The 60948-nt window shown below is 38.9% G+C and overlaps 1 protein-coding gene across 4 annotated transcripts; it reads left to right on the top strand.

The window, feature by feature from the left end:
• The first annotated feature begins 4108 nt into the window (after positions 1-4108).
• On the top strand, positions 4109-23521 carry cherp (calcium homeostasis endoplasmic reticulum protein). 4 transcript variants are annotated; one of them, XM_029148308.3, is made up of 20 exons: positions 4109-4544; positions 5390-5563; positions 8442-8480; positions 9540-9709; positions 11864-12001; positions 12111-12262; positions 12511-12622; positions 13042-13131; positions 13375-13579; positions 15847-16022; positions 16168-16422; positions 16789-16984; positions 17083-17327; positions 17871-18004; positions 19274-19360; positions 19550-19702; positions 20518-20631; positions 20709-20803; positions 20936-21121; positions 23048-23521. In XM_029148308.3, exons 1-20 carry the CDS (start codon positions 4511-4513, stop codon positions 23083-23085), a joined length of 2793 nt encoding a protein of 930 aa, XP_029004141.1. In that variant the 5' UTR covers positions 4109-4510; the 3' UTR covers positions 23086-23521. The 4 variants fall into 4 exon arrangements, with proteins under 4 accessions (XP_029004141.1, XP_029004144.1, XP_029004145.1 ...); XM_029148310.3 differs by having other exon boundaries at positions 4111-4544; positions 15847-16010; XM_029148311.3 differs by lacking the exon at positions 8442-8480.
• The last annotated feature ends 37427 nt before the right edge of the window (positions 23522-60948 follow it).

The following is a 60948-nucleotide window of genomic DNA, read 5'->3' as shown; positions in this document are numbered from 1 at the left end:
CAATAGAAAACGTGTAGCGGACAATATTTAAAAGTTATGGCCGTTTGAAACCGAAATACGCAGCTGTAGTCTTACACAAACCGAGCTAAACGCCTTAACGAGGCGGTGCGCGCTCCCGCGTGCGAAAATTAATTCCTGGCAGACAGTCACTTTTTGGCACGACACCTGTCGAGGTAGCCAGTTTTGCTGTTACAATGGATTCAGCGACCCCCACTTTGGATCACGGCTATGGGCTTCCTCAAAGAGGTGTGGCAACTTTGCTTGCGACACGGTCCGTGCATGAAGTGCAATTCATTATATACTGATTTACTCATTCTCCTTTTCTCCACTTTCAAAACGAAATAAGAAAAAGGGAAACCGTAGGCGGGGCCAGTCGCCGGACTTTCAAATTAAAACGCCCAAGAGCATTTGAAGCGCAACATCGGCAAATATTTGTAACTCTTGAAGGATTGCGGTCGTGTTTTGACACATAATGAGACCCACATTGTTAACATTAATCAACGTAACAATCATTTATTTAAATCATTTATTTAACCAAGCTATTTAACCAAGTGCTGACAACTGTCGATTACGTTACGACTCATGGCGTTTGCTAAAGGAATGACAGGTCAGTCATCTCGCCACCGTCGGGTCACTTACAGAATCACATGCCAAAAAAGCTAAGTTTTCTGTGCATCCTGCTTCATTAGACTGCAGCGATATCACGACCTTGTCGACACCTGATGAGGAGGAATTTAGCGCATCTGCGGTGTTCCGGTGATTTTCCGTTTATGATGAGACTGAAATCGCGTCCTCCTGCTTGGCCGGTTGATGCTCTCATGCCCAGGAAGATGCTCTAATGTTGTGCCGATCTTTGCAAGTATTCTAAACAGTGATTTATTACAGTTTATTGTCGCCGTTTAGACATGCTCCATCATTGGACTTCCTGTCTCAGAGCCTGCTTTACCTGCGGGAGAATAACAGCCACTCAACCTGCCTCACAATAACTGAACTCATTGTGAGCCATGACTGCCCTAATGTGCATCGCATCATCTTTATGAGGCAGATTCTGTGGTAAAGTGTGTGTGATCAGATGATCCGTCACACAACATCCAGGTGTTACTGTATGTACAGAGCAGATGAGTGCCTCCAGAGGATCTTTTTATTTTCCACCACCTACCTTCAGTATTGGTTTAGTAGTCATCATACCTGAGAGACTGGTTCTACATCAACAGCGCTGCATGGTGAGCTCAGCAATGGATCCGCTGCAGTTTGCCTACCAGCCTGGCATCAGAGTAGAGGCGCCATCATCTACCTCCTCCATCGTTCCCTGGCCCACTTTTAGAAGCCCAGCAGCACTGTGAGGATTCTGTTCTTTGACTTCTCCAGTGCCTTTAATACCATACAGCCGTCTCTCTTAATGGACAAATTGGAGTCAGCTGGTGTGGACAATTACCTTACAGAGTGGATACTGGACCACCTCACAAACTGTCCCCAGTTTGTGAGGGTCTGGGCCTGCGTGTCGGACACTCTGACCTGCAGTTTGGGAGCCCCACAGGGCACTGTCCTGGCCCCCTTCCTCTTCACCCTCTACACTGCAGACTTCAGATACAACTCATCCAGCTGTGTTCTGCAGAAGTTCTCAGATGACTCTGCAATTTTTGGACCTATCACTGACAATGATGATGCAGAGCACAGAGAACTGACAAAGAACTTTGTGGACTGGTGTCAGCAGAACCACCTTCTAATCAATGCAGGGAAGAGAGGAGATGGTGTTGGACTTCCACAGATGTCAGTCTACACCCCCTCCTCCAGTGAACATTCAGGGAATGAACATCCACAGAATGGACTCTTACAAGTACCTGGATGTTCACCTTAACAACAAACTAGACTGGACTAACAACACAGACGCACTATACGGGAAGGGTCAGAGCAGACTCTACCTACTAAGAAGGCTGAGGTCCTTTGGAGTGAAGGGGACACTCCTGAGGACTCTCTATGGCTTTGTGGTGTCATCAGCCATCCTGTACAGTGTGGTCTGCTGGAGTGCAGCATCACAGGAAGGAAGAAGCTGGATAAGGTCATTAAGAAGTCCAGCTCTGTCCTGGGCTGCACTCTGGAGTCAGTGAGGGAGGTGGGAGACAGAAGGGTTCTGTCAAAATTCACATCCATGCTGGACCACGAGTCTCCCCCACTGCAGGACACACTGTCTGCCCTGGAGAGCAGATGCAGTGACAGACTGATCCACCCTCGCTGTGGGAAGGAGAGATTCCGCAGGTCTTTCCTTCTTGCTGCTCTCAGACTTTATAATGAACAATTATAACAGGGTGCACATTTCTACCACACTGCCACACACACGCTACATCTCCAGAGCAATTGCACCAGTCGCTTTAATATCTCGCTCACTTTGTTTGGTGCAGTCACCTTACCTCATGGTTATATGTACATGATGTTGATAACCTGTGGAGTTCTAAGTTCTAATTTCCTATAATTATTATTATTATTTCTTCTGTATATATGTCTATATGTCTCTGTGCTGTTGCAACATGGTAATTTCCTCATCGCGGGACAATAAAGGTATTCTATCTATCTATCTACCTTGCATTGAACATCTTACGTGCATGTTCTTATGATAGTAAAGCAGCAGTCCCTTTTTTCACAAAACATTTGTAGTCAGAACTGCCCATATGTTTTTTAACCAATGTTTATTTACCAAGTTTAAATCTGCCAACTCACAAAGTCTTCAACATCTTCAAGGCTGAACTTTATAGAACATGTAAAATGTATTATTATCTATAAGCATAGAAACATATAAAACAATGGCCTAATTATTTGAAAACATGTTGCTAAAAGAGCTACAGACTGTTTTCCTCAGATCAGGATGACCGATGAATCAGAAACAACAGTGCATCCTGGAACACTGTGGGTTCACCTCTTGTAATGCAGTCCTATGACCTATATGAGGCAGAGAGACAGTCATCATTGACACAAATGTCCTCTTTTGGCCAAAATCCCTTCCGAACCCCAGAACAACAACAGCATGCAGAGCTATGATTTGGGACTGCATTACAAGAGGTGAACCCACAGTGTTCCAGGATGCACTGTTGTTTCTGATTCATCTGTCATCTGCACGTAAGATGTTCAATGCAAGGTATGATGACTACTAAACCAATACTGAAGGTAGGTGGTGGAAAATAAAAAGATCCTGTGCAGGCACTCATCTGCTCTGTACATACAGTAACACCTGGATGTTGCGTGACGGATCATCTGATCACACACAATTTGTCACAGAATCTTCCTCACAAAGATGATGCGATGCACATTACGGCAGTCATGGCTCACAATGAGTTCAGTTATTGTGAGGCAGGTTGAGTGGCTGTTATTCTCCCGCAGGTAAAGCAGGCTCTGAGACAGGAAGTCCAATGATGGAGCATGTCTAAACAGCCACAATAAACTGTAATAAATCACTGTTTAAAATACTTGCAAAAATCGGCACAACATTAGAGCGTCTTCCTGGGCACAAGAGCATCAACCGGCCAAGCAGGAGGACGCGATTTCAGTCTCATCATAAACGGAAAATCACCGGAACACCGCAGATGCGCTAAATTCTTCCACATCAGGTGTCGACAAGGTCGTGATATCGCTGCAGTCTAATGAAGCAGGATGCCCCGAAAACTTTGTTGGCAGGTGATTGTGTAAGTGACCCGACGGTGGCGAGATGACTGACCTGTCATTCCTTTAGCAAACGCCATGAGTCGTAACGTAATCGACAGTTGTCAGCACTGAGACGGGCTAAATAAACAATTGTTACGTTGGTTAATGTTATCAATGTGGGTCTCCTTATGTGTCAAAACACGACCGCAATCCTTCAAGAGTTACAAATATTTGCCGATGTTGCGCTTCAAATGCTCTTGGGCGTTTTAATTTGAAAGTCCGGCGACTGGCCCCGCCCCCGGTTTCCCTTTTTCTTATTTCGTTTTGAAAGTGGAGAAAAGGAGAATGAGTAAATCAGTATATCACAAATGTGTTTTACCGATTTACGGAAACGAAACACAGCATAAAAAGACGTTATTCAATTTTCATTTTACACATAAATAATGAATTGCACTCCATGCACGGACCTGTACCCCCTCCCTTTCCACGTTTCCCATTTACTTTTCCAATTACTTTAAATCCCTAAAAATCATGATTTAACGCAGCAAAAAGGCCAGGAAAATATAGTCATGTATTTTTAGGTTTCTGCTTTTTTAGTGCTCCATTTGTTTATTTTTTTGTCTGTGCTCTCATTTTTTATGTTTTTTTTATTTTATTTTTTTCTACCTGTTTTCTACCTATTTGTCATCTCATATGTTTGTAAAATGTAAAAATATGTTACTAAAGAAAAACATTTTTTCACAGCTTCCTGTTGTGCGTTAATGCTTCCGGTTTGCGTTACGTAGGTAATGCATTTCTATTAAAAGTCTCAAAAACAAAACGCAAAACGACCTGAGGAGTAGTTCACTATTGGGATTCAGTGGGTTTTCTGTAATTGATGTCTAGCATGGATCTCCCGAACCCTCCTGAAGGTAAGTGGTGCATTCCAGCGAAGTGTGGTTTTCACGATATTTTAATTAGCTTCTATGCTAGCTACCGGTAGCAATCTGCTATGTAAAACCACTGACACTACCATTACACATTAAGCATTCGCCTTACCTTAGTAACACGGGCAGTGAATTAAGTACAAGCCGTAATGTTACAGTTATCTGTATAGCTTCTGTCGAGATATTAAACAATTTGGACAATCGCATAAGTATGAACGCACCAATGCTAACTTGGCTAACTAGCATAGCTTTAATGTGCATGACTCGCAATTGAAGTCAGTTTTTATTTGATTTTAAATTTGTATCGATTATCAAGCTATAATGTCAGATATGCACAATAATGTAGGAAAATATCGTTCCCTTTGGCGTTGTCTCATGATGTCTACTGTCCGCATTACGGGCTTTCTAGGGTAGCGGCTTCAGCCTGCTCGGTTTATAAAATGTACCCACAGTTACCGATCTTTTTATGTTCCCTTCATCTTTATAGGGTCCAATGATCTGTTATGGTTTTAAATACAATTTTAGCCTAATGTGACGTTTTCCTTTCTTTTGAATAAAAAACAGTATCATTGATTTATATAGTTTTTATTACTTATATTATTTTATATATTCGTAATTTATTTTGTATATTTTATTCTGTATGTTTTCATATAAATGTGTTTTAAAATGTGTTTTATGTTTTCTGAAATCATTTAGATAGTTAGACAATAACAAGTCATAGAAATATCTGACTTGTGACTCTACCATAAATGCCAGCCTTTTTTCTAAGTTTTTCTTCTTTTTATATATTTTTTTAATCTGTACACTAACTGTGTAGTTTTCTCGTGCAGATCAAGAGCTAAGGAATGTGATTGACAAGTTGGCCCAGTTTGTTGCTCGGAACGGGCCAGAGTTCGAAAAGATGACCATGGAGAAACAGAAGGACAACCCTAAGTTCTCATTCCTTTTTGGTGGAGAATACTTCAACTACTACAAGTGCAAACTTGCTATGGAGCAACAGCAACGTATGTAGACAAAGGGACAGTCCACTATCAAACTATAATTTGTGCATATATGTATATGTTGTGGGACAAATTTGTTAATCTTGTAAGATCACTGAAAACTCTTCACAACTACATGGCACACAACAGAAGCAGTTCAGTTTAGCTGTAGCCATTCAAGTTAGTGTAAAAGAGCAGATACACAGCTAACTGCAAATATTATATCTGGGCTGTATTACTTTCTGTTACTCTGAACTACTGAATCAGGAAATCTCCAAGAATAAACAAATCCCCTGAGTCTAATAAACAAACCAATTGAAATGAGTTGTAAATATCTAACTAGTGGGAATTTTATCAAAAAAATAACAGGTTCTTTTATTTCGTAGTTCAGAGTAAGTAATGCAATATTGAATTAACTCTCCCACAGCATATTAATAATGTGTATTCTGTTTTTTTCCCTATTTGTTGGGCATTCAAAGCCTTTTAAAAGCATCATTGTCAAGCATATACTGTATCAACTCACATTTACCTCGTACACTGTGGGCATACCTGTAAAAGTCAGCTGCAGGGCAGCAGTACAACCTCTCTCACCTGTGATTTCCTGTGTTGAACTTGAGCAGGACTGCTAGGAAGATCTCCTTGGCCAATAAAAAAGGGGTAAAAATAATCAAATGTGAAATTATTATATAATTTATTGCCTGAAAGTGTAAGTTAATTGATGGATGTAATAGATAATTTATACTTGATTATAATTATACTTAATTTATAATTATAATTCTATCCTGTTGCCCAGGTTGCATAAAAAAATTGCCAAATCTATCATCCGAATAATTCGCTGTAGCGACCCATGACGGGATAAGCAGAAAGTTTTGACTAGGTGGAGATTCAAATTTGTGGCCACTTCAATAGCAAAGTTTCAAGAGTAAGGTTGTTTTATTGATCATGACATGCATTGTTCATTGCAATTCATTTGAATGGACGTTGTTGAAGGGCCCTGAATGCTCTATTGTTATTGTTAGTACACCGTACTAACAATTACTGTGCCATGATGTAATTAAAAAGTCCAACATTCAAATCTGTTTCACGTGAGAGGAGACTGGAGTCATGGATTGAACTCCTTTTACCTTCTTTGTTATGCCTCTGCATTATGCTATTAAGTACTTACTGCGAAATTCAAGAATAACTTGAACTAATTCCCAAATATTTTCCAGTATCTCAGTTTCAGTTAAATAAATCTAAGCTACTTGGACACAAGGACAATTCCTGTGTCATGTTTGCCAGAATCTCTGGTGAGCAGGTTGTTGTACATGTGGAGGTGATTACAGCTCCATTACTCAAAGCACGTCCATGGCCATACTAGGGCTGCATATTGGCAACACATATTAGATTAACACTCTAAGAATATATGGAAATTTTCATAAATCAACCATCCATCCATTTTCGACCGCTTATCCAGGGCAGCACTCTCAGCAGAAAGCTCCAGACTTCCCTCTCCCCAAACAATTCCTCCAGCTCTTCCGGTGGGACCCCAAGGTGTTCCCAGGCCAGCTGGGGGACATAGTCCCTCCCCTGTGTCCTGGGTCTTCCCTGAGGCCTCCTAATGGTGGCACATGCCTGGACATGACGTCTGCTCCGAGCTGCTTCCGAGTGACAGAACTCCTCACCCCATTTCTAAGGGTGCACCCAGCCACCCTGCGGAGGAAACTAATTTTGGCCGCTTGTCATTTCGGTCTTGACCCAAAGCTGGTGGCCATAGGTGAGGTTAGGAACGTAGATTGACTGGTAAATCGAGAAATTCCCCTTTCACCGACCACATTACTGCAGCCGCCGCACCGATCCGTCCATCAATCTCACACTCCTTTCTTCCCTCACTCGTGACCAAGATCCCCAGATACTTCCAATCTCTGGACAACCAGTCTGGCTATTAGGAAATGGAATAAATCAACCAAAAGTCGTTATATTTAACCTCTGGTTAAAGGAGACTGAGAACTAGGTGTTGCAGGCGGTTGGCCCCTGATAATTGCCTCTGCCAGAACAAGAGCCCATCACGGAGCTTCATGTTGCGTCATGTGTCATGACAAACTGTCTGGGTTCCGTTGTGCCGCAAGCTAGTCCCTCTATGTGGCAAGGACCGCGTCTGCTTTTTGACTCTGCTGGAGAGCTGCCCCTCTCTAGCAGGGTCAGACTCTTAGAGGTGGCAGGGATAATTCCTAAAACATCACTCTCTGCCAAAGAGAAAATGCTGTTCTACTTTCCAACATTTACTGCATAGGTTGAGGGAACTGAACCACACAACCCTGGTCGGTGGACATTCTCCGTCTGATGCTTCGACCTAACACTGGTGTGTCTGCTAGCTGCTCCTACCATTGGGCAAGTGTCACCCAAATAATTGGGGGCACTGTCTCAGCTGCTCATGAACCATAAAGAAAAAATAGTCCAGTTTGATTAGGGTGAAATGCTGAAGTGCATGGTCCACATGAAAAGCATGTGGACGATGTGCTGACTCATGACTCTACTAAACTGCCTTGCCTCCACATCTGGCACCACTTTAGCAGTTGGTGTAAGAGTGACTACTGTTGGTGAAATGGCGCTAAGGCTTGCTAGGCCTTTTTAGCAATTAGCTAAACACCTAGCAGTTTTTTGCTTGCCAGTTATGTACAACACAAATGAATGAAATGCTTCGTATTAAAAGTGTCCGCACTGCATGTATTTGTTGAAGGTTATGGTTAGATGTAATGTTTATAGTTAGATACATAGACACATTTTTCACTCACCAGGGCTTGATTTAACTGTTGACTCTGTAGTTGTAGTCAGTCAGGTCCAGGTTGCAGATCACATGATCAAGGTTGCATGCAGCTCTACTGTTAATGAAATGCATTAAAGTTTGCTTCTCTCCACTTAGATCCCTCTACCCACGAAGGAGAGGAGTATAAATCTGAAGGTATTTATTTAAAAACCGACTTGTCAGCTCTTCAGTTCAAATCCAAAATCCCAGAATAGCATAGCATTTTGTTTTTACACATCTTTGCTTGACACATCACCTTTGCTTGGTTTGTTTATCATTATTCTTGTTGACATGTTAGAGTTTTTCTATGTATTGTGCCAGTTGCAGGGAGGATAAGGTCTAATGGATATATAGACATTTAATAGAGTACTAGAGATGTACATAGTCTTAAAAACAAACCTGTGGTTCTTCATAATTTTGCTCTAATAATGATGATGCCACCAAGGTCGTTTTATTAAACTGTCTAGGCATTTATCTTTTGGATGTCTGCTTTAGGCTACTGATTTCTGAATTGTCCCGTGGAGCTAACCCCCTCAGGTTCGAAGGTGTTGCGTGTTGTATGCTGTAAGACTTCAGCATCATTAGGAAGATAATCAGTCTTCTTTAGGGAAGAACTTGTGAATTATCAAGTTGCGTGTGAGGAAAAGTTTAAGGGTGTAATTAAAACAGTGAGTGTTTGGTGAGGCTGTCAAATGAATGTGTTGTGTGAAATGTGTTAACGTTCAGTGTTGACTGAATTGAGTTTCTGTTGTGTTGAGCTATTTAATTTTATTTTAATTCAAGTTTTGTCAACACATCTACTTGTGAAGGATGAAGACAGTATTTTGTGTCTGTGTGGTTTGTGGGTATTAATGTGTGGCAGCTTTATATACCGATTAGCTGATACGACCAGAGCGTCTCTATTTAGGATTAGCTACTTTAAGGTTTAGGGGAAGGAATAAAATAATAAAAAGTTATCTTCGTGCCTTTTGCATATTTTTCTTTACTCTAAAGTTTATTCGCTCTATGGAAGTTGCTGTAATAAACAGAACTTTATTGGCTCTTTTTAAAGCTCAGCTTTTTGTTCTATGCTCATGTTATATCTATTTGTGCTATATTAATTTAACAAGCTACCTCTTCTGTGATGTCTCTTAGCCATCTGCACCACACTCCATCGATTCTCACATTTCCGGAGACTTCTTCATGTTTTTGTGTTCCCTGGTGTTGTTTTTGTAGATTTGTACAACCCAGGTGCCAGTGATGTGGTTGATATCCCCCCTCCTCCAATTACTATGATCGCTCCACCAGTCATTCCTGCACATTCTGCACCCTCTATAGATGAGGTGATTCAACAGAGCCAGTGGAATCTGCAGCAGCAGGAACAGCATCTGCACACCCTAAGACAGGTAACATAAAAAATGAAAATAAAATGTACTTCAATCCCAGGTTCGTCAGAGGAAATAGTTGTGAATGCACAGTATCACAGTCTTGTAGAGAGAGATCTTGTGAGTGTCAACAGAGCAATTAACCATTTTTGAAGTTTCTTTGATTACAACTTTTTGCTAAGTTCATTTGGTGTTTTTGGTGAATGCGTGCTTTTTGGTTAGGTGTGTACACATGTTTACATACATGTGCATACATATTCACTGAGCTAATGAGGAAGCACGTGGTAGGTCCCCTCAGCCTTAAATTGGCTGTGAGGATGAACGCGGTGATTATTTTTCTGGACATTGTGGATAAGGTTCACAAAGTGATCGAACATAGCATTGTCATTAACGGCGATTCCATTTCCATTCCATTCATCAGGCTCAAAATTCAAATGGAAATGCATTTGTCAATTGGCAACTCAATGTGCAATATTGTTGCTGATTTTGAAAATATTGCATTTGAATAAAGACACCCCTAAACCACGAGAAAATTAAATGCAATTGATTAAGTCTTTTAAATTAATGAAACTGAGTATTAAATCAACACTTTTTAATAATGTATTACCATTTTTAGAATGCATTTTCAAAAAGCATATTGAATTGCCATTTGAAAAATGTATTTTCAAATTAAATGACCATATAGCATATTGAATTCTCAATTGCAAAATGCATTGCCTTTTGAATAACGACTACAATAAACCATGACAATACGAAATGCAATTGATTTTTGGTTTTAATTTAAACATTAAGTTAATAAAACTGGGTATTGAATTGCCACTTTCAGTTTTAAATTGACTAATGCCTTGCCATTTGAATTTTGAGCCTGATAAACTTCAATACCGTGTCTCCTCTTACGCAACCTGCTAAAAAATAACTGTAAAAGAAAAACATCCCACCTTTCATTAGCGATGACCTGAAAAAAAATCTATCTAGAAACGATGGAGAGTCTCCGCTATCAAAGTTGCCATCCGGCTGCAATAACCTGAACTGCGTCATGTGATTTCTCACAGGCGTCATGTGTACATGGTCCTTAATAACAGGGAGGATGAACTGAATCTGGGTTTTAGGTTTAGAGTTAATAATTATGCTTATGTATTGTTTATCACATCAGAGACTATGAAATGTTTTGGTTGTGGCAAAGAAGGAAATTTCATCAGAGCCTGCCCAAACAAAGCTGGGGGGAATTCCCACCAACTATACAGCTGATTATGGCAGAGAGGATACACATGGTGGAGAGGCTGACAGACAGGAGGACAGTGGAGAAGGTGCAGGCGGAGGGGGGGACAGGTGCAGAAGGTGCAGGCGGAGGGGAGGACAGATGGAGAAGGTGCAGGCGGAGGGGAGGACAGGTGGAGAAGGTGCAGACGGGGGGGAGGACAGGTGGAAAAGGTGCAGACGGAGGGGAGGACGGTGGTTGAGACTGTAACAATCTGAACAGGCTGAAGTGAAATGGTAAATGGTATATAGCGTTTTAACCACCCTTCCGGGATCCAAAGCGCTTTACATTACTTCTCATTTACCCATTCACACTCACATTCACACACTGATGTTAGCAAGACTTCAACAAAAGTGAAGTTGCTAATACGTCATCTGTGGAAAGGCAGAGTGAAAATGAGGTGGAAATGTGTGATGAGGACTCAAATCTAAACAGTGCTGTAACTGAACAGAATGCAGGGATGGGGGAAGGTGTAAACGTCATGTAAAAAGAAGAGAAATTACAGTTAGCACCCAAGATCAATTAGAATAGTCAGCCAACCGCTACTTCTAGAGTGAGACTTTAGTGATGCTGAGGTCTCTCTATGCTCAGACAGTGAAATGTCCCGGTCACCCACTCCCAAGCCGTACCCTGGTGATTGGGTTAAGTTGGGTTGGGTTTTCTGCTGCATTTAACCCTGTGCTGTTGTTGTAACATTATGAAATTTATTGTAGTCCTGCTCCCCTCAGAAATCCTCATATTTAAATGTGTGTATGTATTTATATTTGAGATTTCATTATCATTATTATTGCTAATTATTATTTGTCATCTTTTTCGTGGTCCTTTTTATATTCTGGTCTCTCTGTGATGTGAAGTTGATCCATTTAAACAACAACATTATAAGAATGGGGCTCATTTCTCTGACTGCTTTACTGTAGGAACAAGTGAGTGCAGCCATAGCTCTAGCGATGGAACAGCAGACCCAGAAACTGCTTCTGGAAACTCAGTTGGACATTACTGAGTTTGACAACCTGCTGCAGCCCATCATAGACACCTGCACCAAAGATGCTATCTCTGTAAGTCTGGCCTAATGGCGTCTGGGTAGTCTTTATGCCCCGTTATGTCATTCCGGAATGATCCAAAAACAAGTTTTGTATATGATTCATGTGCTTGTGTTCCTCTCAGGCTGGGAAAAACTGGATGTTCAATAATGCAAAGACTCAGCAGCACTGTGACCTGATGACATCACATCTTCGCAACCGCATAACTGCTGAGGGAGCACATTTTGAGCTCCGTCTGCATCTCATCTATTTAACCAATGATGTTCTCCATCACTGGTAAACAAACCTATTTTTATTAAAAAAACGTGAATTATTCTGTTCTTAATGAAGTTGTATTTGGTCTAGTAAAGGCATCACATTTGTTTGAGGTTTTTGATTAATGGCCATTCTTTCAAATATATGTGCGTTGGACTGCTGCAGTTTCTTGAATAATCATTCGCATCTTATCCCTGAAGAATAGTGATTAGTGATTAAAATGATGTGGGATGATTTAAAGAGTTAAATGTTTTAATGTGTCCTTTCAGCCAACGGAAACAGCAGAAGGATTTGTTAGCAGCACTGCAGAAGGTTGTGGTTCCTATTTACGCCACTAGCTTCCTGGCTGTAGAAGAAGAGAAGCAGCAGAAGATAACAAGGGTATATCTCATGATTTTATTCATTCGTCACATGAAAATGTTGAGTAACAATTATGGGCTTAAAAAATTTAAAAGGTATCGTAAAATCTATGGCAAATATCGGATAAGTCTTTTGGAGTCTTAAACATCCTAAATTAAATAAAGCTTTAGGCCAGTCAGAAAAAAACTGCAGGTCATCATCTTGTCATGTGTTATTGAACATTGCAATAAATGATTCATATACATGCTGAACAGTCCAGTGTGACCTGATCAGATGACAGATCCTACTGTAGATCTGCCGGTGTGACACCACTACCAACACTGCTACACTCCAACTGTTGGTGCACACTGCCAAGAGTGCTACACCCCAACTGTATAGATACAACATATAGCTATTTCTCCATGGATCTGTGTGTTTTATATTGTTCCCACCCCGCTCAGTTGCTGCAGCTTTGGGAGAAGAACGGTTACTTTGATGAGGAGACAATTCAGCAACTCCAGAATCCAGCGCTGGGCCTTGGCCAGTACCAGGTGAACATAAAGCCATAGCTCTGACCAGCTGCTTTATTTTCTGGCACCAGATAAAGTGTTCGCTTGCACCATCATACCACCTAGTTAATACTGACTGTAATAATTTTTTTCACTGCTATAACTAGTGCACATAATGCTCCCGTATATCTTTTTTTAATCTTTTTTCGGTGCAGTTATGCAGAAGGACCGAGTACCTGTAGTAACGATAGTGCTGTGACTCACTTTGATCCTTGTTTGTCTCAGGCATCACTGATAACGGAGTATGCTGCTGTAGTGCAGCCAATACAACTGGCCTTCCAGCAGCAGATCCAAGGCTTGAAGACGCAGCATGAAGAGTTTGTTGCCAGCCTGAAGCAGCAGCAGCAGCAGCAACCCTCATCTGCAGCCGTGCCTCAGCTAACTGCCCACACCGAGCAGGAGAAGACCCCATCGCTGAGCACACAAGCTGGTGAGCAGACTTTAAAAAGCGTAATTTACTTAACCTCAGTATAATCATTTTCCCTGGTGGACGAGAGGGTCGCTTCCCTGCGCCTTCGGGTGAGGGATAGGTCACTCACCGTCATTTGTGCTACCAAATGGTAGTGTGGAGTACTTCTTGGGGTCCCTGGAGGGAGTGATGGAAAGCGCTCCAACTGGGGACCCCATCGTTCTTCTAGGAGATTTCAATGCCCACGTAGGTAACGACAGTGATACCTGGAGAGGCGTGATTGAGAGGAACGGCCTCCCTCATCTGAACCCGAATGGTGTTATGTTATTGGACTTCTGTGCTAGGCACAGTTTGGCCATAACAAACACCATGTTCAAACATAAGGGTGTCCATCGGTGCACATGGCACCAGGACACCCTAGGCCGGAGGTCGATGATAGAGTTTGTAGTCTTTTCACCTGACCTTCGGCCATATGTTTTGGACACTTGGGTGAAGAGAGGGGCTGAGCTGTCAACTGATCATCACCTGGTGGTGAGAAGGATCCGCTGGCAGGGAAGGACGCTGGAATGACTTGGCAGGCCCAAACATATTGTGAGGGTCTGTTGGGAACGCCTGGCTGAACCCTCTGTCAGACGGACCTTTAACTCACACCTCCGGGAGAGCTTCGACCAGATTCCGAGGGAGGTTGGAGACATAGAGTCCGAGTGGACCATGTTCTCCGTCTCCATCGTCAACGCGGCCGTTCGGAGCTGTGGACGCAGGGTCTCCGGTGCCTGTCGTGGTGGTAATCCCCGAACCCGGTGGTGGACGCCGGAGGTAAGGGACGCCATCAAGCTGAAGAAAGAGTCCTACCAGGTATGGTTGACCTGTGGGACTCCTGAGGCAGCTGATGTGTACCGGCAGGCCAAGCGTGCTGCAGCCCGTGCCGTTGCGGAGGCAAAAACTCAGGCTTAGGAGGAGTTCGGGGAGGCCATGGAGGAGGACTATCGCTCGGCCTCAAAGAGATTCTGGCAAACTGTTCGGCGCCTCAGGAGGGGGAAGCAGTTCTTTACCAACTCTGTCTTGGGGAGCTGTTGACCTCAACTGGGGATGTTATTGGACGGTGGAAGGAGTACTTTGAGGATCTCCTCAACCCCTTCGACATGCCTTCTGCTGAGGAAGCAGAGGCAGGGGACTTAGAGGCGGACTCGCCCATCACCCAGGCTGAGTCACCGAGGTAGTTAGTAAGCTCCTCGGTGGCAGAGCAGTGGGGGTGGATGAGATCCATCCTGAGTACCTCAAGTCTCTGGATGTTGTGGGGCTGTCTTGGGTGACACGCCTCTGCAACATCGCGTGGACGAGGGGGACAGTTCCTCTGGACTGGACAACCGGGGTGGTTGTCCCTCTTCACAAAAAGGGGGACAGGAGAGTGTGTTCCAACTATAGGGGGATCACACTTCTCAGCCTCCCTGGGAAAGTCTAAGCCAGGGTACTGGAGAGGCGTGCGCTGGTGTGGTTTGCAGCTGAGTGTGAAGCGGCTGGAATGAGAATCAGTTCCTCCAAATCTGAGGCCATGGTTCTCGACCGGAAAAAGGTGGTTTGCTCTCCCCAGGTTGGAGAGGAGTTCCTGCCCCAAGTGGAGGAGATTAAGTATCTTGGGGTCTTGTTCACAAGTGAGGGAAGGAAGGAGCGTGAGTTTGACAGACGGATCGGTGCGGTGGCTGCAGTAATGCGGTCGGTGTATCGGTCCATCGTGGTGAAGAGGGAGCTGAGCCAAAAGGCAAAGCTCTCAATTTACCGGTCAATCTATGTTCCTACCCTCACCTATGGTCATGAGCTTTGGGTCATGACCGAAACGGCAAGGTCACGGATACAAGCGGCTGAAATGAGCTTCCTCCGCAGGGTGGCTGGGCGCTCCCTTAGAGATAAGGTGAGGAGCTCTGTCACCCGGGAGGAGCTCGGAGTAGAGTCGCTGCTCCTCCACATCGAGAGGAGCCAGTTGAGGTGGCTCGGACATCTGGTTCGGATGCCTCCTGGACGCCTCCTTGGGGAGGTGTTCCGGGCATTCCGGTAGGAGGCCCCGAGGAAGACCCAGGACTCGCTGGAGAGACTACGTCTGCCCCCGCGACCCGGCCCTGGATAAGCGGATGAAAATGGATGGATAGATAGATGGATCAGTATAATGCTCCTCATATTTCTGTGCAGCATTTAATTTGTAGATGGCAGTTTTGGTCATTTAGAGGTTGAATTTTATATTTGGGACAGGTTCTTTTTAAATATGTTTGCGTTTTGTGTGTTGTGTTTGCAAGGCGATGTCAAAACACCCATGTCGGCTCCTCCACCTGGAGAATTTGAGGGAGCATCTTCCAGACCACAGGACCCCAGCAACCCCAGCGGACCCTCAGATATTTCCTCTAACAAGCCTGCCTGGTATGACCCCCAGCACATGGGTCCCTGGAACCCTAACCAGCCGGTAAATATCTGTGTGAGTGCGTGCGTTGTTTTATTTATGTATGTAAGTAATTATTTATGTAAGTTAGTCAGTATTATCAAATTCTAGGATCCACATTTAGTGGGAAATAATTGGAGTTCCGGATTCTTTCCATAATTTTACATTTCCTTCTCTGTAGCCTCCCTTTGACCCAAATCACCCCCCACCTCCGTGCCCTCCCTGGAACAGCCATGAAGGAATCTGGAATGACCAGAGGGATCCAGGGAACTGGAGTGCAGGTCCACCCAGAGAAGGAGGACCCTGGACCGGGCCAGGTGGTTCTGACCCAGGCCCTTCTTCTTGGAACTCCTATGACCAGCAACCACCATGGGGAAACCAGCCTGAACAGCCACCCTGGGGCCAGAGAGACCCTCCATTTCCTCCTCGAATGCAGGCATAGCTTTCTTTTACCATTTGTATGATATTTAATTATTTATTTTCATCTAGTTTATCAGGGTAGTATATCTTTTTTTTAGTAGGGTTAGTATATCTATTATATCAAATGTGTTAGGGCATACATTTGGTTATGTGTGTTCTCACTTTCTCGCCTTAAGTTCTGCAGTAACAGCATCATTCTCCACAACGAAGTGTACATATTTGTATTCTCCATACTCCAGTCCCATGATGTAATAAATATCATCATATGCCACACAATCTGCCCACACTACATTTGTGATCTCTGTGTTAGGCACGAATGATATATATTTGTATCCTTTTGTATACGTCTGTTATATACTAATACCAATACTGGTATTTGCAGAGACCCCCACATTTCAGAGGGCCTTTTCCTCCCCACCAGCAACCACCTCCTTTCAACCAGCCACCTCCGCCACCACATGGCTTTGGACGATTCCCACCACGCTTCATGCAGGATGAATTTCCTCCCAGGCCCCACTATGACAGGCCATCGTACACCCCACACAGCTTTGATTATGCTCAAGGAGAATATCCTGGAGGTGAGTGCAGTTACAGGTCTGCATGTCTAACTAAATAAGATTAGATGTGTGAAAGCAAATGCATTTAATGAATACATTTCCTTTGCAATTATTGTCAGATATGCCAGGTCCCCCTCCTCCCCACCACCACCCGAGTCAGAGGCTCCCTCCTCCAGGCTTGGGGGCAGATCATCCTCCCTGGGGTGGAAGCCAGCATCCAGATTTTGGCCCACCACCACATGGCTTCAATGGCCATTCGCCCCATATGCGTCATCGTCAGCATCCAGTCCAGGATGATCCCAGTCTGGTCCCCAATGTCCCCTATTTTGACCTGCCAGCTGGTTTAATGGCTCCTCTGGTCAAAGTAAGTCACCTGCCTCTGGTTTAAGGGCTTTATTTGTTAGTCCTTCATTAAAATGTGTGCAGCATGTACAGCTGTGCCAACTATTGCACATTTATTTCCTGGTAAATTCTATTTTAAGCCATTTAAATTTTGTCTTTAAATGCGTATTGTAACTTGGCCAAGCTGAACACATACGTAGATTTATTTATCGAAGAAATCTGGAACAAACACTGTTCACTGTTGCTGATAAATAACTGCTATTTATTAATTATCTAAATTGTTAATTAATTAAGTACCTATTTGGTACACTGTCTTTCACAAAATTGTGGAAACAGTATTTAAGTTGAAGAAGATGCTTTCCATGAGGACTGAAGAAGTCACACTGGTGCATCCCTAAACTCAACGCAGTCAGTAATGATCAAATCAGCTAGGAAAGCAAACAGGACAAAAGCTCCCAATGAGCCAGGTGGGCTAGCCTGCTCTGTACGTTCGCATATTCAGATGGACAGATTTGCCTTTAGAGCGTTCCACATGTCTTAAAAATGCCCCTTGTCTGGTGATCAGCTGGAGGACTGTGATTACAAACCTCTGGACCCTAAAGACATCCGACTGCCGCCTCCCATGCCACCTAGCGATCGGTTGTTAGCTGCCGTGGAAGCTTTCTACAGTCCCCCATCCCACGATCGGCCCAGAAACAGGTACACACACTGACAGCAAGATCGTTGGGGCAGAAATGAACTGATGGTGTCAATGCATTAGACGTTATTATCAAGGCTGTTTACGTTCTGTGTTCAGGTGAAAGGATAGAGTCAAGTCATGCAATAAAAAACACACTAGTCATTATGAATATGGTATTTACCGTATTTTCTTGACTATAGAGCGCACCTGTATATAAGCCGCAACCACTCTATTTAAAAAAAATAATTTAAAAAAACCATAAACAAGCCGCACCGGTTATAAGCCGCAGATATCTATGTTGAAAAAATGATATGTACTGCATGTACAGAACGATTTTGAACTGTAAATGTACCTGTATGTACCTGAATAGAATCTTTCCTAACAGTGCCATTTAACACGTCAGCAACTAAGATGGAACAGAACCAAGAGGAAATAACCGGTATTTATTTACCGCTGAAACCCATACAGCCGTCTTCTTCGGTGTCTGAGTTTAACAGCCTAAGAAGCGCTTCGTCACTTCTTCGTCTAAATCAGTCTCGCTCTCCATGTCACTGTAATCCTCCGGTAAAGTTGGCTCTGAAGGTGCGCCGCTCTCTTCGCGTAGCACTCCAGCCTTTCGGAACCCGGTGGTTATGGTGGATTCTTTCACAGCACTCCACGCTGTTAAGATTCACTGACTGACATCAGAAAAGGTTGCTCACCATAGATTCATTCATTCAAGTTTGCGTGCAGCAGCGCGGTTTCCTTCCTGGATAGCAAGATCGATGGCCTTCAACTTAAAACTTGCATCATACGAACTTCTTTGTGTGGGTTCCATGATGAAGGGGCGAGGATTTGAAAATAATTAAGAGTTGGTAATTTGCCGCTCGTGTTCTATCTGCTAAAGCAAAGGTAGCGTATTCTTCTTTGCATTAAGTTTTCGTCTATCTTCTTTTTTATTCTAATTCCGGTTAGAGCACCCCTAGCGGTGGAAGAAAAATCCACAGAATAGCCGCACCTTTTAATAAGCCTCATGGTTCAAAACCTATGAAAAAAGTAGCGGCTTATGGTCAAGAAAATACGGTAATGTTTATTTGATATCATCTTTCCCTCATTAGGTTTTTATACTTTTGTTTCAGTGTTTACTACATTTAATTACCTTGAATGAAAGTAACCCTGTTCTGGTTCCTGTCAGGCAACTTCTAGTTGCACTTTTCATCAGCTATACTCAGCATAGTCTGCATGTGGGTAGTGCTGATGGATGGTGCAGGTCATAGAGTTGATCACCTGCTCTGGTTGGTTCCTATCAGTGAAGGCTGGGAACAGAATGGTCTGTATGAGTTCTTCAGAGCCAAGATGAGAGCCAGGAGGAAAAAGGGCCAGGAGAAACGCAACAGGTGAGTGTGTGCTGCCTTTTAACTCGACCTCTTCACATGCATGTGAGCTTTTTTTATTCTCAGAAGTTACACAAGTTCCTAGTTATTCCAGAAGGTGCCTTCATCCCAAGTGGAGAGCACAGCTCAGACGTCTGACTCTCCGCCTTCCCTCCCTAACTTTTCCATTTCTCCTGTCATGGCTTTCCCCAGTGCTCGTGGTGGCAGCCGCTCCAGAAGCCGCTCTCGCAGCAGGGGCAGGTCCTCGTCTCGCTCTAGTTCCCACTCTTCAAAGTCTTCCAGGTCTAGGTCCCGCTCATCTCGTTCCGGCTCACGGAGCCGCTCCCGCTCCTACTCACGGTCCAGGTCTGGAAACACGCATATCTGTATATTATATTCTAAATAGGCAAACCGAAATGTAGTAGCCCTCTTCATAAAAACAAAGAAAACAATCTTTCAGCACCTAGCAGAACCAACATGTTTATCTATAAAATCACTACAATTATTTTTTATTTTTTTTAATTCCATTAAAAACATAGACCAGAGAGCTCATCTTCAGTGCATTAACCACAGTTCATTGGAACCATCTACAAAGTGACTACTCTGATAATGATGTGCTGCCGTCATTAAGGAAGTCGTGATCTCTAGCATGCATCTAAGTTAGTCCAGAACTTTGTGAACAGCTAATCACAGTAATATATTATTCAAGTTTGTTTAAAAACAATTCATATAGTTATTAACATGACGTAGCTCAGGGTTTTGTGTGACTTCATTAAGTGGGCTAATAGGTTTGTGTTTTAACTGTGTTTAACATTTATTTATTCATCTATTACATAGACCTATTTTACGTTGTGAAGTGCCCTAACCTCAAATCAAAGCTCCTAGCAGGTCTGCTTAATTCAGCATCTTGCACAATACTCCAAAACCTCTGGCTTCTGGAATACCATAAAGCACAATATACTGAGCCAGAGCAAATTACCAGAGTTTTTTCAACAATCATTATTATGCTACAGAATGAATTGCGACATATTACACATTCCTGATGATGAATAAAGAAGGTTTTTTGATTAGGTTTATGTAGTGGAACACAGGGGTCATTGTTCCTTTTATCCTCGAATCTGGTAGTTACGACTTCATGATACAAATCTGGAGCATGCTCTGCATCACGTGTCCTTTCCTAGGTCCAGAAGCAGATCAAGGTCATCTGGGAGCGGCTCTCGCTCTAGATCCAGATCGCGTTCACGGTCTCCTGCTAAGAGACGGCGTGATCACAAATCAAGGAGCGTGTCTCCTCCGTAAGCTCCCCTCTTCATATTTTTAGTGTATTTGCACATTTTGTATTATAGATGACAACACATGCTGCTTTCTACAGCTCCACAACAGGGATGGGGGTTCCTCCATCCAAACTGTCTGGAGACATGAGGCTAGGGGAGGAGAATAAGGGCCACCAGCTGCTCATGAAAATGGGTTAGTGTTACACTGATTTCATTTGAATAATTTTTATGTACAGTTCCTCCAGAAAGTAAAATGGATGTCATATTGTATACACCAATTACCATAGTTTTCTTCTCTCCTTCCTTCGTATCATCTCTGCTGTAGGCTGGAGTGGCTTAGGTGGTTTGGGGGCAAAGGAGCAGGGCATCCAGGACCCCATCAAAGGAGGAGATGTCCGGGATAAGTGGGACCAGTACAAAGGTGTGGGGGTGTCTCTGGATGACCCCTATGAGAATTATCGCAGGAACAAGAGCTACAACTTTGTTGCTCGCATGAAGGCACGAGAGGAAGGTACATACATTTTAACTCTATACATCCCAGGCCTATTTTTCGGGGTCTTCCAAAGGATGGCATAGCCATGTTAAAGATGGATATTTCTCTGCAAGCATAAGGTCTATTTGAAATCTTTTGGTGTCATAATGCAGGCGGCAATTCTGAGATGTAATAAGGAGTGTAAAAATTAGTGTAAGTCTTACTCATGCGATATTTATCAATAATTTTAAAATCCTTCAGTTCTGTCTGAAGAATAATCAATTTTTTTAGGATGAATATCTCTGTAAATAGTGGCCTCAGCAACCTCTAACCTCTATATAATCATAGCACAATTAGTGAACATTAACTCAGCAAAAAGATGGTTTTGATGAAGTGAAGCAGGATATAATTATAATGATTTCAATGTGAACAGTCAGATGAGGTTCTCAGTCGACTAGGTGCTATAGTCCACTAGTCAGTGTGGACTATAGCACCTAAAATAGCAATAAAAGTGAGCAATATATCCAAATATTAGTTATTTATACCTATCTGACACATATGTCCACCAGAGGGCAGGTGTCTGTGGCCATATCTCTGCCTAGCAACAACTGACTGTGGTCAATGAGGTGTCATTTTACTGACTAGAAGCTATGCAATTGGCCTGAAAGCAACAAGCCAAGATTGACAGAACTCCAAGCCAGTAAGAGTCACCCAATCGTTTTATGGCCTTTGTGCAATACCAAACATGACCTGATGGTGGACCTATAAATCACTTCAGACAAGCCGTGTGGGAGGGCTAAGAAGTCACAGAGTGACTATACTGGTTCACCAGTAATATGGACTTTATATGACAATAATTGAATATTTATATTATTTATTTAGCTAGCGATTAGCTTAGCATTTATCGTTCGTCACTCATAATTTGCTACCTGTACAAGCTAGCCTGCTTTGGCACATATCTTTGGCACATATTCCTTAGAATCGTAGCTTTCAGTTGAGCCATAGATCATTAGGTTTGGATAAAGTACCATAGTGGTAGAGCTGTAAATGTGTCATGGGCTAACATTAGCAGCTAATGCTAATGCTAATTTTTTTTTTTACTGAGGCTATGTTTCATACACCTAAAAGACATTTATATAGTGCCATAGCCCATGTTCTACTGTCTAATTCTATGTTAGACATATCTCTACTCAGACAAACGGACCCAGTCTGGACCAATTCTCCCATATGTGGGAGAGCTGGGGTGGGTACTTTACTCAGGTACAATTATTGTGACAAGTGATGGGGATCAAGCTTAATCCCACTTGAGATTCAAAGACATGTAACTCTATCTATCTATCTCTATATCTCTCTATCTCTCTCTTTCTCTTTTTTTCTCACTCTCACTCACTGACAACAAAAAAACTCAAGGCACATAGAAAAAAAACATAAAGTATACTTTAGAACACAGATTTATTTAGGCAAGCCAAGACAGCTGTAGCAGGTGGCAACAGAGACCATAAACATTTTATAATGGAAGGGACCTCCATCAGCTCCAGGTTTACTGTGGGTAGTCAGTTGGACATAAAGTTCAGAAGTTTGTTTTATCATGATTAATTTTTTAGGTTTTTTTTACCTGGTCAAATTAAATATTATTCAATATAGCTGGATGAGCTTGTATACCTGAAGACATCACAGCAAGGCTACAGTATGGAATAAATGAAATATGAGCAGAACGTTGGTCCATACTGTTCATTGTCTATTTGGATCTTGGTCTGTGATTCCACTGGGACATGGTTATAAAGCTGCTTTTTTACGGTTGACTGTCATTCAAGCAGCGTAATCACGGTATGGGCTGCTCACGAACCAGCTCTAAATCTAAGCTTTGTCAGAGATAGTTTCTACATTCTTTAGATGAAGCGTTTGTTATTCTGTGATATGATTCTAATGTCCATGTTTAACTCCATCTATCTTTTCTTGATTCAGTCAATCGGGAACCACAGGAGGCCCCTTCAACTGAGTGATGTCTTCAGATGGAGACAGCCTACCTCCTCATCGTCCATTTGCATTTACAACAAGGATCTGAATTCCTCTGCCTTTACATGCACAAAGTACCAATCCATGTATGATATGTGAAGAAGCATTTTTACTCTGTTTCAAGTTGTTAGATGTGCATATGTATGAGTGAGCCTCAAATAGGATTTTACATTGAGCTTGTTTTACAAGGATAATGCACCTAAAGTGCAGTAAAGTCTAAACATATGGTCAGTAGTAGGTGAGTGGGAGCCTCGTACATGAATTACTTTAAATTGGCTGTTTTACGTTCTCAAATTTATTACAGAATACGTTGATTCAAACCAGAAAACTCAGTGCTATGACATTTATTGGCAGAGGATAGTGAAAATAATTTAGGCTTCAAAAAGGATCTACTGAGAAATAAACAATAAATACTCCTCCTCACTGTGGTGTTTGGAATTTATTTGGTTTACGTCTAACATTTATGTATTTCTTGCCTACAGTAGTAGAATGTGTTGCCCCAGCCATTTGGCACAGTGGTATAGATATAAAAATTATTAAGTTGATATTTGCTGTAGAGAAAGCAGGGCCCTGCACAGACATTTTTAAAAAATAAAACAATAAAAATATAATAAAGGACAGTTACAAAATATCCAAACAAAGACAAGGTACTCAATTGATATTCTACTAAAATACTACTACTAAAATCTCATCAATACCAATCATTAACGATTGGTAGTTATTGAGTCAGAACCAGAAATTCTCCTTTAAAACAAATAAATTGCATTAGTGCTTTTATTTTGAAAGAATTTACAGGAGACGTGTGGGTAATTACATAACTGTCAGTCTGCAAATAGTCATAATTAACAATTCAAAGGCAAGTGCATGTGTGGGGAATTACTAAACTGGTAATCTTTGAAGTCAAAAGCAGAAATATTGCTATTGAAGCTAATTATTTGGCTTGGTGCTTTTATTTTGAAAGGATTTAGAGGAGGTGTGTGCTTATTTAACACACAATCCAATAGTGTAATTGACTTATCAGTAATAAGCATGGAACTGCTGTGGACACTAAGCATTAGTAATTTGACTTGTCAATCAAACCTGCTGCTGCGCCATTGCCATGGAGACAAAAAGCGGGAAATAAGGGCTTATTTGATTTCACTGTTTGTGAAAGCAGAGTTTCACAAACAGTCTTGTTCCAGTCAAACCATAACAGCTGTCACAAAAATAACTTCACTTATTGAATTCCAAAGCTTGAGCAACTGGTGTGAATTTCATGATGGAGGGCCAAAGATTGTGGCCACAGTCACAATTTCAAAATGTGTCTCCTCCTACGTTTCTCCCAGACGTCTGATGATCATTAGTCTATGGAGGAAATTCAGGCTCTCTCTGCGCTTTGAGGTCAATAGATCGAGTAAAGTATAGGTCTGAGGTCTTAGCCAGACACATCATTATAAAGATGATTTGTATGCCTACAATTTATTTAAGAAAATTACGTTGATAGAATGAAAATTGTCACTGTAGTGTCTAGTTAAAGACAAAAAAATGAGCCCTTGCACTCCAGCTGTGACCTCACTCTAGCTCACGCCTTACACACTAATGAAAAAGATGGAAATAGAACAAAAAAAACACCCAATATTTAAATGCCCACAAGTTGAAAACTATAGAAGCTAGGACGCTGATTTATTTCAATTTCAATTCAATTTTATTAATAAAAAATAAGGTGTAACACCTTACACAACTAAACCCAACAAATCCTACATACAGCAAGCCTTTAATTTGACAGCAACAGTGGAGAGGAAAAACTCCCTCTCTAAGGAGGAAGAAACCTCCAGCAGAACCAGGCTGGATGTGGGCGGCCATCTGCCTCGACTGGTTGGGGTGAGGGGAGAGAGAGAGAGAGAAAAGCACAGCAACAACAACAAGTAACAACAAAGCGCAGGAAGGTTGGATCCGCAGCTGCCCATCACAGACACAAAGCTCTGTCTGATGATACCTGTAGGTGAGGAAAGGCTGGAGGAGAGAGAGAGAGAGCACAACTACTGGAGAGAAAGAGACAAGGTTAGTTGAACGTATTGTAGAACAATGATTGGAGGTTATTGGACAGAAGAGGTAGAAGGAAACTGAGGAGCCCAGTGTATAAATTAAGTCCTCTAGCAGTCTATGTCTATTGCAGCTTAACTAAGAGATGGTTCCTGTGACTAACAATTATTGCCAGTGACCTGAACCATCTCTAACTATAAGCTTTATCAAAAAGGAAAGTTTAAGCCTGATCTTAAAGGTGTACAGTGTGTCAGCTGCTCGAACCTGAAGAGGGAGCTGGTTCCAGAGGAGAGGAGCTTGGTAGCTAAAAGCTCTTCCTCCCATTCTACATTTAAAGACTCTAGGAACCACAAGTAGCCCAGCGGTCTGAGAACAAAGTGTTCTGTGAGGTCTTTAAGATAAGAAGGAGCTTTATCATTGACTACTTTGTAGGTGAGTAGGAGAATTTTAAATTCTATCCTACATTTTACAGGCAGCCAGTGCAGAGAAGCTAATGTAGGAGAAATGTGATCTCCCTTTCTAAGTCCTGTCAGAACTCTGGCTGCAGCATTTTGAATAAGCTGTAGGCCTTTAAGGAGCTGTTAAGACATCCTATGAGTAAAGAGTTATAGTAGTCCAGCCTAGAGGTAACAAATGCATGAATCAGTTTCTCTGCATCGCTCTGAGAGAGGATGCTTCTGATTTAAGCTATATTTCTAAGATGAAAGTAGGCCGTTCTGGAGATTTGTTTAATGTATGATGTAAAAGAGAGATCCTGATCAAAGATGACACCAAGGTTCCTCACAGTAGAATCTGAAGCTAATGTTATGCCGTCCAGGGTGGCTATCTGAATCAAAAGTGTGTGTCTCTGATTTTTAGGCCCAACAATAAGAATTTCAGTTTTATCTGAATTTAGTTAAAGGAAGTTTAAGGGTATTCCCACTAAGGTGGTCAGATAATTGTTTAGCCACAATTTTTTCAAGAACCTTAGAAATAAAGGGTAAATTTGAAATGGGCCTATAGTTGGCTAGTTCTCCAGGGTCCAGGGTTGGTTTTTTCAATAGAGGTTTGACCACAGCCACCTTAAAAGCCTGTGGTACATAGCCTAAATGTAAAGATTGGTTGATTTGATTTATTTGGACGAGCTGATTAAAGGTAGAACTTCTTTAAATAATCTAGTTGGGATTGGATCTAAAAGACAAGTGAACAACTTGGAAGAGTTGATTATTGGGGTTAACTCCATATGAGTTAGATAGAATACCTTTATTGTCCTGCAATGGGGAAATTACCATGTTGCAACAGCACAGAGACAGATAGACATATATACAGAAGAAATAACACAATAAAAAGAAATTTGAAGTTAGAACTCCACAGGTTATCAACATTATGTACACTTAACAATTGGGTAAGGTGACTACACCAAACAAATTGAGTGAGATATTAAAGTGACTGGTGCAATTGCTCTGGAGATGTAGTGTGTGTGTGGCAGTGTGGTAGAAATGTGCACCATGTTATAATTGTTCGTTATATCGTCTGACAGAAGCAGGAAGGAAAGACCTGCAGAATCTCTCGTTCCCACAGCGAGGGTGAATCAGTCTGTCACTGAATCTGCTCTCCAGGGCAGACAGTGTGTCCTGCTGTGGGTGGGACTCGTGGTCCAGCATAGATTTATATTTAGCCAGAACTCTTCTGTCTCCCACCTTTCTCACTGATTCCAGAGTGCAGCCAGCTTCTTCCTCTCAAAGGCATTGCTGCTGAGATTTAGGGGGATAGTAGGCTCAACACAGCTATAACTCTTACTCAGCCTGGCTACAGTGCTGAAAAGAAACCTGGGGTTGTATTTTTTCTTCAATTAAGGAGGATTTTTTTATATTATTAGACTGTCCTTCCATGATATGCAATTTACATTCATTTTGTTGGAACGCCACTGCCTTCTAGTTGTCAGGTCCTATGCTTTAGTCTGCGGATCTATTAGTTATATATATATTATGAGTTATACCATGGAGCTAACCTCCTGATTCACTGCCTTCTTCTTCAGAGGAGCCACTGTGTCTAACATTGTACGTAGAGAAGCTGTAGCATCATCTACAAGACAGTCAACCTGTTCATAAGGATTAAGGTGAGGAGGTGACTTCTCTGTGTAGCTACAAGACATTGAGGCAAAAGATGATGGAATCATCTGCTTGATTCTGGCAACAGCGTGGTCAGATAAACATCTGCTATAGTAAGATTTCTTTCAAGCTGCTGCAAGGTCAGTTATGGAAAATTCAAAAGTTGATAAGAAATTGTCAGATAACGGGATTTTGGGGAAGAACTATTAAATTATCAATTTCAACCCATATGTCATGACAAGATCGAGGGTATGGTTAAAACGACGAGTGGGTTTATTTATCTGTTGAGTAAAACCAATATTGTCTATTAAGGAGTTAAAAGCAGTGCTGAGACAGTTGCTGTCAACATCTATATGAATGTAATGTTAAAGTCTCCCACCACAATGACTTTATCTGTGTCAAGAACCAAGTCAGATAAGAATTCAGAGAATTCAGTTAAGAACTCTTAATATGGAGCAGGAGGACGGTAAACAATACAAAACACAACTGACTTCTGAGTTTTAGAGTCTGGGTGAGAAAGGCTCAGAGTGAGGCTCTAAAATGAGTTATAACTATGTTTAGGTTAAGGAGTAATTAGTAAATCTGAGTTATAAACTCCTGCTACTCCTCCACCTCTACCCGTACTTCTAGGAACATGACAGTTGATGTAGCTCATTGGAGTCAACTTATTTAAACTAACATATTCTTCCTGCTGCAGCCAGGTTTCAGTGAGACAGCACATATCTATGTGATGGTCACTTATCAAGTCATTTGTTAACAAAGATTTAGATGAGAGAAATCTGATATGTAATGAACCACACTTTATTAACTTACTGTTACTTTGTTCTGTAAGAGAAACTGTTTTGATGTTTATTAAATTCTGATAAGTCACTCCTCTTTGATTTGTATGTGACTTGTATAGTTTAGGTGGTCGGGGAGCAGACACAGTCTCTATGCAATAACTACAGTAAGACTAAGAGTGGGTCGCGGTAGAGAACATGCAGAGAGGCGTGTAAGACTGTGACTCTGCATTCTGGGCTCCACTCTGAGTTGTCACGGAGTGGGGAGGCTAAGCATCATGGCCATGTTACTAGAAAGCAGAGAGGCTCCGTTCAACGTTGGATGGACGCCGTCTCTTCTAATCAGCCCAGGTTTTCCCCAAAAAGTGCTCCAATTAGCCACAAAGCCCACATCGTTTGCAGGACACCACCTAGACAACCAGCGGTGGAGCGATGACAGCCGGCTATACATGTCATCGCTGGTCACATTGGGGAGGGGTCCAGAGAAAACTACGGAGTCCGACATTGTTTTGGCGAACGAACACACCGACTCAATGTTAGTTTTAGTGACCTTCAATTGGTGTAACCGGGCGTCATTAGCTCCTGCGTGTATTACGATTTCAGCGTACTTACGCTTATCCTTAGACAGGAGCTTAAAGGGCTCATATCATGCAAAATCCACTTTTTAGACATTTTGGAGCGTTCCTATGACTCTATGGGTCACATATACACACACTGAGCACGGTAGAAATGCATTTCCTGCTTTTTTCACATTTTGAAAACGTAAATTTTCTCACCCAATGAAAACAGACCACGACCTACTCTGAGGCCGTGTCCCAGTTGTCGTCACCTTGGTCGGAAGTTCTCCCTGCAAATCCTGAACCACCACCCCCACAATGATCCCGAACCAAAACTGGACTTCCGCCATTTCCCCCCTCTCACTCACCGTGAACAGACGAGCACGGCAGCGCCCAAGTCCTCCCATAGAAATAGTTCGGTTCTTGGGTGTTCTAACCAACACCAAAGTCTATTCACTTTAACAAGGGATCAACAAGTGAGGATTTGTGGGTCACTTTTATTTTTAACGGACCGGTGCCAGAAACACTGCCTATACGTATGTGCATTTCAAACGAGGGTGCGTACAATGCTGGATTTGTTTAACGGCTCCTGTTGGAAAAAAAGGATCCATTCCTACAGTCCGTCATCCACTCACTGAAGTAAGTACATGCTTGATATTTATAATGTTTTAAAATTTAGTTTGTCCGTTTAAATGTAGTAACCTATGTGTGGGGCAAGTTACTAGCTAGCTATGCTAACGGCTACAGCCAGTCGACCGAGCCTTTGTCACCTTCAAATGTGCTCATGTGGGCTCCTGCAGCCACACACCTGTGTGGAGAAAAGCTAATGATTATCGTAACGGCATTGAGCGGCTACGGGCAGGGAGCGGTGGGTCTAGCGTCTGTCCTTTTTCTGTAATCTCATACACCTGCGGGGAACAGCTGATCGTTATCGCCCTTCCAGCAGCGACAGACAGGAAGCAGTGGATCTAGCTCGCTGTAGTAAGTTTGTGCTTGATACTTGTGATATCTAAATATGTTAGTTGGGTCTGTTTAAAATGCAGTAACCCACGTGTGAGACAAGCTAATCGCTAGCGTCGCTAACGGCTACAGTGAGTCAACCGAGCCTTTGTCCCTTTCAAATGTGCTACTCTGAGTTGGCACCTGTGTGTGTGTGATGGGCCTTCGATCGGAGACAGGCAGGAAGCGGTGGATCGAGCTTTTGTCCTGTTGACGTGCTGCCGCTCCTGTTTGTGTTGCGTTAGCCGTTAGCATGTCTTTAGGCCTTTGCACTTTAGAGCTACAGCTGGTCGATCGCTACAAAAAGAACCTGCAGATGAACGCGGTTATGTTTATTACCCCGTCCTGTGTCAGAGCCTAAATCAACTTGTGATTTGGGGTTATGTCATTGTTCTATCAAATTCTAACATGATTAGTTGGAATGATTACTGTGTTGTGTTGCAAGCTTAGTTGCTAATTAGTCACATCTCTACAATAACTGCTGCTTATCTGGTCAGTAACCTACAGCTTGTACCATAGCCATTATATTTGTAGGACCAATACAATTTACAGTAAATGTAACAGTCTTTTCTATACTGTAGGGAGGCACATCCCAGTTACCTACATGCAAGGAGGCTGTCAAACAGAGAAATCACTGCAGACTGTTGGTACACAGACATCTGCTGCCCAGCTCAGGAGTGAAGGTATGTAAGTTTGTATGTACCAACAGTAAGATAGGCAATAGAAGATTTTAATTGGTATATACTGTTTAGATTTTATATTTGAATTGTAACATCTGTTGTTTTAGCACAGACAGGCCTGTCCTCTTGTTTGGTTTAATTTTTTTTCTGGTATTGTGTGTTCTTACATTAGAGAAGGTTTTGACCTACATAATAATGAACATTTCACTAATCTACAATTCTGATTGCAGTACCTTTTTGTTTCGATGAGGTGATGGTGAGGACAGCCACAGCTTCCATCTGGTAGAGGACTGCTTCCGCTCAGTCCTCCAAATAGTGATGAGAACAAGGATCACCACATCTCCCTGTTTACCCTACTTTCATGCATTTCGTCTGCAAGGCCCTGCAAAAGCTTCTGTCCTCAAACCCCCAGACTTCTTAATTAACTCAGTAACCTATACATTGCACATTGGAGTGTGAAGGTAACAGTTTGTTCTAGCTTTGGAGTAGTGGTGCATTTTTTTGGTTTACAATAAAGTTGGCTTTAACTATTATGTATTTCACTGAACTCTGTTTCTGAAGGGAAAACACTTTTATTCAGGAAATCATAGTATTGAAATTACATGTTTTTTCTCTTTCTAATATGGTAAGATATAAAGTTGAAGCGTCCATAAATAAAAAGCATATAAATTATATATAAATTAAAAATAAAAAAATTCTTTGAGTATTGCACTCACAAAAAACACATTTTTACTCAAATGGTAAAGGAGTTATTCCACAGGTGGTTTACATCCATCATACAATGAGTGTTTTAGTGTTTTATCCATCAGGAAACTCTGCCTTCATCTACAACCCAGGCATGAAGAGATGGCAACTCAGATTCTTCACCCTAGGAATCCTCAGCACCAGCCCACTAGCCTCTGTAGATTAAATACCTGTAACAACTTCAGATACAGAGACATATTACTGTCAGATTTAACAAGAATGACAAAAAACATAATTAAAAGCAGTAAAAATACGTTAGGTCAATATATAATTTGAACCAATGCTTTTTGTTCCCAGGTAGGTCATGCAGTGATTGCTCTAAATATTAATGCACATTTTTAAATAAAATTATGTCAGAGCAGCAGCACAAGTAAGACAAAAAAGTGAAATGTGTAAATGTAAAATGTATTTATATTATTTCAGCTATGCTCTCAAACTTATTTATTTGTATAACGTGAGCTAAAGTAGTGTTATCTATTAACGAGAGTTTTCCAGGTAAGTCGTGTTGTGAATATTGAAGCTGCACACGCCATTTAGCATACGCATTAGCAACCGCTAGTCACTTTGCAAATTACATAAATCAACTAGAAAAAGTAATTTCTCGAGAAATTACGTGGGAGAGCTGATCTTCTGCCACAACGATGACAAACGCTGATTAAGCTGCTGACGTCAAAAAGTTGACTACGTACAAAAGTTGACTACGGCAAAACGATGAAAACGAGAAAACGTTGACAAAGATTAAAACGATGACAAAAGATGGCGATTAAAAAGATGATGATTAAAAAGATGACCAAGGTCATACTATGACAATATTAAAGAGATGACAAAGATGACAATGATTTAAAAGTTGACCAAGGTTAAAAGATGTCAAAGATTAAAAAGTTGACCAAGGTGCATTGTTGCCAACCATAAATTAGATGACTATCTTTTTGATTTGAAGAAAGTTTTAATTACCTAACTGTGTAATAGTTTAATAACTAGTAGAAATTTACCAGTCAGAAACAAAAATCTTGCCATGTAAGGTAATGAATTACATTGGTGCTTTTATTTTGAAAGGATTTAGAGGTTGTGGGTGAGCGATTACTAAACTATAAAATAGTCATTATATAGTCATAATTTATCATTCAATAGCAAGAATAGCCCTATTAAAGCAAAAGATTTAGATTAAGCCCTTTCAGAATAAAAGCACCCTAATAAGTGTGAGTGGTTATTTGCTGAACTCTAAAATAGTCTCATTAATGATTGGTAAGTATTCAGAACCAGAAATGTTCTAATCAATCTTGCCATTAAAGGTAATAAATTGTAATTGGTGCTTTTATTTTGAAAGGATTTAGAGGAAATGTGTGGGGGTAATAGCGTAACTGTCAATTAGTCTTTAATTACCCAATAATAACCATAATTACCCATTCAAAGGCAAAAACAGTGCAGTTAAAGCTAATAATTGGCATTGGTGCTTTTATTTTGAAAGGATGTAGAGGAAGCATGTATGGGTAATTACTAAACTGTTAATCTATCTTTAAATAGTCATAATTACCCTACTAAAAGCAGAAATACTGCTTTTAAAGCTAATTATTTGGCTTGGTGCTTTTATTTTGAAAGGATTTAGAGGAAGTGCGTGCTTAATTACTACACAATCCAATAGTGTAGTTGACTAATCAGTAACAAGCATGGAACTGCTCTGTACACTGAGCATCAGCAGTTTAACCTGTCAGTCAAATCTGCAGCTGCGCTGTCGCCATGGAGACGAAAGGCGGGAAAATCAGGCTCACTCTGCTCTGTAAAAGCAGAGTTTCACCCTGTATAAACAGGCTCGTTCCAGCTAAAGCATAATAGTTATCACAAAAATTATTTCATTTTACGAGTCCCAAGGCTTCAATGAGCAAATGGTGTGAATTTTATGTTTAAGGACAAAAGCTTGTAGCCACAGTGGCAATTTCAAAATATGTCTCCTCTGTTTTTCTCCCCAGACGTCTGCGAAAAATTATCATTAGAGTCTATGGGAGAATTTCAGGATGTCTCTGCGCTTTGAGGTTGATAGCGACTAAAGTATAGGTCTGAGGGTATATCCAGACACATCATTAGAAGGAAGACAAGTATGACTACGATTTAGTGAAGTAATTACGTTGATAGAGTAAAAATTGTGGCTGTAGTGACAAGTTATAGACAGAAGTTCTGTCTTAAAAAAGCGCACCTTCTCACTGTAGCTGTGACATCACGCACTCTAGCAGAGCCAATACACACTAATGGAAAAGCTGAAAATTTAACAAAAGCCACACGATATTTAAACGCTCACAAGTCGAAAAGTATAGAAGATACGAAGACGCTGATTTACACTGATAAAGTTGAAAGATGATAGACGCTTCTGAAGTTGAAATGACGTTTCTACGCCAAAGTATGACGATGATAGACGCTGATGAAAAGAGGAAAGTTGACACAAAGTTGAACGATGATTCCCATAGACGACCATTATAAAAAAACGACGAAAAACGTTGAATAACGTTAAAAGTTGAAAAGCTGAAAACGTGAAAAGTAATAGCCCCCATCTCCTAAAGACGACACACGTTTAGAAAGTTGAATGGCGATTCTACGACGAAGCGTTGAGACGATGAAAGCGACCGAAAAACGGGTGAAATAATAATAATAAGAAAAACTAGAAAAAGTAATTTCTCGAGAAATTACGTGGGAGAGCTGATCTGCTGCCGCAACGATGACAAACGCTGATTAAGCTGCTGACGTCAAAAAGTTGACTACGGCAAAACGATGAAAACGATGAAAACGAGAAAACGTTGACAAAGATTAAAACGATGACAAAAGATGACGATTAAAAAGATGATGATTAAAAAGATGACCAAGGTCATACTATGACAATATTAAAGAGATGACAATGATTCAAAAGTTGACCAAGGTTAAAAGATGTCGAAGATTAAAAGGTTGACCAATGTGCATTGTTGATAATCATAAATAAGCTGACTATCTTTTTGATTTGAAGAAAGTATTTGTAAATAATTACCTAACTGTGTAATATTTTAATAACTAGTAGAAATTTACCAGTCAGAAACAAAAATCTTGCCATTTAGGTAATAAATGACATTGGTGCTTTTATTTTGAAAGGATTTAGAGGTTGTGTGTGGGCGATTACTAAACTATAAAATAGTCATTAGATAGTCATAATTTATCATTCAATAGCAAGAATAGCCCTATTAAAGCAAAAGATTTAGATTTAGCCCTTTCAGAATAAAAGCACCCTAATAAGTTTGAGTGGCTATTTACTGAACTCTAAAGTGGTCCCATTAACGATTGGTAAGTATTCAGAACCACAAATTTTTTTAATCAATCTTGCCCTTAAAGGTAATAAATTGTAATTGGTGCTTTTATTTTGAAAGGATTTAGAGGAAATGTGTGGGGGTAATAGCGTAACTGTCAATTAGTCTTTAATTACCCATTCAAAGGCAAAAACAGTGCAGTTAAAGCTAATAATTGGCATTGGTGCTTTTATTTTGAAAGGATGTAGAGGAAGCACTGTGTGGGTAATTACTAAACTGTTAATCTATATTTAAATAGTCATAATTACCCATCTAAAAGTGCAGAAATATTGCTATTAAAGCTAATTATTTGGCTTGGTGCTTTTATTTTGAAAGGATTTAGAGGAAGTGTGTGCTTAATTACTACACAATCCAATAGTGTAGTTGAGTAATCAGTAATAAGCATGGAACTGCTGTCTACACTGAGCATCAGCAGTTTGACCTGTCAGTGAAATCTGCAGCTGCGCCGTCGCCATGGAGACGAAAGGCGGGAAAATCAGGCTCACTCTGCTCTGTAAAAGCAGAGTTTCACCCTGTATAAACAGGCTTGTTCCAGCTAAACCATGATAGTTATCACAAAAATTATTTCATTTTACGAGTCCCAAGGCTTCAATGAGCAAATGGTGTGAATTTTATATTTGAGGATAAAAGCTTGTAGCCACAGTGGCAATTTCAAAATATGTCTCCTCTGTTTTTCTCCCCAGACGTCTGCCGAAAATTATCATTAGAGTCTATGGGAGAATTTCGGGATCTCTCTGCGCTTTGAGGTTGATAGCGACTAAAGTATAGGTCTGAGGGTATATCCAGACACATCATTAGAAAGAAGACAAGTATGACTACGATTTAGTGAAGTAATTATGTTGATAGAGTAAAAATTGTGGCTGTAGTGACGAGTTAGAGACAGAAGTTCTGTCTTAAAAAAGCGCACCTTCTCACTGTAGCTGTGACATCACGCACTCTAACTGACCCAATACACACTAATGGAAAAGCTGAAAATTTAACAAAAACCACACCATATTTAAACGCTCACAAGTCGAAAACTATAAAAGATACGAGGACGCTGATTTACACGGAGAACGCTGAAAGATGATAGACGCTTTTGACGTTGAAATGACGTTTCTACGCCAAAGTATGACGATGACAGAAGCTGACTGAAAAGAGGGCAAGTTGACAGAAAGTTGAACGATGATTCCCATAGACGACCATTATAAAAAAACGACGAAAAACGTTGAATAACGTTAAAAGTTGAAAAGCTGAAAACTGTGAAAAGTAATAGCCCTGCATCCCCTAAAGAGACGACACACGTTTAGAAAGTTGAACGGATGATTCTACGACGAAGCGTTGAGACGTATGAAAGCGACCGAAAAACGGGGGCGAAATAAGAAGAATAATAACTAGAAAAAGTAATTTCTCGAGAAATTACGTGGAGAGCTGATCTGCTGCCGCAACGAGGACAAAGCGCTGATTAAGCTGCTGACGTCAAAAAGTTGACTACGGCAAAAGTACGATGAAAACGATGAAAACGAGGAAACGATTGACAAAGATTAAAACGATGACAAAAGATGGCGATTAAAAAAATGATGATTAAAAATGATGACCAAGGTCATACTATGACAATATTAAAGAGATGACAATGATTCAAAAGTTGACCACGGTTAAAAAGATGTCAAAGATTAAAAAGGTTGACCAGAGTGCATTGTTGACAATCATAAATAAGCTGACTATCTTTTTGATTTGAAGAAAGTATTTGTAAATAATTACCTAACTGTGTAATAGTTTAATAACTAGTAGAAATTTACCAGTCAGAAACAAAAATCTTGCCATTTAAGGTAATAAATTACATTGGTGCTTTTATTTTGAAAGGGATTTAGAGGTTGTGTGTGAGGCGATTACTAAATTATAAAATAGTCATTAGATAGTCATAATTTATCATTCAATAGCAAGAATAGCCCTATTAAAGCAAAAGATTTAGATTTAGCCCTTTCAGAATAAAAGCACCCTAATAAGTTTGAGTGGCTATTTACTGAACTCTAAAGTAGTCCTCATTAACGATTGGTAGTATTCAGAACCACAAATTTTCTAATCAATCTTGCCATTAAAAGGTAATAAATTGTAATTGGTGCTTTTATTTTGAAAGGATTTAGAGGAAATGTGTGGGGGTAATAGCGTAACTGTCAATTAGTCTTTAAATAATCATAATTACCCATTCAAAGGCAAAAACAGTGCAGTTAAAGCTAATAATGGCATTGGTGCTTTTATTTTGAAAGGATGTAGAGGAAGCATGTGTGGGTAATTACTAAACTGTTAATCTATCTTTAAATAGTCATAATTACCCATCTAAAAGTAGAAATATTGCTATTAAAGCTAATTATTTGGCTTGGTGCTTTTACTTTGAAAGGATTAGAGGAAGTGTGTGCTTAATTACTACACAATCCAATAGTGTAGTTGAGTAATCAATAATAAGCATGGAACTGCTCTGTACACATGAGCATCAGCAGTTTTGACCTGTCAGTCAAATCTGCAGCTGCGCCGTCGCCATGGAGACAAAAGGCGGGAAAATCAGGCTCACTCTGCTCTGTGAAAAGCAGAGTTTCACCCTGTATAAACAGGCTTGTTCAGCTAAACCATGATAGTTATCACAACAATTATTTCATTTTACGAGTCCCAAGGCTTCAATGAGCAAATGGTGTGAATTTTATGTTTAAGGACAAAAGCTTATAGCCACAGTCGCAATTTCAAAATATGTCTCCTCTGTTTTTCTCCCCAGACGTCTGCCGAAAATTATCATTAGAGTCTATGGGAGAATTTCAGGATGTCTCTGCACTTTGAGGTCGATAGCAACTAAAGTATAGGTCTGAGGGTATATCCAGACACATCATTAGAAAGAAGACAAGTATGACTACGATTTAGTGAAGTAATTACGTTGATAGAGTAAAAATTGTGGCTGTAGTGACGAGTTAGAGACAGAAGTTCTGTCTTAAAAAAGCGCACCTTCTCACTGTAGCTGTGACATCACGCACTCTAAAAGACCAATACACACTAATGGAAAAGCTGAAAATTTAACAAAAACCACACCATATTTAAACGCTCACAAGTCGAAAACTATAAAAGATACGAGGACGCTGATTTACACAGGAGAACAGTTGAAAGATGATAGACGCTTTTGACGTTGAAATGACGTTTCTACGCCAAAGTATGACGATGATAGACGCTGATGAAAAGAGGGAAGTTGACAGAAAGTTGAACGATGATTCCCATAGACGACCATTATAAAAAAAACGACGGAAAACGTTGAATAACGTTAAAAGTTGAAAAGCTGAAAACGTGAAAAGTAATAGCCTGCATCGTCTAACGATGACGCACGTTTAGAACGTTGAACGATGATTCTGCGATGAAGCGTTGAGAAGTAGATAGCGACCGAAAAACGGGGCGAAATAATAAGAATAACTAGAAAAAGTAATTTCTCGAGAAATTACGTGGGAGAGCTGATCTGCTGCCGCAACGATGACAAACGCTGATTAAGCTGCTGACGTCAAAAAGTTGACTACGGCAAAACGATGAAAACGATGAAAACGAGAAAACGTTGACAAAAGATTAAAACGATGACAAAAGATGGCGATAAAAAGATGATGATTAAAAAGATGACCAAGGTCATACTATGACAATATTAAAGAGATGACAATGATTCAAAAGTTGACCAAGGTTAAAAGATGTCAAAGATTAAAAGGTTGACCAATGTGCATTGTTGACAATCATAAATAAGCTGACTATCTTTTTGATTTGAAGAGAGTATTTGTAAATAATTACCTACTGTGTAATATTTTAATAACTAGTAGAAATTTACCAGTCAGAAACAAAAATCTTGCCATTTAAGGTAATAAATTACATTGGTGCTTTTATTTTGAAAGGATTTAGAGGTTGTGTGTGGGCGATTACTAAACTATAAAATAGTCATTAGATAGTCATAATTTATCAGTTCAATAGCAAGAATAGCCCTATTAAAGCAAAAGATTTAGATTTAGCCCTTTCAGAATAAAAGCACCCTAATAAGTTTGAGTGGCTATTTACTGAACTCTAAAGTAGTCCCATTAACGATTGGTAAGTATTCAGAACCACAAATTTTTTTAATCAATCTTGCCATTAAAGGTAATAAATTGTAATTGGTGCTTTTATTTTGAAAGGATTTAGAGGAAATGTGTGGGGGTAATAGCAGTAACTGTCAATTAGTCTTTAATTACCCATTCAAAGGCAAAAACAGTGCAGTTAAAGCTAATAATTGGCATTGGTGCTTTTATTTTGAAAGGATGTAGAGGAAGCACGTGTGGGTAATTACTAAACTGTTAATCTATCTTTAAATAGTCATAATTACCCATCTAAAAGTTGAAATATTGCTATTAAAGCTAATTATTTGGCTTGGTGCTTTTATTTTGAAAGGATTTAGAGGAAGTGTGTGCTTAATTACTACACAATCCAATAGTGTAGTTGAGTAATCAGTAATAAGCATGGAACTGCTGTCTACACTGAGCATCAGCAGTTTGACCTGTCAGTGAAATCTGCAGCTGCGCCGTCGCCATGGAGACGAAAGGCGGGAAAATCAGGCTCACTCTGCTCTGTAAAAGCAGAGTTTCACCCTGTATAAACAGGCTTGTTCCAGCTAAACCATGATAGTTATCACAAAAATTATTTCATTTTACGAGTCCCAAGGCTTCAATGAGCAAATGGTGTGAATTTTATATTTGAGGACAAAAGCTTGTAGCCACAGTGGCAATTTCAAATTATGTCTCCTCTGTTTTTCTCCCCAGACGTCTGCCGAAAATTTATCATTAGAGTCTATGAGAGAATTTCGGATCTCTCTGCGCTTTGAGGTTGATAGCGACTAAAGTATAGGTCTGAGGGTATATCCAGACACATCATTAGAAAGAAGACAAGTATGACTACGATTTAGTGAAGTAATTATGTTGATAGAGTAAAAATTGTGGCTGTAGTGACGAGTTAGAGACAGAAGTTCTGTCTTAAAAAAGCGCACCTTCTCACTGTAGCTGTGACATCATGCACTCTAACTGACCCAATACACACTAATGGAAAAGCTGAAAATTTAACAAAAACCACACGATATTTAAACGCTCACAAGTCGAAAACTATAAAAGATACGAGGACGCTGATTTACACGGAGAACGATAAGATGATAGATTGCTTTTGACGTTAAAATTGTGTTTTACTCTAACGCCAAAGTATGACGATGATAGACGCTGATGAAAAGAGGGAAGTTGACAGAAAGTTGAACGAGATTCCCATAGACGACCATTATAAAAAAAACGACGAAAACGTTGAATAACGTTAAAAGTTTAAAAGCTGAAAAACGTGAAAAGTAATAGCCTGCATCGTCTAACGATGACGCACGTTTAGAACGTTGAACGATGATTCTGAAGATGAAGCGTTGAGAAGTAGATAGCGACCGAAAAAACGGGGCGAAATATAAGAATAATAATAATTAATAATAACTAGAAAAAGTAATTCTCGAGAAATTACTGGGAGAGCTGGAATCTGCTGCCGCAAGCGATGACAAACGCTGATTAAAGCTGCTGAACGTCAAAAAAAAGTTGACTACGTCCAAAAAAAGGGTTGACTACGGCAAAACGATGAAAACGATGAAAACAAGAAAACGTTGACAAAGATTAAAACGATGAACAAAAAGATGGCGATTAAAAAGATGATGATTAAAAAAGATGACCATGGTCATACTATGACAATATTAAAGAGATGACAATGATTCAAAAAGTTGACCAATGTTAAAAGATGTCAAAGATTAAAAGTTAGACCAAGGTGCATTGTTGACAATTATAAATAAGCTGACTATCTTTTTGATTTGAAGAAAGTATTTGTAAAGCATTACCTAACTGTGTAATAGTTTAATAACTAAGTAGAAATTTACCAGTCAGAAACAAAAATCTTGCCATTTAAGGTAATGAAATTACATTGTGTTTTTATTTTGAAAGGATTTAGAGGTTGTGTGTGGGCGATTACTAAACTATAAAATAGTCATTAGATAGTCATAATTTATCATTCGAATAGCAAGAATAGCCCTATTAAAGCAAAAGATTTAGATTTAGCCCTTTCAGAATAAAAGCACCCTAATAAGTTTGAGTGGCTATTTACTGAACTCCTAAAGTAGTCCCATTAACGATTGGTAAGTATTCAGAACCACAAATTTTTTTAATTAATCTTGCCATTAAAGGTAATAAATTGGAATTGGTGCTTTTATTTTGAAAGGATTTAGAGGAAATGTGTGGGGGTAATAGCGTACTGTCAATTAGTCAGTTAATTACCCATTCAAAGGCAAAAAAAAAACAGTGCAGTTAAAGCTAATAATTGGCATTGGTGCTTTTATTTTGAAAGGATGTAGAGGAAGCACGTGTGGGTAATTACTAAACTGTTAATCTATCTTAAATAGTCCATAATTACCCATCTAAAAGTTGAAATATTGCTATTAAAGCTAATTATTTGGCTTGGTGCTTTTATTTTGAAAGGATTTAGAGGAAGTGTGTGCTTAATTACTACACAATCCAATAGTGTAGTTGAGTAATCAGTAATAAGCATGGAACTGCTGTCTACACTGAGCATCAGCAGTTTGACCTGTCAGTGAAATCTGCAGCTGCGCCGTCGCCATGGAGACGAAAGGCGGGAAAATCAGGCTCACTCTGCTTTTACAGAGCAGAGTTTCACCCTGTATAAACAGGCTTGTTCCAGCTAAACCATGATAGTTATCACAAAAATTATTTCATTTTACGAGTCCCAAGGCTTCAATGAGCAAATGGTGTGAATTTTATGTTTAAGGACAAAAGCTTGTAGCCACAGTGGCAATTTCAAAATATGTCTCCTCTGTTTTTCTCCCCAGACGTCTGCCGAAAATTATCATTAGAGTCTATGGGAGAATTTCGGGATCTCTCTGCGCTTTGAGGTTGATAGCGACTAAAGTATAGGTCTGAGGGTATATCCAGACACATCATTAGAAAGAAGACAAGTATGACTACGATTTAGTGAAGTAATTACGTTGATAGAGTAAAAATTGTGGCTGTAGTGACAGAGTTAGAGACAGAAGTTCTGTCTTAAAAAGGCGCACCTTCTCACTGTAGCTGTGACATCACGCACTCTAACTGACCCATACACACTAATGGAAAAGCTGAAAATTTAACAAAAACCACACCATATTTAAACGCTCACAAGTCGAAAAACTATAAAGATACGAGGACGCTGATTTACAACGGAGAACGCTGAAAGATGATAGACGCTTTGACGTTGAAATGACGTTTCTACGCCAAAGTATGACGATGATAGAAGCTGACGAAAAGAGGCAAGTTGACAAAAAGTTGAACGATGATTCCCATAGACGACCATTATAAAAAAACGACGGAAAAACGTTGAATAACGTTAAAAGTTGAAAAGCTGAAAACGTGAAAAGTAATAGCCTGCATCGTCTAACGATGAACGCACGTTTAGAACGTTGAACGATGATTCTACGATGAGCGTTGAGAAGTAGATAGCTGACCGAAAAACGGGGCGAAATAATAAGAATAATAATAATAATAACTAGAAAAAGTAATTTCTCGAGAAATTACGTGGGAGAGCTGATCTGCTGCCGCAACGATGACAAACGCTGATTAAGCTGCTGACGTCAAAAGTTGACTACGGCAAAACGATGAAAACGATGAAAACGAGAAAACGTTGACAAAGATTAAAACGATGACAAAAGATGCGATAAAAAGATGATGATTAAAAAGATGACCAATGGTCACTACTAATGACAAGATTAAAGAGATGACAATGATTCAAAAGTTGACCAAGGTAAAAGATGTCAAAGATTAAAAGTTGACCAATTCATTGTGACAATCATAGAAAGCTGAACTAGCTTTTTGATTTGAAGAAAGTATTTGTAAATAATTACCTAACTGTGTAAATATTTTAATAACTAGTAGAAATTTACCAGTCAGAAACAAAATCTTGCCATTTAGGGTAATAAATTACATTGGTGCTTTTATTCTGAAAGGATTTAGAGGTTGTGTGTGGGCGATTACTAAACTATAAAATAGTCATTAGATAGTCATAATTTATCATTCAATAGCAAGAATAGCCCTATTAAAGCAAAAGATTTAGATTTAGCCTTTCAGAATAAAAGCACCCTAATAAGTTTGAGTGGCTATTTACTGAACTCTAAAGTAGTCCCATTAAACGATTGGTAAAGTATTCAGAACCACAAATTTTTTTAATTATTCTTGCCATTAAAGGTAATAAATTGTAATTGGTGCTTTTTATTTTGAAAGGATTGTAGAGGGAAATGTGTGGGGGTAATAGCGTACTGTCAATTAGTCTTTAATTACCCCATTCAAAGGCAAAAACAGTGCAGTTAAAGCTAATAATTGGCATTGGTGCTTTTATTTTGAAAGGATGTAGAGGAAGCACTGTGTGGGTAATTACTAAACTGTTAATCTATCTTTAAATAGTCATAATTACCCATCTAAAAGCTGAAATATTGCTATTAAAGCTAATTATTTGGCTTGGTGCTTTATTTTGAAAGGATTTAGAGGAAGTGTGTGCTTAATTACTACACAATCCAATAGTGTAGTTGAGTAATCAGTAATAAGCATGAACTGCTGTCTACACTGAGCATCAGCAGTTTGACCTGTCAGTGAAATCTGCAGCTGCGCCGTCTGCCATGGAGACGAAAGGCGGGAAAATCAGGCTCACTCTGCTCTGTAAAAGCAGAGTTTCACACCCTGTATAAACAGGCTTGTTCCAGCTAAACCATGATAGTTATCACAAAAATTATTTCATTTTACGAGTCCCAAGGCTTCATTAGCAAATGGTGTGAATTTTATGTTTGAGGATAAAAGCTTGTAGCCACAGTGGCAATTTCAAAATATGTCTCCTCTGTTTTTCTCCCCAGACGTTCTGCCGAAAATTATCATTAGGTCTATGGGAGAATTTCAGGAACTCTCTGCGCTTTGAGGTTGATAGCGACTAAAGTATAGGTCTGAGGGTATTCCAGACACATTCATTAGAAAGAAGACAAGTATGACTACGATTTAGTGAAGTAATTATGTTGATAGAGTAAAAATTGTGGCTGTAGTGACGAGTTAGAGACAGAAGTTCTGTCTTAAAAAGGCGCACCTTCTCACTGTAGCTGTGACATCACGCACTCTAACTGACCCAACTACACACTAATGGAAAAGCTGAAAATTTAACAAAAACCACACCATATTTAAACGCTCACAAGTCAAAAACTATAAAAGATACGAGGACGCTGATTTACACGGAGAACGCTGAAAGATGATAGACGCTTTTGACGTTAAATGACGTTTCTACGCCAAAGTATGACGATGATAGACGCTGATGAAAAGGAGGCAAGTTGACAGAAAAGTTGAACGATGATTCCCATAGACGACCATTATAAAAAAACGACGAAAATGATGAATAACGTTAAAGTTGAAAAGCTGAAAACGTGAAAAGTAATAGCCCTGCATCGTCCTAACGATGACGCACGTTTAGAACGTTGAACGATATTCTGCGATGAAGCGTTTGAGAAGTAGATAGCGACCGAAAAACGGGGCGAAATAATAAGAATAACTAGAAAAAGTAATTTCTCGAGAATTACGTGGGAGAGCTGATCTGCTGCCGCAACGATGAACAAACGCTGATTAGCTGCTGACCGTCAAAAAAGTTGACTACGGCAAACGATGAAAACGATGAAACGAGAAAACGTTGACAAAGATTAAAACGATGACAAAAGATGGCGATTAAAAAAATGATGATTAAAAATATGACCAAGGTCATACTATGACAATATTAAAGAGATGACAATGATTCAAAGTTGACCACGGTTAAAAGATGTCAAAGATTAAAAGGGTGACCAAGGGGCATTGTTGACAATCATAAATAAGCTGACTATCTTTTTGATTTGAAGAAAGTATTTGGTAAATAATACCTAACTGTGTAATATTTTAATAACTAGTAGAAATTTACCAGTCAGAAACAAAAAATCTTGCCATTTAAGGTAATAAATTACATTGGTGCTTTTATTTTGAAAGGATTTAGAGGTTGTGTGTGGGCGATTACTAAACTATAAAATAGTCATTAGATAGTCATAATTTATCATTCAATAGCAAGAATAGCCCTATTAAAGCAAAAGATTTAGATTAGCCCTTTCAGAATAAAAGCACCCTAATAAGTTTGAGTGGCTATTTACTGAACTCTAAAGTAGTCCCATTAACGATTGGTAAGTATTCAGAACCACAAATTTTTTTAATCAATCTTGCCATTAAAGGTAATAAATTGTAATTGGTGCTTTTATTTTGAAAGGATTTAGAGGAAATGTGTGGGGGTAATAGCGTAACTGTCAATTAGTCTTTAATTACCCATTCAAAGGCAAAAACAGTGCAGTTAAAGCTAATAATTGGCATTGGTGCTTTATTTTGAAAGGATGTAGAGGAAGCCGTGTGGGTAATTACTAAACTGTTAATCTATCTTTAAATAGTCATAATTACCCATCTAAAAGTTGAAATATGCTATTAAAGCTAATTATTTGGCTTGGTGCTTTTATTTTGAAGGATTTAGAGGAAGGTGTGCTTAATTACTACACAATCCAATAGTGTAGTTGAGTAATCAGTAATAAGCATGGAACTGCTGTCTACACTGAGCATCAGCAGTTTGACCTGTCAGTGAAATCTGCAGCTGCGCCTCGCCATGGAGACGAAAGGCGGGAAAATCAGGCTCACTCTGCTCTGTAAAAGCAGAGTTTCACCCTGTATAAACAGGCTTGTTCCAGCTAAACCATGATAGTTATCACAAAAATTATTTCATTTTACGAGTCCCAAGGCTTCAATGAGCAAATGGTGTGAATTTTATGTTTAAGGACAAAAGCTTGTAGCCACAGTGGCAATTTCAAAATATGTCTCCTCTGTTTTTCTCCCAGACGTCTGCCAAAAATTATCATTAGAGTCAGTGGAGAATTTCGGATCTCTCTGCCTTTGAGGTATAGCGACTAAAGTATAGGTCTGAGGGTATATCCAGACACATCATTAGAAAAAGACAAGTATGACTACGTTTAGTGAAGTAATTAGTTGATAGAGTAAAAATTGTGGCTGTAGTGACGAGTTAGAGACAGAAGTTCGGTCTTAAAAAGCGCACCTTCTCACTGTAGCTGTGACATCACGCACTCTAAATGACCCAATACCCACTAATGGAAAAGCTGAAAATTTAACAAAAACCACACGATATTTAAACGCTCACAAGTGAAAACTATAAAAGATACGAGGACGCTGATTTACACGGAGAACGCTGAAAGATGATAGAGCTTTTGACGTTAAAATGTTTTCTACGCCAAAGTATGACGATGATAGACGCTGATGAAAAGAGGGAGTTGACAGAAAGTTGAACGATGATTCCCATAGACGACCATTATAAAAAAACGACGAAAACGTTGAATAACGTTAAAAGTTAAAAGCTGAAAACGTAAAGTAATAGCCTGCATCGTCTAACGATACGCACGTTTAGAACGTTGAACATGATTCGACGATGAAGCGTTGAGAAGTAGATAGCGACCGAAAAAACGGGGCGAAATATAAGATAATAAAATAATAATAACTAGAAAAGTAATTTCTCGAGAAATTACGTGGAGAGCTGATCTGCTGCCGCAACGATGACAAACGCTGATTAAGCTGCTGACGTCAAAAGTTGACACGTAAGTGACTACGGCAAAACGATGAAAACGTGAAAACAGAAAACGTTGACAAGATTAAAACGATGAACAAAAGATGGCGATTAAAAAAAGATGTGATTAAAAAGATGACCAAGGTCATACATGACAATAATAAGATATGACAATGATTCAAAAGTTGACCAAGGTTAAAAGATGTCAAAGATTAAAAGTTGACCAGTGCATTGTTGACAATCATAATATACTGACTATCTTTTTGATTGAAGAAGTATTTGTAAAATTACCTAACTGTGTAATATTAATAACTAGTAGAAATTACCATCAAAACAAAATCTTGCCATTTAGGTATAAATTACATTGTTGCTTTTATTTTAAAAGGATTTAGAGGTTGTGTGTGGGCATTACTAAACTATAAAATAGTCATTAGATAGTCATAATTTATCATTCAATAGCAAGAATAGCTATTAAAGCAAAAGATTTAGATTTAGCCCTTTCAGAATAAAAGCACCCTAATAAGTTTGAGTGCTATTTACTGAACTCTAAAGTAGTCCCATTAACGATTGGTAAGTATTCAGAACCCACAATTTTTTTAATCAATCTTGCCATTAAAGGTAATAATTGTAATTGGTGCTTTTATTTTGAAAGGATTTAGAGGAAATGTGTGGGGGTAATAGCGTAACTGTCAATTGTCTTTAAAATTACCCATTCAAGGCAAAAAACAGTGCAGTTAAAGCTAATAATTGGCATTGGTGCTTTTATTTTGAAAGGATTGTAGAGGAAGCACGTGTGGGTAATTACTAAACTGTTAATCTATCTTAAATAGCCATAATTACCCATCTAAAAGAAATATTTGCTATTAAAGCTAATTATTTGGCTTGGTGCTTTTATTTTGAAGGATTTAGAGGAAGTGTGTGCTTAATTACTACACAATCCAATAGTTTAGTTGAGTAATCAGTAAATAAGCATGGACTGCTGTCTACACTGAGCATCAGCAGTTTGACCTGTCAGAAATCTGCAGCTGCGCCGTCGCCATGGAGACAAAAGGCGGGAAAATCAGGCTCACTCTGCTCTGTAAAAGCAGAGTTTCACCCTGTATAAACAGGCTTGTTCCAGCTAAACCATGATAGTTATCACAAAAATTATTTCATTTTACGATCCCAAGGCTTCAATGAGCAAATGGTGTGAATTTTATTTGAGGAAAAAGCTTGTAGCCACAGGCATTTCAAAATATGCTCCTCTGTTTTTCTCCCCAGACGTCTGCCAAAATTATCATTAGAGAGGGGAGATTTCGGGATCTCTCTGCCTTTGAGGTTGATAGCGACTAAAGTATGGTCTGAGGGTATATCCAGACACATCATTAGAAAGAAGACAAGTATGACTACGATTTAGTGAAGTAATTACGTTGATAGAGTAAAAATTGTGGCTGTAGTGACGAGTTAAGACAGAAGTTCTGTCTTAAAAAGGCGCACCTTCTCACTGCGGTGACATCACGCACTCTAACTGACCCAACCACACTAATGGAAAAGCTGAAAATTTAACAAAAACCACACCATATTTAAACGCTCACAAGTCGAAAACTATAAAAGATACGAGCGCTGATTTACACAGAGAACGCTGAAAGATGATAGACGCTTTTGACGTTGAAATGACGTTTCTACGCCAAAGTATGACGATGAAGAGCTGACGAAAAGAGGCAAGTTGACAAAAAGTTGAACGATGATTCCCATAGACGACCATTATAAAAAAACGACGAAAAACGTTGAATAACGTTAAAAGTTGAAAAGCTGAAAACGTGAAAAGTAATGAGCCTGCATCGTCTAACGATGAGCACGTTTAGAACGTTGAACGATGATTCTCGATGAAGCGTTGAGAAGTAATAGGACGCAAAACGGGGCGAAATAATACAAGATATAATAATAATAACTAGAAAAAGTAATTTCTCGAGAATTACGTGGGAGAGCTGATCTGCGTCCCGCAACGATGACAAACGCTGATTAAGCTGCTGACGTCAAAAGTTGACTACGGCAAAACGATGAAAACGATGAAAACGAGAAACGTTGACAAAGATTAAAACATGACAAAAATGGCGATTAAAAAGATGATGATAAAAAGATGACCAAGGTCATACTATGACAATATTAAAGAGATGACAATGATTCAAAAGTTGACCAAGGTAAAAGATGTCAAAGATTAAAGTTGACCATTCATTGTTGACAATCATAAATAAGCTGACCTATCTTTTTGATTTGAAGAATTAATTTGTAAATATTACCTAACTGTGTAATATTTTAATAACTAGTAGAAATTTACCAGTCAGAAACAAAATCTTGCCATTTAAGGTAATAAATTACATTGGTGCTTTTATTTTGAAAGGATTTAGAGTTGTGTGTGGGCGATTACTAAACTATAAAATAGTCATTAGATAGTCATAATTTATCATTCAATAGCAAGAATAGCCCTATTAAAGCAAAAGATTTAGATTTAGCCCTTTCAGAATAAAAGCACCCTAATAAGTTTGAGTGGCTATTTACTGAACTCTAAGTAGTCCCATTAACGATTGGTAAGTATTCAGAACCACAAATTTTTAATATTCTTGCCATTAAAGGTAATAAATTGTAATTGGTGCTTTTATTTTGAAAGGATTTAGAGGAAATGTGTGGGGGTAATAGCGTAACTGTCAATTAGTCTTTAATTACCCATTCAAGGCAAAACACGTGCAGTTAAAGCTAATAATTGGCATTGGTGCTTTTATTTTGAAAGGATGTAGAGGAAGCACGTGTGGGTAATTACTAAACTGTTAATCTATCTTTAAAGCTAATTACCCACATCTAAAAGTTGAAATATTGCTATTAAAGCTAATTATTTGGCTTGGTGCTTTTATTTTGAAAGATTTAAGGAAGTGGTGCTTAATTTCACACAATCCAATATGTAGTTGATTAATCAGTAATAACATGGAACTGCTGTCTACACTGAGCATCAGCAGTTGACCTGTCAGTGAAATCTGCAGCTGCGCCGTGCCATGGAGACGAAAGGCGGGAAAATCAGGCTCACTCTGCTCTGTAAAAGCAGAGTTTCACCCTGTATAAACAGGCTTGTTCCAGCTAAACCATGATAGTTACACAAAAATTATTTCATTTTACGAGTCCAAGGCTTCATATAGCAAATGGTGTGAATTTATGTTTGAGGATAAAAGCTTGTAGCCACAGTGGCAATTTCAAAATATGTCTCCTCTGTTTTTCTCCCCAGACGTCTGCCGAAAATTATCATTAGGTCTATGGAGAATTTCGGGACTCTCTGCGCTTTGAGGTTGATAGCGACTAAAGTATAGGTCTGAGGGTATTCCAAACACATCATTAGAAAGAAGACAAGTATGACTACGATTTAGTGAAGTAATTATGTTGATAGAGTAAAAATTGTGGCTGTAGTGACGAGTTAGAGACGAAGTTTCTGTCTTAAAAAGCGCACCTTCTCACTGTAGCTGTGACATCACGCCCTCTAACTGACCCAACACACTAATGGAAAAGCTGAAATTTAACAAAAACCACACCATATTTAAACGCTCACAGTCAAAAACTATAAAAGATACGAGGACGCTGATTTACGAGAACTGAAAGATGATAGACGCTTTTGACGTTGAAATGACGTTTCTACGCCAAAGTATGACGATGATAGACGCTGATGAAAAGAGGAAGTGACAAAAAGTTGAACGATGATTCCCATAGACGACCATTATAAAAAACGACGGAAAATGATGAATACGTTAAAAGTTGAAAAGCTGAAAACGTGAAAGTAATAGCCTGCATCGTCTAACGATGACGCACGTTTAGAACGTTGAACGATGATTCTGCGATGAAGCGTTGAGAAGTAGATAGCGACCGAAAACGGGGCGAAATAATAAGAATAACTAGAAAAAGTAATTTCTCGAGAAATTACGTGGGAGAGCTGATCTGCTGCCCAACGATGACAAACGCTGATTAAGCTGCTGACGTCAAAAAAGTTGACTACGGCAAACGATGAAAACGATGAAACGAGAAACGTTGACAAAGATTAAAACGATGACAAAAGATGGCGATTAAAAAATGATGATTAAAAAATGACCAAGGTCATACTATGACAATTTAAAGATATGACAATGATTCAAAGTTGACACGTTAAAAGATGTCAAAGATTAAAAGTTGACCAAGGCATTGTTGCATCATAAATAAGCTGACTATCTTTTTGATTTGAAGAAAGTATTTGTAAATAATTACCTAACTGTGAATATTTTAATAACTAGTAAAATTTACCAGTCAGAAACAAAAATCTTGCCATTTAGTAATAAATTACATTGGTGCTTTTATTTTGAAAGGATTGAGGTTGTGTGTGGGCAATTACTAATAATAAAATATGTCATTAGATAGTCATAATTTATCATTCAATAGCAGAATAGCCCTATTAAAGCAAAGATTGTAGATTAGCCTTTCAGAATAAAAGCACCCCTAATAATTTGAGTGGCTATTTACTGAACTCTAAAGTAGTCTCATTACGATTGGTAAGTATTCAGAACCACAAATTTTTTAATCAATCTTGCCATTAAAGGTAATAATTGTAATTGGTGCTTTTATTTTGAAAGGATTTAGAGGAAATGTGTGGGGGTAAATAGCGTAACTGTCAATAGTCTTTAATATATCCCATTCAAAGGCAAAAACAGTGCAGTTAAAGCTAATAATGGCATTGGTGGCTTTTATTTTGAAAGGATGTAAGGAAGGACCTTCTCACTGTAGCTGTGTGACATCACGCACTCTAACAAAGAGCCAATACACACTATGGAAAAAGCTGAAATTTAAACAAAAAACCACACGATATTTTAAACGCTCACAAGGCCGAAAAAACAACTATAAAGATTACGGGAGCTGATTACCACGAGAACGGTGAAAGATGAATAGACGCTTTTGACGTTAAAATGACGGTTTCTCTCATTACTACTACAAGTATGCACGATGATAGACGTGATGAAAGAGGGAGTGAGAAAGTTTGACGATGGATTCCCATAGACGACCATTATAAAAAACGGACGGAAAAACGTTGAAAATGTTAAAAGTTGAATTGAAAAAGCTGAAACGTGAAAAGTAATAGCCTGCATCGTCTAACGTCTGACGCACGTTTAGAACTTGAACGATGATTCGTGCGATGAAGCGTTGAGAAGTTTGTAGCGACCGGAAAAACGGGCGAAATAAATAGAATAATATAAAGAGAATATAATATGGAGAGTTTCACCAATCAAGTAATTTCTTCTCGAGAAAGTTAATTGGGAAGCTGATCTGCTGCCGCCGATGACAAAACGACTGATTAAGCTGGCTGACGTCAAAAGAATTGACTACGCAAAACGATGAAACGATAAGAAAAACGAGAAAACGTTGACAAGGTTAAAACGAGTGACAAAAGATGGACGATTAAAAGATGACTGATTAAAAAGATGACCAAGGTTCATACTATGACAATATTAAAGAGGATGACAATGATCAAAAGTTGACCAAGGTAAAAGATTATGTCAAAGATTAAAAGGTTTGACCAATGTGCTTGTTGACATCATACATAACTGACTATTCTTTTTGATTTGAAGAACGTATTTGTAAATAATTAACCTGTGTATATTATTTCTCGAGAAATTACGTGGGAGACGCTGATCTGCTGCCGCAACGATGACAAACGCTGATTAAGCTGCTGACGTCAAAAAGTTGACTACGGCAAACGATGAAAACGATGAAAACGAGAAAACGTTGACAAGATTAAACGATGACAAAAGATGGCGATTAAAAAGATGATGATTAAAAAGATGACCAAGGTCATACTATGACAATATTAAAAGATGACAATGATTCAAAAGTTGACCAAGGTTAAATGTCAAAGATTAAAAGTTGACCAATGTGCATTGTTTGACAATCATAAATAGCTGACTATCTTTTTATTTGAAGAAAGTATTTGTAAATAATTACCTAACTGGTGTAATATTTTTAATAACTAGTAGAAATTTACCAGTCAGAAACAAAAATCTTGCCATTTAAGGTAATAAATTACATTGGTGCTTTTATTTTGAAAGGATTTAGAGGTTGTGTGTGGGCGATTACTAAACTATAAAATAGTCATTAGATAGTCATAATTTATCATTCAATAGCAAAGAATAGCCCTATTAAAGCAAAAGATTTAGATTTAGCCCTTTCAGAATAAAAGCACCCTAATAAGTTTGAGTGGCTATTTACTGAACTCTAAAGTAGTCCCCATTAACGATTGGTAAGTAGTCAGAACCACAATTTTTTTTAATTATCTTGCCATTAAAGGTAATAAATTGTAATTGGTGCTTTTATTTTGAAAGGATTTAGAGGAAATTGTGGGGGTAATAGCGTAACTGTCAATTAGTCTTAATTACCCATTCAAAGGCAAAAACAGTGCAGTTAAAGCTAATAATTGGCATTGGTGCTTTTATTTTGAAAGGATGTAGAGGAAGCACGTGTGGGTAATTACTAAAACTGTATATCTATCTTTAAAATAGCCATAATTACCCATCTAAAAGTTGAAATATTGCTATTAAAAAGCTAATTATTTGGCTTGGTGCTTTTATTTTGAAAGGATTTAGAGGAAGTGTGTGCTTAATTACTACACAATCCAATAGTGTAGTTGAGTAATCAGTAATAAGCATGGAACTGCTGTCTACACTGAGCATCAGCAGTTTTGACCTGTCAGTGAAATCTGCAGCTGCGGCCGTCGCCATGTGAGACGAAAGGGCGGGAAAATCAGGCTCACTCTGCTCTGTAAAAGCAGAGTTTCACCCTGTATAAACAGGCTTGTTCCAGCTAAACCATGATAGTTATCACAAAAATTATTTCATTTTACGGAGTCCCCAAGGCTTCAATGAGCAAAATGGTGTGAACTTTTATGTTTGAGGATACAAAGCTTGTAGCCACAGTGGCAATTTCAAAATACGTCTCCTCTGTTTTTCTCCCCAGACGTCTGCCGAAAATTATCATAGTGTCTATGGGAGAATTCGGGATCTCTCTCTGCGCTTTGAGGTTCGATAGCGACTAAGTATAGGGTCTGAGGGTATTTCCAGACACATCATTAGAAAGAAGACAAGTATGACTACGATTTAGTGAAGTAATTATGTTGATAGAGTAAAAATTGTGGCTGTAGTGACGAGTTAGAGACAGAAGTTTCTGTCTATAAAAAAGGCGCACCTTCTCACTGTAGCTGTGACATCACGCACTCTAACTGACCCAACCACACATATGGAAAAGCTGAAAATTTAACAAAAACCACACCATATTTAACGCTCACAAGTCAAAAACTATGAAAAGATACGAGGACGCTGATTTACACGGAGAACGCTGAAAGATGTATAGACGCTTTTGACGTTAAAATGACGTTTCTACGCCAAGTATGATGATGATAGACGCTGATGAAAAGAGGCAAGTTGACAAAAAGTTGAACGATGATTCCCATAGACGACATTATAAAAAAACGACGGAAACGATGAATAACGTTAAAAGTTGAAAGCTGAAAACGTGAAAAGTAATAGCCTTGCATCGTCTAACGATTGACGCACGTTTAGAACGTTGAACGATGATTCTGCGATGAAGCGTTGAGAAGTAGATAGCGACCGAAAAACGGGGCGAAATAATAAGAATAATAATAATAATACCTAGAAAAAGTAATTTCTCGAGAAATTACGTGGGAGAGCTGATCTGCTGCCGCAACGATGACAAACGCTGATTAAGCTGCTGACGTCAAAAAGTTGACTACGTCCAAAAGTTGACTACGGCAAACGATGAAAACGAGAGGAAACGATGACAAAGATTAAAACGATGACAAAAGATGGCGATTAAAAAGATGATGATTAAAAAGATGACCAAGGTCATACTAAGACAAGATTAAAATATGACAATGACTCAAAAGTTGACCAAGGTTAAAAAGATGTCAAAGATTAAAAAGTTGACCAGAGTGCATTGTTGACAATCATAAATAAGCTCACTATCTTTTTGATTTGAAGAAAGTATTTGTAAATAATTACCTAACTGTGTAATAGTTTAATAACTATAAAAATTTACCAGTCAGAAACAAAAATCTTGCCATTTAAGATAATAAATTACATTGGTGCTTTTATTTTGAAAGGATTTAGAGGTTGTGTGTGAGTGATTACTAAATTATAAAATAGTCATTAGATAGTCATAATTTATCATTCAATAGAAACAATAGCCCTATTAAAGCAAAAGATTTAGATTTAGCCCTTTCAGAATAAAAGCACCCTAATAAGTTTGAGTGGCTATTTACTGAACTCTAAAGTAGTCTCATTAACGATTGGTTAGTATTCAGAACCACAAACTTTCTAATCAATCTTGCCATTAAAAGTAAAAATTGTAATTGGTGCTTTTATTTTGAAAGGATTTAGAGGAAATGTGTGGGGGTAATAGCGTAACTGTCAACTAGTCTTTAAATAATCATAATTACCCATTCAAAGGCAAAAACAGTGCAGTTAAAGCTAATAATTGGCATTGGTGCTTTTTATTTTGAAAGGATGTAGAGGAAGCATGTGTGGGTCATTACTAAACTGTTAATCTATATTTAAACAGTCCTAATTACCCATCTAAAAGCAGAAATATTGCTATTAAAGCTAATTATTTGGCTTGGTGCTTTTATTTTGAAAGGATTTAGAGGAGTGTGTGCTTAATTACTACACAATCCAATAGTGCAGTTGAGTAATCAGTAACAAGCATGGAACTGCTGTCTACACTGAGCATCAGAAGTTTTGACCTGTCAGTGAAATCTGCAGCTGCGCTGTCGCCATGGAGACGAAAGGCGGGAAAATCAGGCTCACTCTGCTCTGTAAAAGCAGAGTTTCACCCTGTATAAACAGGCTTGTTTCAGCTAAACCATGATAGTTATCACAAAAATTATTTCATTTTACGAGTCCCAAGGCTTCAATGAGCAAATGGTGTGAATTTTATGTTTAAGGACAAAAGCTTGTAGCCACAGTGGCAATTTCAAAATATGTCTCCTCTGTTTTTCTCCTCAGACGTCTGCCAAAATTATCATTAGAGTCAATGGGAGAATTTCAGGATCTCTCTGCACTTTGAGGTCGATAGCGACTAAAGTATAGGTCTGAGGGTATATCCAGACACATCATTAGAAAGAAGACAAGTATGACTACGATTTTAGTGAAGTAATTACGTTGATAGAGTTAAAAATTGTGGCTGTAGTGACGAGTTAGAGACAGAAGTTCTGTCTTAAAAAGCGCACCTTCTCACTGTAGCTGTGACATCACGCACTCTAGCAGAGCCAATACACACTAATGGAAAAAGCTGAAAATTTACAAAAACCACACGATATTTAAACGCTCACAAGTTGAAAACTATAAAAGATACGAGGACGCTGATTTACACGGAGAACGATGAAAGATGATAGATGATTTTGACGTTGAAATGACGTTTCTACGCCAAAGTATGACGATGATAGACGCTGATGAAAAGAGTGAAGTTGACAGAAAGTTGAACGATGATTCCCATAGACGACCATTATAAAAAAACGACGAAAAACGTTGAATAACGTTAAAAGTTTAAAAGCTGAAAACGTGAAAAGTAATAGCCTGCATCGTCTAACGATGACGCACGTTTAGAACGTTGAACGATGATTCTACGATGAAGCGTTGAGAAGTAGATAGCGACGGAAAAACGGGGCGAAATAATAAGAATAATAATAATAACTAGAAAAAGTAATTTCTCGAGAAATTACGTGGGAGAGCTGATCTGCTGCCGCAACGATGACAAGCGCTGATTAAGCTGCTGACGTCAAAAAGTTGACTACATCCAAAAGTTGACTACGGCAAAACGATGAAAATGAGGAAACGATGACAAAGATTAAAACGATGACAAAAGATGGCGATTAAAAACATGATGATTAAAAAGATGACCAAGGTCATACTAAGACAAGATTAAAATATGACAATGACTCAAAAGTTGACCAAGGTAAAAAGATGTCAAAGATTAAAAAGTTGACCAGAGTGCATTGTTGACAATCATAAATAAGCTCACTATCTTTTTGATTTGAAGAAAGTATTTGTAAATAATTACCTAACTGTGTAATAGTTTTATAACTATTAAAAATTTACCAGTCAGAAACAAAAATCTTGCCATTTAAGATAATAAATTACATTGGTGCTTTTATTTTGAAAGGATTTAGAGGTTGTGTGTGAGTGATTACTAAATTATAAAATAGTCATTAGATAGTCATAATTTATCATTCAATAGAAACAATAGCCCTATTAAAGCAAAAGATTTAGATTTAGCCCTTTCAGAATAAAAGCACCCTAATAAGTTTGAGTGGCTATTTACTGAACTCTAAAGTAGTCTCATTAACGATTGGTTAGTATTCAGAACCACAAACTTTCTAATCAATCTTGCCATTAAAAGTAAAAAATTGTAATTGGTGCTTTTATTTTGAAAGGATTTAGAGGAAATGTGTGGGGGTAATAGCGTAACTGTCAACTAGTCTTTAAATAATCATAATTACCCATTCAAAGGCAAAAACAGTGCAGTTAAAGCTAATAATTGGCATTGGTGCTTTTTATTTTGAAAGGATGTAGAGGAAGCATGTGTGGGTCATTACTAAACTGTTAATCTATATTTAAACAGTCATAATTACCCATCTAAAAGCAGAAATATTGCTATTAAAGCTAATTATTTGGCTTGGTGCTTTTATTTTGAAAGGATTTAGAGGAAGTGTGTGCTTAATTACTACACAATCCAATAGTGCAGTTGAGTAATCAGTAACAAGCATGGAACTGCTGTCTACACTGAGCATCAGAAGTTTGACCTGTCAGTGAAATCTGCAGCTGCGCTGTCGCCATGGAGACGAAAGGCGGGAAAATCAGGCTCACTCTGCTCTGTAAAAAGCAGAGTTTCACCCTGTATAAACAGGCTTGTTTCAGCTAAACCATGATAGTTATCACAAAAATTATTTCATTTTACGAGTCCCAAGGCTTCAATGAGCAAATGGTGTGAATTTTATGTTTAAGGACAAAAGCTTGTAGCCACAGTGGCAATTTCAAAATATGTCTCCTCTGTTTTCTCCTCAGACGTCTGCCAAAAATTATCATTAGAGTCAATGGGAGAATTTCAGGATCTCTCTGCACTTTGAGGTCGATAGCGACTAAAGTATAGGTCTGAGGGTATATCCAGACACATCATTAGAAAGAAGACAAGTATGACTACGATTTAGTGAAGTAATTACGTTGATAGAGTAAAAATTGTGGCTGTAGTGACGAGTTAGAGACAGAAGTTCTGTCTTAAAAAAGCGCACCTTCTCACTGTAGCTGTGACATCACGCACTCTAACAGACCCAATACACACTAATGGAAAAGCTGAAAATTTAACAAAAACCACACCATATTTAAACGCTCACAAGTCGAAAACTATAAAAGATACAAGGACGCTGATTTACACGGAGAACGTTGAAAGATGATAGACGCTTTTGACGTTGAAATGACGTTTCTACGCCAAAGTATGACGATGATAGACGCTGATGAAAAGAGGGAAGTTGACAGAAAGTTGAACGATGATTCCCATAGACGACCATTATAAAAAAACGACGGAAAACGTTGAATAACGTTAAAAGTTGAAAAGCTAAAAACGTGAAAAGTAATAGCCTGCATCGTCTAACGATGACGCACGTTTAGAACGTTGAACGATGATTCTGCGATGAAGCGTTGAGAAGTAGATAGCGACCGAAAAACGGGGCGAAATAATAAGAATAATAATAATAAAGAGCGAAGATCTCAATAGTGTGAGAGCTGTTCAGCTCTCCCACTAACTAGAAAAAGTAATTTCTCGAGAAATTACGTGGGAGAGCTGATCTGCTGCCGCAACAATGACAAACGCTGATTAAGCTGCTGACGTCAAAAGGTTGACTACGGCAAAACGATGAAAACGATGAAAACGAGAAAACGTTGACAAAGATTAAAACGATGACAAAGATGGCGAATAAAAAGATGATGATTAAAAAGATGACCAAGGTCATACTATGACAATATTAAAGAGATGACAATGATTCAAAAGTTGACCACGGTTAAAAGATGTCGAAGATTAAAAGGTTGACCAATGTGCATTGTTGACAATCATAAATAAGCTGACTATCTTTTTGATTTGAAGAAAGTATTTGTAAATAATTACCTAACTGTGTAATATTTTAATAACTAGTAGAAATTTACCAGTCAGAAACAAAAATCTTGCCATTTAGGGTAATAAATTACATTGGTGCTTTTATTTTGAAAGGATTTAGAGGTTGTGTGTGGGCAATTACTAAACTATGAAATAGTCATTAGATACTCATAATTTATCATTCAATAGCAAGAATAGCCCTATTAAAGCAAAATATTTAGATTTAGCACTTTCAGAATAAAAGCACCCTAATAAGTTTGAGTGGCTATTTACTGAACTCTAAAGTAGTCTCATTAACGATTGGTTAGTATTCAGAACCACAAACTTTCTAATCAATCTTGCCATTAAAGGTAATAAATTGTAATTGGTGCTTTTATTTTGAAAGGATTTAGAGGAAATGTGTGGGGGTAATAGCGTAACTGTCAATTAGTCTTTAAATAATCATAATTACCCATTCAAAGGCAAAAACAGTGCATTTAAAGCTAATAAATGGCATTGGTGCTTTTATTTTGAAAGGATGTAGAGGAAGCATGTGTGGGTAATTACTAAACTGTTAATCTATCTTTAAATAGTCATAATTACCCATCTAAAAGTAGAAATATTGCTATTAAAGCTAATTACTTGGCTTGGTGCTTTTACTTTGAAAAGATTAAGAGGAAGTGTGTGCTTAATTACTACACAATCCAATATTGTAGTTGAATAATCAATAATAAGCATGGAACTCCTCTGTACACAGAGCATCAGCAGTTTTGACCTGTCAGTCAAATCTGCAGCTGCGCCGTCGCCATGGAGACGAAAGGCGGGAAAATCAGGCTCACTCTGCTCTGTGAAAGCAGAGTTTCACCCTGTATAAACAGGCTTGTTTCAGCTAAACCATGATAGTTATCACAAAAATTATTTCATTTTACGAGTCCCAAGGCTTCAATGAGCAAATGGTGTGAATTTTATGTTTAAGGACAAAAGCTTGTAGCCACAGTGGCAATTTCAAAATACGTCTCCTCTGTTTTTCTCCCCAGACGTCTGCCGAAAATTATCATTAGAGTCAATGGGAGAATTTCAGGATCTCTCTGCACTTTGAGGTCGATAGCGACTAAAGTATAGGTCTGAGGGTATAGCCAGACACATCATTAGAAAGAAGACAAGTATGACTACGATTTAGTGAAGTAATTACGTTGATAGAGTAAAAATTGTGGCTGTAGTGACGAGTTAGAGACAGAAGTTCTGTCTTAAAAAAGCGCACCTTCTCACTGTAGCTGTGACATCACGCACTCTAAATGACCCAATACACACTAATGGAAAAGCTGAAAATTTAACAAAAACCACACGATATTTAAACGCTCACAAGTCGAAAACTATAAAAGATACGAGGACGCTGATTTACACGGAGAACGTTGAAAGATGATAGACGCTTCTGACGTTGAAATGACGTTTCTACGCCAAAGTATGACGATGATAGACGCTCATGAAAAGAGGGAAGTTGAAAGAAAGTTGAACGATGATTCCCATAGACGACCATTATAAAAAACGACGGAAAACGTTGAATAACGTTAAAAGTTGAAAAGCTGAAAACGTGAAAAGTAATAGCCTGCATCGTCTAACGATGACGCACGTTTAGAATGTTGAACGATGATTTTGCGATGAAGCGTTGAGAAGTAGATAGCGACCGAAAAACAGGGCGAAATAATAAGAATAATAATAATAAAGAGCGAAGATCTCAATAGTGTGAGAGCTGTTCAGCTCTCCCACTAACTAGAAAAAGTAATTTCTCGAGAAATTACGTGGGAGAGCTGATCTGCTGCCGCAACGATGACAAACGCTGATTAAGCTGCTGACGTCAAAAAAGTTGACTACGTCCAAAAGTTGACTACGGCAAAGCGATGAAAACGAGAAAACGTTGACAAAGAATAAAACAATGACAAAGATGGCGATTAAAAAGATGACCAATGTCATACTAGGACAAGATTAAAATATGACAATGATTCAAAAGTTGACCAAGGTAAAAAATATATCACAGATTAAAAAGTTGACCAGAGTGCATTGTTGACAATCATAAATAAGCTGACTAGCTTTTTAATTTGAAGAAAGTATTTGTAAATAATTACTTGTGTAATAGTTTAATAACTAGTAAAAATTTACCAGTCAGAAACAAAAATCTTGCCATTTAAGGTAATAAATTACATTGGTGCTTTTATTTTGAAAGGATTTAGAGGTTGTGTGTGGGCGATTACTAACTATAAAATAGTCATTAGATAATCATAATTTATCATTCAATAGCAAGAATAGCCCTATTAAAACAAAAGATTTAGATTTAGCCCTTTCAGAATAAAAGCACCCTAATAAGTTTGAGTGGCTATTTACTGAACTCTAAAGTAGTCTCTATAACGATTGGCAAGTATTCAGAACCACAACTTTTCTAATCAATCTTGCCATTAAAGGTAATAAATTGTAATTGGTGCTTTTATTTTGAAAGGATTTAGAGGAAATGTGTGGGGGTAATAGCGTAACTGTCAATTAGTCTTTAAATAATCATAATTACCCATTCAAAGGCAAAAACAGTGCAGTTAAAGCTAATAATTGGCATTGGTGCTTTTATTTTGAAAGGATTTAGAGGAAGCATGTGTGGGTAATTACTAAACTGTTAATCTATCTTTAAATAGTCATAATTACAGATCTAAAAGCAGAAATATTGCTATTAAAGCTAATTATTTGGCTTGGTGCTTTTATTTTGAAAGGATTTAGAGGAAGTGTGTGCTTAATTATTACACAATCCAATAGTGTAGTT

The sequence above is a fragment of the Betta splendens genome, chromosome 4, assembly GCF_900634795.4.
Source record: "Betta splendens chromosome 4, fBetSpl5.4, whole genome shotgun sequence".
Lineage (NCBI taxonomy): Eukaryota > Metazoa > Chordata > Actinopteri > Anabantiformes > Osphronemidae > Betta > Betta splendens.
Note: the sequence above shows the minus strand (reverse complement) of the source record. Positions and strands in the feature narration are given on the sequence as shown.

What these genes read in the sequence shown, in the direction of transcription:
- cherp (XM_029148308.3), top strand. Translation starts at nt 4,511, where the DNA reads ATGTCTAGCATGGATCTCCCGAACCCTCCTGAAG. An exon ending in AGCAGCAGAAGATAACAAGG is followed by an intron (nt 12,623 to 13,041) that starts GTATATCTCATG and finishes CACCCCGCTCAG; the next exon opens with TTGCTGCAGCTTTGGGAGAA. An exon ending in ATCGCTGAGCACACAAGCTG is followed by an intron (nt 13,580 to 15,846) that starts GTGAGCAGACTT and finishes TGTGTTTGCAAG; the next exon opens with GCGATGTCAAAACACCCATG.